The sequence below is a fragment of the Molossus molossus genome, unplaced genomic scaffold (assembly GCF_014108415.1).
Source record: "Molossus molossus isolate mMolMol1 unplaced genomic scaffold, mMolMol1.p scaffold_m16_p_17, whole genome shotgun sequence".
Taxonomy (NCBI): Eukaryota; Metazoa; Chordata; class Mammalia; order Chiroptera; family Molossidae; genus Molossus; species Molossus molossus.
The window spans coordinates 52,876,594-52,937,541 of NW_023425352.1; the positions used below are offsets into that span (position 1 = coordinate 52,876,594).

At 53.0% G+C, this 60,948-nt stretch overlaps 1 protein-coding gene across 6 annotated transcripts; it reads left to right on the plus strand.

Annotated features, from left to right (window-relative positions):
• The first annotated feature begins 16,279 nt into the window (after window positions 1-16,279).
• CHST3 (carbohydrate sulfotransferase 3) lies at window positions 16,280-54,945 on the plus strand. Of its 6 annotated transcripts, XM_036265868.1 has the most exons (4): window positions 31,798-32,162; window positions 40,808-40,959; window positions 51,904-52,125; window positions 53,332-54,945. In XM_036265868.1, the coding sequence occupies exons 3-4, from the start codon at window positions 51,989-51,991 to the stop codon at window positions 54,626-54,628; spliced, it is 1,434 nt and encodes a 477-aa protein (XP_036121761.1). In that variant the 5' UTR covers window positions 31,798-32,162; window positions 40,808-40,959; window positions 51,904-51,988; the 3' UTR covers window positions 54,629-54,945. The 6 variants fall into 6 exon arrangements, 5 of the variants coding, with proteins under 5 accessions (XP_036121763.1, XP_036121764.1, XP_036121761.1 ...); XM_036265870.1 differs by lacking the exons at window positions 31,798-32,162; window positions 40,808-40,959 and adding an exon at window positions 16,280-16,364; XM_036265871.1 differs by lacking the exons at window positions 31,798-32,162; window positions 40,808-40,959 and adding an exon at window positions 31,154-31,177.
• The last annotated feature ends 6,003 nt before the right edge of the window (window positions 54,946-60,948 follow it).

Below are 60,948 nucleotides of genomic sequence, written 5' to 3' on the forward strand. Positions count from 1 at the left end.
CGATGTTCTCTCTGATCGATGTTTCTATCTCTTTCTCCCTCTCCCTTCCTCTCGCTCTAAAATTAATTTTAAAAAATAAAACTGATACATATTTTATGCACTGGGGTCATATGTATACACGGTTCTATAATTTTGCTTCTTGCAATGTACGCAATTCCATGTACAGATGAGGAGACTGAGGCAGAGAACATGCAGTGACTGTCAGGAGAGGTGGGCGCAGAGTGAGACACAGATGCCCTGCTCCTGTCCAGGACTCTTGACTCTGGGGACCACGTGGGCCGCCCTGCGTGGAGCCATCCCGGGCCTACCTGGAGGTCGAGGGCAGAGACGCGACTGCCCCTTGGACTGGCTCCCACGGCCACTCTCCAGAGTGTGCAGGACCAGAGTGACTCAGACCAGCCCCCGCAGGAGCACCTCCTGGGCCCACCCTCCCCCCTCACCCTGGACGTGCGTCTCAGAGCTGCTCTTGGGGACCTGAGCAAAGTGTCCCTAATCTTTTCCCTAATACAAGGAAAAAGAGCCTCAGTTTCCCCATCTATAACACCCACTCCTGTGAAGACTGAGTGGAATACTGGGTGTAAAGTCTGGCAAATTTCTTAGGTCAATATTTCTAGATCTATGTTACTCTTTTAAATCACTGCAAAGAATTCCACTATGTATGCGGTTTTTCAGTTTTTCTGTAATACGATGCTGCAACATTTACATCTACATCTATCTATTTGTATCAACCTCTAACTGAGGTTTTCAGGCATGCTGTATTTCCGGTTCATTCAAAGTAGCGTGGCTCGTTCAGCCAAGCAGGTGTGTGGATACGCAATTTTAGTACCGCCGTCAAACGACTCTCCTCAAAGGTTATGCCAATTTCCAGTCTCACACACAGGGAATGAGGAACCTGTCCCCACATGCTCCCCAGCGGATGATCAGGCTCTGAAATGTCTGCTCCCCTTTTTCCTCCACAAAACCTGAGGCTGCTCTGGTGGGAACGGGAGGAGACTGTGTAGTCGGCTGAGTGATGCTCCCCCGGGATGTCCGCATCCTGATCCCCAGGCCCTGTGGGTGCTGCCTCCCCGGTGGGCTCAGGGGGTTGCAGAGCTGGTTAAGATTATGCACTTTGAGCCTGGCCAGTTTGGCTCAGCAGTTAGAGCTCCGGCCCTTGGACCAAAGGGTCTCCGGTTGGATTCCTGGTCAAGGGCACATAGCTGGGTTCCAGGTTTGATCCCGAGCCCACGTTGGGGTCACATGTAAGGCAGCCAATCAGTGCATCTCCTCACATGGATGTATCCCTCTCTCTCCCTCCCTCCCTTCCACTTTATCTGAAAATCAATGGAAAAATATCCTCGGGTAAGGATGAACTAGAAATAAAAATAAAAAAGATTATGGACTTGGAGACGGGAGACACGACCTGGGCTGTCTGGGGACCATCTCATATGAGTCCCTGAAGGCCAGGAGCTGTCCCGGCTGCGGTCAGAGGAAGACAGATGGAGGAAGGAGGGTCAGTGAGGTTGCTGGCTTTGAGGATGGAGGAAGAGGCCCAGAGCCAGGGCTGTGGGTGGCCCTGGAACTGGCTTCTCCCCTGGGGCCTCAGCTCCGCTGAGACGTTGATTGTAGCTCAGGGAGACCCTGTCAGACACCTGGCTTAAAGAACTGTAGGACGACGAAGTTGTGATCATTCGTGTGGCAGCGCTGGGAACTACGCAGCAGGCAGCGCAGAGCCAGAGACCTGCCCAGGCCTGCCCAGGCCCTTCGCACTCCGGCTCCTCCCCACGCCCGGCACACACAGGGCTCCTTCCTGTTTCTGTGCTGATTCACCCCCAAAGAGGCCCTTCACCCCCTCCCCTCCAGCTCTACCCACATGTCCCTTCTCTCCAAGCCGCTGGAGCCCAGACAGACAGCAGAGCTCCTTCCTTCCCACAGTTCACTGCGGCACACCTGGACCACCTGGATGGAGGGGCACACCTGGACCACCTGGATGGAGGGACACACCTGAACCACCTGGATGGAGGGGCACACCTGGACCACCTGGATGGAGGGGATGGGCTCTGCTCTTGGGATACCAGATCCAGTGGGAATACAGGTGTGGTGGTGCAGGGGGAGCACAGGCATGGGGGTGCAGGGGGAGCAAAGGCGTGGGGATGCAGGGGGAGCACAGGTGTGGGGGTGCAGGGGGAGCACAGCACAGGCGTGGGGGTGCAGGGGGAGCACAGTGCAGGCGTGGGGGTGCAGGGGGAGCAGGCGTGGGGTGCAGGCAGAGGTGTGCAGGGGGGTGCAGGCGGGGGTGCAAGGGGAGTGCAGGTGTGGGGGTGCAGGAGGAGCACAGCATGGGGCACCAGCAGTCTTGCATATGCTGTGTGCTTCACTGGCCATGAAGGGTGAGGCTGGATCATTCTTCTGTCCTCCAGAGCTTTTACTTGATGAGGGCAGTAAGGTACACCTTGCTTGCTGGGTCCCTGTGCAGGGCAGCCCAGAAGGATGGGAGGCTTTGAACCTTCAGCCTATTCGGGCAGGGGCCAGCAGCTGGCTGCTGCAGCTCCAGTCCTGTGGGGGCCGTCCCGGGAAGCCTTCGGCAGGAGACGGCCGGCTGCACATGACCTCAGTGACAATCTTTTATTAGCTTTCCCTCCTTCCCTGTCCACTCCTCTATCTCGATAAACTCCCGCACCCGGGTCCTTGTTGCAGGCTCTGCTCTCAGAGGGCAGTGAGTGAGAGTCACACCCAGTGTGCAAGTACCACGAAGGCAAGTGAAGGGCTTTGGGATGCAACAAAGTCTCTGCCACGACAAACACGTTGGGGGACCATTTCAGATTAAAGGAGACCAGAGAGACACGACTGGGTGACTTACAAAACAACAGAAACTTATTTCTCACAGTTCTAGAGGCTGGAAGTCCAAGGTCAAGGCGCTGGCAGATCCGGGTCTACCGAGAGCCTGGTCCCTGGTTCATAGCCTGTCTTCTCCATGCATCTCTGGGTCTCTTTGAAAAAGACTCATTCCTTTCCCGAGGGCTCTGCCCTCCTGACCTAATAACTCCCAAATGTCCTACCTCTAAATACCGTCACGTTGGGAATTAGGCTTCAACATATGAATTTGGGGGACACACACATTCATTCTATAGCACCCACTCAGCACACATTCAAGCCCCCTTCTCCTTGACTTTCCCTCCTATAGAATCTTAGAAAACTAAAACCTCATCTCCCCTCCTCCCTTGCAGCTAGGAGTGGCCACGTGACACAGCTCTGGCCTCGAAGGTACAAGCAGATGTCTGCTGAGAGTCCTGGGAAAGTCTTTCCTGAGGTTACATTCTTATCTTCCACTTTCCTCCTGCTAGAACTCAGACTGAATTTGTAGAACACGGTACTCACGTAGTGTGGAGGACTCCGTCTCTCCAAATGCCCAAGGAAGGCTGATCCAGAGAAACCATGCATCAGGCCACAAAATAAGTCTCAATAAATGTAAAAGGACAGAAACTACACAATGCAAAGGCATCACACCAATTATATTAGAAATCAGTAACTATATGATAGCCAGAAAACTCCCAAATATTTTAAAATTAAGCAACACTTCTAAATATTCTAGGGCTCAAGGAAGAAATCACAAGGGAAATTAAAAAATATGTCTAGGTGAATAATAATGTAAGCACAACATATTAAGATAGATGGGAGATAGGTGGGGATGCTATTAATGTCTTTTAGTAAAAGAAAAATTTCAGATGTTGTCTGTTTCTGTTCTAGGATTTCCATTTGCTTCTTACTTCCCGCCATCCCCCACCCCGCCCCTGGCCTCCCCAGGGTGTGGTCCGCACACATGCCACTCGAGAGTCGAGAGTCGGAGAGTCTGAGGGGGCTTCAGGCAGAGTTTGGGCCCCCTGCTGTGGTCCCCACCTTGCCGAGATTTTCTCCCTCAATATCTGGCTGCTCAACCAGCCCCGAATTCCAACCTCTGACTCCTCAAGTGCGTGGCTTCTGGTTGAGTTTGTCTGGAACACAGCAGGGCCTGGGGTGTGCCCTCATGGGGGAGCTGGAGAACCCTGGACCTCATCCCATGAGGACCTTCCCCTCAAGAGTCACTTCCCCTCCACCTGCTTCGAGTAGCTCTCCAGTGCCTTCAAATAGTTGTTTTTCGTTTCATCCATACTTATCATTGTTAGCAGCAGACGTGTTAATCGACAACAGTGACTGCCATTCTGGGGAGCCCGAGTGACTCTTAACCTGTGGATGACCATCTTCCCAGACACCTGCCCTTGTGATTCATGTACCCATGGGCACCCGATTTCACATAAACGGGAGCACGCAGTCCATGCTGTTTTACATCCTACCTTTTCCTCTGAACAGTGACATGAATGTCTTTCTGTGTTAATGTTTATAGATCAACATTGCCCTTTTTTTTTCAATCCTCACCGGAGGGTATTTTTCCATCTATCTTCGGATAGAGTGGGAGGGAGGGAGGAATGGAAGAAGAGAGAGAGAGAGAAACATTGATGCAAGAGAGACACATTGATTGGTTGCCACCCTCACAATTCCAACCAGGGCCGGGGCGAACCGCAACGGAGGTACGTGCCCTTTGCCAGAATTGAACCCAGGACTCTTTGGTCCTCAGGCCGAAGCTCCAACGGCTGAGCCAAACCAGCCAGGGCTTGACATTGCCTTTTTAAGAGCTTCATACTTTCCCACAGACACATGTAATTTATTTTCCTCATCTCAGTTCAGTATACAAACAATGCTGTAAAAAAGTCCTCGTGCAGCCCTGGCCGGTTTGGCTCAGCGGTTAGAGCATCAGCCTGCGGTCCAGAGAGACCCAGGTTTGGTTCCCGCTAAGGGCATGTACCTCGGTTGCAGTTTGTCCCCAGCCCTGGCTGGTTGTGCAGGTGGCAGCCACTCAATGTGTCCCTTTCAAGTCAGTTTCTCTTTCTCTCTCTTTCTCTCTCTCCCTCCCACTCTATCTGAACAAAAAAGTGGAAAAATGTCCTCGGGTGAGGATAAAAAAAAAGTCCTTGTGCAGACATTCGTGCTTGTCACCAGTCCTCTCTTGGGACAAATTCCTAGCAATGGAACTGGGTCCAAGACATGCCTTCACGCCCCACCCCAGTTTTATACTCCGCATCTTCTGAGCCTCTCTGTGGTAAGCAAAAGCAAGAATAAAAGTTTCCCACTGCCTGGTCCCCCTTCCTGGAGGCAACTAATGTTATCAGTTTCTGGGAGATTCTGGGGTAACCGTGCTTCTGCAGAAACAGGAATCCTCGCCAGCCAGTGCGCCCCCGTGGTACCCGACTGTGCACACCGCACTGCCCCCTAGCACACTTCCAACGCCAGGATCCTCAGGAAAAATAAGACAAAACAATATGCTATGAGCTCTATAAACAGGCCTCAATACATTGTCCCAAGATTGTTGTTGCTGTTGTTAATCCTCACCCGAAGATATTTTTCCATTGATTTTTTAGAGAGAGTGGAAGGGAGGGAGGGAGAGGGAGAGAAACACTGATGTGAGAAAGACACATCGATTGGTTGCCTCCCGCACAACCCTGACCCAGGCAAGGGATCGAACCTGCAACGCAGGTTCGTGCCTTTGACTGGGAATCAAACCCACAACCCTTTGGTCTAAGGGCCGATGCTCAACTGCTGAGCCAAACTGGCCAGGGCATCCCAAGATTTTTTTTAAAAAACCAGTGCCCCAAAATAGGACAGAAGTGAAATACCTAGCATTAGAATTTTAAATCTTCTTTCTTGACAAAATTGTGTTGGACAAGTGGGTCTGAGCCAGCTGGACTGTAGCGACCAGCGGTTGCTGCCCGGCTGGGGTCCAGAGGCCGTCCTGGGCAGGGCCAGCCCTCCGTCGGACTCAGGGCAGAGGGTGGCTTCCTGGCAGCCTGCGTGTCTGCAGCCATGTGCAGAAGGACGCACAGCCCTGCCGCGGCCACGTCTGTAGCCCCCCAGGGGAAGATGCCTCTCCTCACCGCCCGCCTTGAGCCATGATTATTTTTATCCGTTCCAATCACCAGTTACCCTGGCGGCCCTGTAATTTGGGAGCCTGGCCACTGCTGTACTGCAATTCCCAGTAGACAGTCAGACCTCTGGATGGCCCCTTCAACTTGCACTCTGGTGATGCTCTGTGGCCAGAAGTCTCTTCTGCAAATTAGGGTCGGGACCTGGCACAGTGGAGTCAAAACTGGGGCAGGGGGGGAAGCCGGGGTCTGTGGATGGTCTGTGCCCGCCTGTTCTCCACCATCAGGTTGGGGTTGGCCATCTTGGAAATACAAGTGCGCCGTCTCTTCTCAAAGGAGGTGGGTGGTGCTGGGTGTGCGTCTGGCTTTACAGGGAAGCTGGAGGAGCCGCAGGGCGGGTGCCGGGCCACCTTCGGCAAAGCCGTCCCCTCCCCGCCTGGTGTGTGTTCGCTGCAGACCTGCTGACCATCAGTGGCCTGGTGGCCGGCTCTCCTGCCTCAAGGGAGACCCGAGGGGCCCTCTGTGTGCTGCCACGAAATTCTCCAGAGCCCAGTTCCCATTGTGCCGCTTCTCTGGCCGACACAAAAGAACCCAACTCCTCCTGGACAGGGGACCCGCGTGTTATTGAGAACTTCACAGAGTGACCGACATGAGAAAGGCGTCTTGCTTTGGCATTTTGGGGTGGGTTTTCCTTGATTTCATGAGTATGAATATATCAGTTCACACTGAAACCTTAACCAAAGGAGAGAGAAAGGAAGACTTCACAACAAAACCAAAGCAGAAACTCAATGAACTCACTTGCTACACTGTCCTTCCCTGACACACATCACTGGTAGTGAGTCTTTGGCCAAGAAATAGGTCATTTTCCCAGCGTATGTACTCTGGGTCGCTAAGGTTTTTGAGGTGTTATATGATCCTCACAGCATCCTTGGGAGGTGGGCCTGCTTCACTCCAGGTCACATATAAGAAAACAGGGGCTCGGATTTGGCCCAGAAGCTGTGCCCAGGCCAGCGCACCTCTCCCAGAGCCCTCCCCTGCCCGGCTCTGGATTGTCCCCTCACAGCACCAGCGCCACCTGCCGGCCTACCGGGCACACTGCACCACACTGCGCTGAGGTCCCCGCCAGTCCGTTGTTTGTGGCCCGGGTCTCTCACTAGACTAAATCCCCTTGGGCCTGGGGGTTGGTCGGCTGTGGTCACAGCTGCACCCCAGCACCTCCAGCACGATGGCCCGCTGGGAACACTCAACAAGTTTTGTTGAATAAATTCAGGGCTAACGCCTAGATTCAGGCCCAGGTCTGGCTGACTCCAAAGTCATGCAGTCAGTGGAGGCCGGCCCCCTGGGGCACAGAGGAGGCCGAGGAGGACAGAGAATGGGTGGGCTGGCAACGTGGACAACCGGAGCGACTGGCCTCTGAGCTGTCCTGCCTCACCCGCTCCAACGCCCCCTCCCCGGCACCGAGCGCAAGGCTGGGCATGTATTCAGAGCCCGGCAAATATTTGCTGAATAAATGAAGGAATGGATAATCACACATTGCAAAGCCATTTTCTAACATATGATTATTATTTCTTCTCTCTCCTTTCCCCCTACCTTTGACTCCTCCCTAATAATAAGCCTATCTTTGTGGCTCTATTTCCCCCACATCCTGAAAGGTTTGGGAATCCCAAGGCCCACTAAGGGAGTAGGTGACCCCAGGAGACAGCTCAGTATATGCTCTTCAGAACCAGACTACGTGGGTGGGTGTCTTCTGTGTCAGTTTCCCACCTGTAAAATGGGGACAATGACAATGGCGGTGATATTAATGATGATCCTGTGTCAGACAGCCCTTAGGCACCACGTCAGATGCTCTTGACCTCTGCTATTATTCGTTCTAACCACTGTGGTGGCAACCAGCTCTGTGAGACTGCCACCCGCTCTGGGACAGCCCCTGGCCTCGTGCCCCAGGCTTCTCTGAGACCATCGAAGTGTGGGGTGCTGCACGGCCCAGCCTGGTGTCTACTCCTGCATAACCAAGAAGGGGAAACGGTGCTGTTAAGGCCCCTTGGGGTAGACATTGGCCAATGAGAGACAAGAGCTGATAAATTCTTTCTCCTTCAGACTCTTCATGCCTCTATTCCATGTCTCCAGGGGATAGAGCAGCCGTTCACCTGCACTCCGTGGTGGCCAGTGGGACACATACTCGCTCTCCCGGCTTCACTCCTTGTCCCTCCCTCCTGCTCCCTGAGGTCACTCCTGACCAAGCTCAGAATCAGCCCCTGGCCTCAGGCTTTGCTTTCTACAAACCAGCCCTCTAAGGGTTTGTGAGAAGGTGAAGCAGCTGCAAAGTAAGGAGGCTCGATCCAGGTTGGCCAGCGCGGGCTTCTGCCTTGTCACCGCCGGGATCCCCCTCCTCCCCACATCCAGTCAGTCAGGGGCCCCACTCGCTGCATCTCCTGAACAAACCTTCCCTCACCAGGGCCACCTTTCTCCGTCCCCACTGCCACCACGCACCCAGCCACCCCAGCCTCTCGCCTGGACCCTGACTGGGTGCTCACTCCAGCCGCCCCCCGCCACACCCCTCTACTCTGCACCCACAGTGGCCTCTCAAAGTACAAACCTGGCCGTGCCACTGTCCGGCTCTAGGCCTGCCGTCTCCACGGCTCCACAGAGAATGTCACCGCTCCTTACAGTCATTACGGTGCTACTGACGATATTCCCCTGCTGTGCTTTACTTCCCTGTCACCACTCTGTAGCCAGCAGCCTGTAGTTCTGAACCCCTTCATCTTTTTCAACCAGCACCCCCCACCACCTCCCCTCGGGTGAGATCTTTCTCCTGGCCTGTGGACAGCCACCTCTCACTGCATCCTCGCATGGCCTTCCTCTGTGAACACGCACACACACACACACACACACGCACGCACACACACGCGCACACACACACGCGCGCACACACACGCGCACACACACACACACCTGGTATCTCTTCCTCCTCTTCTAAAGACACCTGTCTTGTCGGTTTAGGGTCCCACCGTTATGACCTCATTTAACCTCAATTACATCCTTAAAGGCCTATCCCCAAAACAGTCACTTTGTGAATAATGGTTTCAACATATGAATTTGGGGGGGACACTGTTTAGTCCAAAACGGGGCGTATCTGGAGAGGCAAAAAGTACATTTTGCCGTCTTCCCGGAATGAGAGAAGCCCGACCGAAGTCCATCAGGCCGTCGCCCAGGTCAGGCAGAGAGTGAAAAGGATAGGGAGCGCTGCAGGGGTGGGGGATGCTCAGCATGTGACAACGGCCGGCCCTCGGCCTTCGGGGACAGCTCCTGCCTACTCCCTCCACCGACCTCCTGACACCTGTTGTTTTCCCCGTTATGCTCTGGGCACAGCAAGCGGTTTCTGGGTCCCCTCCACCATCCTGCTTCTGCGTCCTCCCCTCTGCTCGCACAGTCGTGACTGCCCGCGATGCCCTCCCTCGCTTCCCTGCCCTCTTCTCTCTGTGTCAACCGAGATGCCTCTGTATTCTATCCCTGGGATTTCCTCGGCAATCTCCTTTTCCAGAAGCCTAGGCAGCGGCAGGGCCCACGCCGTGGCCCCGTGGTGTATGCTCACACGCACGCCCATGCCGCCCGCCTCCGCCTCCTCACTGCGCACCGCGCGGCATGTGTCTTTATGAGTACCCCCCCCCCCGACCGGGAGCTCCCAGAGGGCAGAGCCTGTGCCTCGTCCTGGTGGCAGATTGCATCCCTGCTCTCAGCTCTTCATTGCCCTGCCTTGATGACTGCAGGTTTGGGCACAGGATTTGCTCAGGCCAGTGGTGTCGGCAGAGGCTTTGGATGTGCTTGGGTGGTTTGACCCGTCTCTTGTATTCCCTTGAGAAGAACGTGTCCTGGGCAGCCACTGGTCCGAACAGAATGCGGGGATGTGAAGAGTAGCCCTGAACCCAACCCGAAGGCTGGATGCCAGCCCAGCCAACTGGTGGCCTGAAACAACCCTGCGGACCCACCGACCTGTGAATGAGGAAAATAAACATTGGTTGTCGTAGGCCAGAGATTTGGAGGGTGGTGCAGCAATAGTTGATTATGACATCATTTATCCTTCTGTTCCCAAGCTCAGCACAGTCCTGGGCCCGAAAATGTTACATAAAGAAACAAATACATTCTTTGATTCAATACCTTTGCAGTATGAGTCTGCTGCAGTCACCGTACATCCTGAGACTTCGGCTACCTCCTCTTTTCAAGGGGATAATATCGGCTTCTTTGCAGGGTGGCGTGAGGACTAAGGAAATAAGGTGGATAAAGTTCCTGGCACTTTGTGCTAAGTAGTGACATTTTCCTTCCTCCCTCTCTAACGTCTTTAAGTGATAACATCTCTTGACTCCTGTTTTGACCCCAGGATTCTTCCCTGAGTGACTGCCAAGTAGGTCCTCCTGGACCAGGGAGGATTTGCGCCAGATCCCAAGAAGTGCTCAGCAATCCCCCAGCCAAGCATTCAGCTGGGCTGCCTTCAAACGGGGCTCACGCCTCCTCTTGCAGAGGCTGCTATGCATGCAGTCTGTTTCCTCCGAGGCTGCCATGCTGTGAGGAAGCCCAAGCTAGCCACGGGGGGAGACAGAGGGCATGCTGAGGAGCACGAACGTGCCACATGTGGGATGCAGCCCTCTTGGACTTTCCAGCCCAGCGCACTGCCAGCTGAACGCGGCAGAGCGGCCTCGGCCGATGCCATAGGAGCAGAGGGGCCCTCCAGATCCGCCCAGTCCATGCACAGAACTATCAGTAATACAGGCTTGTTGTTTTAAGTCATTGAGTTTTACAGTGCTTTGTTAAACAACAGGTAAATGAAACTCTCTTTCCCTATAGTATATGTCACATATAATATGTATAATAAGTACTATTATTATCATTTCTGAACCATTTGAGAGAAAGTGGCAGACATCACGACCCTACATACTTCAGTGTGTATCTGTAATAAACCAAACATTATCTTACAAAACAGTATGGTTATTGCCCCGGCTGGTGTGGCTCAGTTGTTTGGGTGTTGTCCTGGGCACTGAAAGGTTGCCAGTTTGATTCCCAGTCAGGGCACATGCCCAGGTTGCCAGTGGATACCCAGTAGGGGGCGTGCAGGAGGCAGTCAATCAATGTTCTGCTCTCACATTGATGTTTCTTTCTCCTTCTCCTTTCCTTGCTCTCTAAGAATCAATAAAAACAAATTTTTTTATCCTCACCTGAAGGTATTTTTCCATTTATCTTCAGATAGAGTGGTAAGGGGAAAGAAAGAGAGAGAGAGAGAGAGAGAGAGAATCATCGACATGAGAGAGACACATTGATTGGTTGCCTCTTGCACAACCCCCACCTCCCTCCCACTCTAACCACAACTGAGGCACATGCCCTTGACTGGAATCGAACCTGAGACTCATTGGTCCACGGGCCGACGCTCTAACTGCTGAGCCAAACCGGCCAGGGCTGGTCTCTATTTTGCAGATGAGGAAACTGAGTCCTGCATGGCCAGGCCTCCTGGCTGGCGGGGGAGGGTGGATTAGAACACAGGTTCTGCTCCCTGGGCCTGGCTTCCTGGCTAATATTTTTGTCCACTGGATTACAAATAAATACATAAAAAAATGATAACAACTCTGGCTGGTTTGGCTCAGCGGTTAGACCATTGGCCAGTGGACCAAAGAGTCGCGGGTTTGATTCCGGTCAAGAGCACATACCTCGGTTGTAGTTTGTCCCCAGTCCTGGTTGGGGTCATGTGGGAGGCAACCAGTTGATGTGGCTCTATCATACTGATGTTTCTCTCTGTCTATCTCTCTCCCTCCCTCCCACTTTATCTGATAATAAGTAGAAAAATATCCTCGGGTGAGGAATAAAAAAAAAAAAAGTACAGTTATAAAATTCAGGAAATTTGCCCTGGCCGGTTTGGCTCAGCAGTTAGAGCATTGGCCCGTGGACCAGAGAGTTCCAGGTTCAGTTCCCGATAAGGGCATGTACTTTGGTTACAATTTGTCCCTGGCTCTGGTTGGGGTTGTGTGGGTGGCAACCACTTATGTGTCTCTCTCACATCGATGTTTCTCTCTCTTCCTCCCTCTCTCCCTCCTGCTGTATCTGAAGATAAATGCAAAAATGTCCTTAGGTGAGAATACAAAATAAATAAATAAAATAAAATTCAGAAAATTTAACACTGACACAGTATTATTACTCATTTGGTCTCTATTTATATTTTGTCAACTTTCTAAATAATGCCTTGTATAATAATATTTTATATTTCAGTTCCAGCCCTGGCTGGTTTTGCTCAGTGGTTAGAACATCAGCCTGCAGACCAGAGAGGCCTGGGTTCAGTTCCGGCTAAGGCCATGTACCTCAGTTGCAGTTTGTCCCCGGCCCTGGTTGGGGTCGTGTGGGTGGCAACCAGTAGATGTCTCTCTCTCTCACATTGATGTTTCTCTCTCTCTCTTCCCCCCTCTCTCCATCCCGCTCTATCTGAAGATAAATGCAAAAATGTCCTCAGGTGAGGATAAAATATATATATATATTTCAGTTCCAAGGTCCAGTTCAGGATTACTCATTGCATTTAGTGGTTATCTTAGTTACATGTGGCTGTATAACAAGTCACCCCAAAACTTAGTGGTTTAATCCAGATGTGGCTGAGCTGGGCTCTTTGACTCAGGGTCCTTCGGCTGCACTCCAGATGTCGGCCAGGGTGACAGTGATCTCAAGGTGCGACAGGGGCAGGTCTGCGTCCAGGCTCACTCCGTGATTGCTGGCAGGAGTCGGGTCATTGCAGACTGTTGGCCTGAAGCCCTCCGTTTTCGCTGCTGGTTGGCCAGAGTTCTCCCTCTCTCAGTTCCTTGAAGCATGGGCCTCTCCATAGGGCAGCTCATAATTTGGCATCATCCGTTCAAGAGAGCTAAGAAGAGCCAGAGAGAGAATGCTAGGAAGTCAGGCCTCATCATCTTTTGTAACCTAAAACAGAGGCTTTTGTAATCTCAGAAGTGATATCCCATCACCTTTGCTGTATTCTATTCATTAAAAGCAGTCACTGGATCCAGGGACTCTCAAGGGGAGGGGACTGCACAAGGATGTGAACACCAGAAGACAGGGTATCATTCAGAACCCTGTTGTCTCTTTAGTTTCTTCTAATCTGAAATGATTCTGTAAGACTTTTTCTTTGCCTTTCGTGTCTGAGACATGTTAGATATTTCAGGCTAATTGTTCTGTAAACTTCCCTCAGTTTGAGATTGTGTGATGAGTCCTCATGACTCGATCCAGGTGATGTATTTTTGGACAGGAATACTTCATACTCAACGTCATGTTCTTCTCAGCAGCTCACATCGGGACACACATGATGTCCGCGTGTCCTGTTCCCAGCGACTTTAACCTGGATTGCTTGGTTACAATGGTGCTCAGGCCCCCACTTCTAACCACTCTGTAATTCTGCCTCTGGCCTGGAAAGTTCTTTCAACTTTTCAAACAGAGTAAAAATAAAACAAAAGAACACTGAAACCAATTCTCTTGGCAGAGCAATTCTGGGAAGAAGTTGAACCTAGAAACTATTTTAGGATAAAAATCCCCAGTGTCTTGAATCAGACCTTCACCCCTATACTTCTCATCTGCACCCAAAATTCTCTCACTGGAGGCCCGAGTATTGGCTGTCATGCCAGCCTGAGGCTGGGAGAACAATACCCTTTCACACTCCTCACCCTCACCTCCCCCTCCCCTCCTCTCCCCTCCTCCCCTCCCCCTCTCCTTCCCCTCCCCCCTCTCCTTCCCCTCCTTCCCCTCTTCTCCCTCCTCCTCCTCCTTCTCCTTTTTTTGTTAATCCTCACCTGAGGATATTTTTTCCATTGAGTTTTTTTAAAGAGAGAGTGGAAGGGAGGGAGGGAAGAAGAGAGAGGGACTGGGAAACATGGATGTGAGAGACACACATGGATTGGTTGCCTCCTGCACACACCCAGACTAGGGCAGGGGGTTGAACCTGCAACCCAGGTACATGCCCTGGACCGGGAATCAAACCCTCGACCCTTTGGTGCACAGGCCAACGCTCTAACCACTGAGCCACAGCAGCCAGGGCCACCCTTGCTTTTTTCAGTTACTTCACCTAGAAAGCCCTGTCTCATCTCTACCTTCTGTTTCCTTTCTACCTGCAGGACTCGGTTCATCTTTTAAGCTCTGGCCTGGGGTCCTCAGCTCCAGGAATAAGGCTGCCGTGACCCACAATTCCAGGGGCAGTCACATCACATTCCATGTGTCTGGTGACCCTAGAGCTGGGCAAGCCTGTGGTCTTGTTCTGGAGAAACCTCCCACCCCCAGCCCAGCCTCACCTCAATCAACACATTGATCACTAGTATTTACTGAGATACAGCTTTGTCTTCTCTTGACAGACGATGGGACTAAGGCTTGTTTACCTCTGTGGGCCCTGGTTTTCAGTGTGCTCAACAAGCACTGGGTGAATACAGGAATTTCCCAGGGACCACCAGTGCTCCCTCCCCACCAGTAGCAGAGCCCCAGTCTCTGGCGGCGACACAGTTCTGGGTTCCGGCCTTTGCAAGCGCTGAGGTGCATCACGAAGTTCTGGCGATGAAATCCAAGGCTCCCTGTGCTCCACAGGAAGGCCTCCCCCCAAAGGCCAGCTGGCGCGGTTACATGTAGTTTCATGACAGATTTGTGAGGCTGAGATGGAGGCCTTCCCTTCTGAGAAGAGGTGATGGAGGCTGGAGAAACCCCTGCGTCAAGATACCTGCTCTGAAAACCAGCTGGAAAGCATGCAGGCTAATCCCAGGGCGGAGGCCCACCCCTTTCAGAAGGCCTGAGGCCAGCCAGGAGAGGCGGAGAGAGGGGTTCGGGAAGCTGAGCGTAGGTCCACATTCTCACCAAAAGTCCGGCTCCCTATAGCATGTCACAGAACTGTTACTAATAGAATTGAAATACACAGTCAGGTTTCTCTGCTAAAAGAGACACCAAGGTGTCACCTCAGTCTAGAGCACTTGGCCCTCCAGCCCCCAGCCTGGCGGGTGCTTGGGCTGGTCTGACCTCTGAGTGAACAGGGATCTCTGACTTTGCCCACCTGTGAGGACCCTCTGCGGGGAAGGCTGGGGGCTCAATCATACTTGGGTTTCTCATCAACAAATGTGGAGAATGACAGAGGGAGGCCCAAGTACAGATGTTGAGGTTTGTGCTATTTTGGATTTTCCTATTTCTCCTTTACAGAAAATGACTTATTGTGTCTAAATCCTATTAAATGCCAGGGCCAAAGGTCTTAGAAAGACCTGGATTACTGGCTCGTGCCTAAGTGTTGGTAAGACCCAAAGGAAAAGCCTCACCAGCTTGAATCAAAGCCTGGAGGCACAGGCATCACCAGGATTCCGACAAGTAGAAGGGAGGCTCGGTTTGCGTGCCAGTTCTGAGCCTTTTACCATGCTCCTGGTGAAGTTAGCCTGGCACCCCAGAGCCGGCGCGGCCCAGCTGGGCACCGGCCCACGCAGGGGAGGCGACCGGGCCCTCACTCCTCCAGCAGCCCCAGCCAGAGGCGCCAGCTGCCCGAAGGATTTGAAGATAACACGAAGCGGCTCCAGCTGGCCCGCGTGGACCCTACTTCCTTCTCACTTCTCGGTGTCAGAGAAGGGGTGTTATGGTCTTTGGAAGCCTGAGGGACGTCATCTGACCCTCCTGCACCCCCGCCCCCTTCCCCAGGCAGAGATGGTGGAGAACCCGCGCAGCCAGAAGGGTCTCTCTGAGAAGGGAAACCACCAAGATCTCCACGCCGCCTCTCCCCCACCCACCCACCCACCCAGGCCCAGGAGCTCCTCCCAGCCTCTCTGGGAGGGGGTGGGAGATCCGAGAGGCCCCAAGCGAGTCCCCCGGGAGAGGCGGGCCGAGGGGCAGCGCCCGGAACAAAGGCCCATAGAGGGGTCCCGGCGAGCAAGGCTCCCCGGGGGCGGGGGCGGACCCCTCCCCACTCAGCTCCTCCCTCTCCTCCCCTTCTTCCACCCGGAGGCCCGGCCGGCACGCAGCCCGGGCTTCGCCAAGTTCGCCAACGGTTCCCAAGTTGTCGGCTCGCAGGGGTGGGAGCTGGGTGGGGTGAGGAAGAGGAGGAGGAGGAGGAGGGCTCCCTGGGCTCCTTGGACGCGGTTCAGGAATCCGCCGCCGCTCGCCGCTCGCCCGCTCGGGCCCGAGCCGGGAGGACGCCAGGCAGCGCCGCTCACTCGCTCACTCGCTGGGCAGGACGGCGCCCGCCTGGCGCCTCTTCTCGCCCGGCGTGCGAACCGGCGGGGCCCGGCCGCACCGCCCGCCCCCCCGCCCCGCCGCCTGCCCCGGGGGGGGGCGCAGAGCCGGGGCCCCGAGGGAGCTGGCTCCGCTGAGACCAGGGCAACGTTACGAGCGGATGCTGCGGGCGCCGGACCCCAGCCGCGGAGAGTCGGGTCCGCCCCCGCCGGAGGAGGCTCGGCGGCTGGGGTAAGTAGGGAACGGAGTCCGGGGACCGCCTCCGGGGCCCCGGGGAAGCCGCCCGGCCGTGCGCCCCCCGCCTTCCCCGTCCGGGCGCGCGCGCCAAACTTTGGAGGAGAGGGGGCGAAATGCAGGGTGGGAGGGGGGCTCCCGGCTCGGGGAAAACTCCACGCAGGCATCCACAGTCGCCACACCCACTGCACCCTGATGCACAGCTGCCAGGTACACACAGCTCCTCTCCACTCAACCCACAGACACCGCACACGCTCTGAGCGGCGCCACACCGGCAGGCACACTCCGCGGACCGAAATGTACAATTCCGGGAGCGTGGCAGCTTGGATCTTCAGACCTAGCGTGTCCTCCTGGCCTCACGTAAACCCACGGTCTTTGTCTGCGCCCCTGCGGCCCCCCGCTACGGAGCCCCCCAAAAGCGACGGGCATGGGAGGGGTTGTCTTGTCTTTGAAAAGTCGTGGCCAGAACCCCGAGGCCGGGAAGGGTGGAGGGGAAAGCAGACATTGCGGTCCGTTCTCGGGGTTCATCAGGAGGGAGGCTGGTGTGGAAACTCGGTGTCTGAGTGATGTGTCTGGGTGTACACAGCCCTTCCGGAGGCGAGGCCAGGAGGAAGGAGGGAGTGATTCATAAACTCAGACCTGGCGTGCTGGGGTCTGTGAGCAGAGTGAAAAGGCTGGCAGGACGGTGCTGAGCTGGACAGCTGGGCGGTGGAAGTGACAGGCCAGCGAAGGAAGCACAGACCCTTCTTCCCCCAGCGGATGTGCTTCCTCGGAGGGACTTTCCTCGGGGACCGACCGAGGAGACTTCCAGGCCTACGTGTGGAAGCGTAAAAGCGAGTGGGGGGTGTTTAAGGTTCCAAGGTCACGGAGAAACCGGAGTGGTCCTGAAGCCTTATTTATTTTCATTGCACCTGAAGTTGTGTTTGTTTTCAGAAGTCCTGGTGTCCTGAGGCCCCAGGGTGTTTTAAGGATTGGCCTGGACCTAGCACAGTGCCTGGCACATAGTGGGTACTCAATAAATTGTTGTTTGACAAATAACAACAGCAATAATTAGTATATGTTAAGGACTCACTATGAGCCAAGCCTGGTGGCCTTGGCTGGGTTGGAAGTGGCTTTCTGCAGAAGAGGGGGTCCTGAGTGCTTCCAGGGAGCCCTGCCTGATCTGTATGTGAAAGTGGCCCAAGGAACTTGTTCCACTGTGCCCTGTGGGCTGGCATCAGGGACTTGAGTTTCATCATTGGCATCTGCTTCCTTAAGAGGGGCCTCAGGAAAGTCTTCATTTCTGCAGCTGGCTAACCTGGGGGTGGTATGGCGTGTTTCTTCCAGGCTTCTACTGGCCATGTTGGAGATGGGTCTGTGTCCTCCAGCAGGGGCTTGGCTCCATGGTGGCAGCAGGTGGAGGGGCAGTCTCAGTCCCTGAACTGAGCATTGAGTGGGTGCCTCCAGGCCAGCTGGCATGAACTTCCCAGAAGAGCAACAACATCTCATGTTTCTGGAACTGTGATTGCAAGTCTTGGGAATGATTCCCTACTGGCACGGGATTGAGAGTATCAAGGATGTGGGGCAATTGCAAAGAACAGTGTCATTCCCCACCCCTGTCCCTTTGCGACTAGGTTCAGTGTGCAATTCAAACTTCTAAACGGTCTTAATGCTGAAATTAGCAAAGTATGTGGGCAGCCCCAGGACTTTGGCCCCAGATGAGAAAGGGAGTGATCTGGGCTTGGCCACCCCCAATTTCAGGTGGGACACTGCAACCGGTCCCTTCCCAACATCACCTTTCCAAACCTTAATTACATCTTCTGTGAATCAAGTGCTCTACATAACTTTTCTTGTTAAGTAAGCCCTTGCATACCTATGAGGTTAGCATTTTATCACTACCTTAGAGATTAGATAACTGAGGCTCAGAAAAGTTCAGTACTGTAACTTTTTCAAGTTCGCACACCTGGTGAGGGACAAAGCCAGGGTTTGAACCAAGGCAGTCTGACTCTGGACACATGCTCTCTCCACCATGCCAGTCTGTTTCTAAGTCCCTACTGGTTCTCCATGGCAACAAGCAAGCAACAGTGATGCACTTACCAACACGGTCCTGGGGCCTCTGGCTGCAGTCCTGATTTTCCACACACTCTGCCCAGCCTGGGTTGCCGTGGGCCATGGGAATCAAATGGCACCAGCACCAGGCTGCTAGAGCTTTCCGTGTGGGTCCAGAGTCAGGAGAATGTGGGGGCTTAGGAATGATTTCAGAGAGATGTTGCAGTAATTCCAGTGAGTGGTGACTCGTGGCTGATCTGAGAAGTGGGACAGAGTGTTTTGGGAGAAACTGTCGGGTAAACGTCCTCCAATGGATTACTATATTCCTTTCCCTCTTGACCCTCGCTAGGATAGAAACCCATTACACAGGGAAGTCAGCCCTCGCCCGCCACGTCCTGGGTCACTCCCATGGTAAATATAAAGGATGTGTCGTGGCTGTCCTCACCTCCACACCAGTGCCCCGGAGAGCTGGACTCCTCTAAGGAGTCTGATCCTCAGGAGAGCCGGGGCAGCGGGGGTCGGGGTGGGGGGTGATACCCACATGGCTCTCCTGGTCCCCAGGTTATGCTTTCCCACACAGACCCCACAGAGGGGCAGCGGTTACTGTCTCCACTTAACAGCTGAGGAAATGAGGCTCCGAGAGGTGCAGCGGACGCCCAAGATCCCAAGGCTAGGGGTCTGCAGCCATGCTGCCTTCAGGACAGCCCTGCAGGCCCTTAGGGCAGCCATGTTTTCAGTCCGGTTGGTGTTCTGTACCCCCGAAGGGCTGAGAGGGCTTACCCCTGTTGGGACAGAGTCCTCACTGTCCGGCTGACCCCCACCTCTGCCCCCAAAGCCTCTGATGCAGGTTTCCATAGTCAGGGCAAAGTGGCAACCGGAAACAAGGAGCCCTGCCCAGCGGCCCCAGGAAGCCCACCGCGTGCCAGCCGAGAGCCTTCGCGGTGCCCAGTGCCCGCGCTGTCCGGGGCAAGAGACTGGGTGTGGGGAGAGCTGTCCTACCCGAGGGACACAGGCTTCCCATCTTTGTACCCCTCCCATCTTTGTGCCCCTGGCTCCGTCCCAGGGCCTGACACATGGAAGTACTTGGGAACGTTGACGGATAATTGGTGAAGGCCAGGGACAGGCTATGAGTCCCTCTGCCGAGAAGTCGCAGAGCAGGGGGGCCAGGGGACCTTAGTCGTGAGGAAACATTCTGAGAAGTCTCTGCCTTCATGAAGTCACACAGGAGAAAAGGAAACAGCTCTCCTTTTTATTCCTTAAACAGAAATACGGTCCTTTTTTCTTCTCGGACGCTGAACAAAAAATAAAATGCTGCTCATCCTGCCCTGAGCGTGTGGGTTCCACAGCCGGGTGCGAGGTGGCCCCTGGCCGACCGGACAGCTTGTTCTGTGCTTGACGGGAGACCCCACCTCCAGTACCTCAAATCTGGCTGGCTGCTCCTGCACCCCTACAGCCCCACACTCCCCAGTGTGAAGAGGTTCAGGCAGGCCACAGGAGCCCTGACCCAGTGACTTCATGTCTCCCCCTCCCCCTCTAGGCCTCCCCCTCCCCACCCTTCTGCCCACCAAGATGGCATGTGTTGAGGGACTGCGGGATTTTCTGGGCCCTGGGAAATTTATCACTGGGGTTCCCGAGGACTCTCTGAAAAGGATTTGGAAGAAAAGTGTGGAACGTAAATAAGCCAGCTCCCAGCTCAGCCTCTCCTGAATGCCACAAGTAAACAGCCATCCCAGAAGCCAGCCTGGAAGCTCTGTTTTGGCCTCCCAGGCCCTGGTTACACCTGGCTCACTGGCTGCCTTCTCCAGCTCCCTCCTCCCTGCTCCTCCTCGTCCAGCCCCTCCTCCTTGCCTTTGGGAGCTTCAAAAGTCCGGAGCACACCCGCCATTGGGCTGTCCGGTGCTGCGGGATGCTGGCTGGCAAGCTGGTGGCTGGGCAGGAGGAGCATGTGGGCGAAAAGACCACTGGCCCCCGGGGTTGCAGCTCGGTCCTGCTTCATCTGAGTAAGTCTCCCAGCCTCACCTGCTCAGCCAGGCAGAGGGTGGTCTCTGGGTTAGGGAGTCTGACTTTGATGATGGAGAATGGTAGGGGCTTTCTCAAGTCTTGTGACATCTGAGAGCTTTGCGTCTTAAATGTCTGTTTAGAGTAAACGGACCCAAGCTCGTTTCCCTTGCTGTGTCCCTCCACGGTGGGGTTCGCATGGGAAGGAACCCTCAAAAGCCGTACATTGACACTGTAGGGCTTCCTGGACTAACTAGAATGTCAAGGTTCTTTGCTTTTCCCCAAGTCCTATCGGCTGAGGCCCTGTCAGCGTAGGGTGCTGGTGGTGTGTCTGTGGGACGAGAGGCAAATTTGTGATTACGTAGTAACGTCAATTAATTCAGTTGGCCCATTCTAGAACCGAGAACCCAGCGAACCAGGGCTCTGGGGTGGGGGCACTTCCCTGGAGGGGGTGGCAACTGAGGGCCCCCCTGAGACCCAGGGAGTGGCTGAGGGGCCTTCCCATGAAGTGTGGCTATGCCAAGCAACGGAAACCTCTGGGATCTGGGGAGTGGGCACTGCCGGAGGGCTCTGGGTACTGCCTCCGGTGGGGAGTCACTTGGTCCTGCTGCTGCAGGCTGCTAAGAGGGGACTTAGGGGTGAGCCCCATAGCTTGCAGCCTTGGTGGGAGAGAGGCTGCACACCCCCATGCTCACACACCTTGTCATGGGCTGAAATACACACACAGATAAACAAACACGGGGACACACTTATTCCGTAATGCAAATTATGTGGTGATTAAGAGCCCGCATGCTGAAGCCTGAATGCCCACGGGGCTGCTTAGTAGCCATGTAACCGTGGGCAAGCTACTCAACCTCTCTGGGCCTAAGTCTCCTAACTGGTAGGAGGGGGATGGTCATAGGTCACAGGTCATAGGGCTGTAAATGAATTAATTCCTATGAGGAGTTTAGAAATGGGCCTGTACGTCGTGAGAGCTAGGCTTCCAAAGAAAGGTATTTGCTAAGAAGGCTCCCCAGCCTAGCCGGTCGGAACGCCCTGCACGTTGGTCTGCCTTCCATCCGCCCTGTGTGGCCTGCCTGTTCGCACACGCCATGTCCCTGCCTGTGCCTGTGAGCCCACACAGCTACCTGAGGTATTTGGCCCTGGGCCTCTCCTGAGCTGTCCTCTTCCCCCTTCCTTTCCAGCTGCCTCACCATCTGCAGGGTTCTGGAAAGTGCTAAAGTGTCTGAGCCAAAGCAGCGTTATCTGAGGAAGTATTTTGAAAACAAACGGGACCACCCCCTGGCTGAGGCTGCACTGACTTTCCGCAAAGACTTTCACAGCCCCGTCATGTGGGCAGCTGGGGCAGCAGGGAGCGGGGTGTGGAGGGGTGAGGGCCAGCTGGCTGTCCTCTGGGGAAGGCCCCATTGCTGCAGGGTTAAGGACAGATGTGCCCAAGATTAGAGTCTGAGACAGTCTTGAAGGGGAAGTCGCCTCTGACCACAAAGGTCAGGCACCTGTCATGATTTTATTTCGAGAGATTCTGTTTTTCTTTCCTTCACTGTTCCTCATTCTTCTGCATCTGATGCAGGTGCCTGTGTGTGTCGGGGATGGAGGGGTACACAGGAACTTGGTGATAACAGCTCACATGGGGCAGCACCAACCTTAGCACCTTTGAGCCTGTGCTCATTGAGTCTCCGAGGAAGTTCCTGGGGTAGGTGCCGCTGTCTCACCATTTTACAGCCGGGCACACAGAACCAGCCAGGCAGAGTGGGCTGCTGGCTTCCCACAGCTGGTGAGCACAAAGCCGGGCCGAGCCCCGCAGCCTGGCAGCCTGGCAGCCTGGCAGCCTGGCAGCCTGGCTCCGTCCGCGCCCTCACCCTGCTGTGCACCACCTGTGTCTGTCCTGCTGCGGCTGCAGCCCGAGCCGCCGGGCGTGCCACTGGCTCAGGCCAGGACGCTCTGGGGAGGCTGGCCTCAGGGGTAGCCACAGCCCCCGTGGGCACTGCAAGTGGATGTTTGAGCCTCGCCTTCCCCAGGCTGACCTGGGCCGGGCATGTCTGATGGTTCAGCCCCCTCTGTTGAAAGGCCAGCTCTGCTGATTGCTGCTTCCCCTTGGCAGTGACCTGGCCTCAGGAAGTGGCATAGATGGCAGCAGGAGGGATTTAAAGTAATAAGGAGGTACTGGCAGATTGGGGCTTCTGTCTTCCCCTAGGCCGGACCAGTAAGACAGAAATTGCACCCCAGAGTAAGCACTGAGCTGCTCGGACGCCTCAAGGCTGGGTCCCGCGATCTTCCCGGGAATGTCAGCCCCTGGCTTCATCTTTCACCAGCCCTCACCTTGTACCTGGTATTCCAGGTTTCAAACTGTCTCTTTCCCAGCCGCACATGCCTGCTCTCTGGAGCCTTTCCAGCAGCTGAGAACACTCTCTCCCACCTCCTTTCCGGTGGCCAGCTCCCATCACCCTCAGGCCTCACGTGGATGTCTCCTTCGGGAAGCCTACCCAGGTCAGCAGCCCTCCTCGTGGCCAGTGCTGGCCTCGTGGGCTGTACTCTCCACTGGGTGCGAGCTCTGAGAGGCCAGTGTCTGCCTTGTTGACCTGGCGGCCCTCGTGCTTAGCAAGCCCCGGGCACGGAGTGAGTGCGCACACCTGACTGGGGAGCGGAGTGATGGGTGTGATGTGGGCCTGGGATGAAGGCGGCACCGACCTGCCCCTCCAGGAGCCACTGGCCAGGCGGATAGGATGCACCTGCCGGGAGTGATCTGTGTCTGGGCAGAGGTGGTGGCAGTCGGGGTGAGTGGGAAGAGGCAGCTGACATGGACCAGAGGCCCTGTGTGGGACAGGGAAGGAATGGCAGATACCTCCTCACGGCCGTTACCCTGTGGGCACTGGCCTGAGAGCCTGAGGATGGGCCTGAAACCCTTCGAGGCGCCCCTGTGAATTAGGTGGACTGGGGTGTTTGCACTGTGTATGGACCCCACTACACCACCCCACCAGCAAGTGCTTCTTAGTCTTGTCCCCTCCATGGGCAGATAGCTGTTCAGCTTCTCCAGTGCTCAGCCCTGACCCCCAGGGCATGGAGGCCTCCCAAGGCTGAGTCCTATCCCCTGAGCAGAGGGAAGGAAGCCCACCTGGCAGGCTGCCTCCCTGGGGGTAGTTCCCGCTGCAGCCCTCACACTGTTCTTGCGGAATTAGTGGGGCCCCAAGTGCTGCACCCAACTCCACAACACCCAGGGAGCACACATGAAAGTGCCAGGCCCGGGCATCGGCTGTCCAGGTACTGCGTACCCACTCATGCCTGCCACTGTGCAGGCGGGCTGGGTAGCAGAAGGCACCTCCAGGCTGGAAGAAGAGAGGACACGGGCACAAATGACCACTTTCAAGTCCAACTGTGATGAGCCCACAAAGGTGGACATGAACAAGACTTGGGGAAGGCTTCATGGGGAACTGGGCATTCCCGTGCAGGAAGGGAACCTGGGCAAAAGCACAGGATGGGAACGTTCAGATCAAATGTAGGGATGGCGGGGAACCCAGTTGGACTGAACTGTAATTTGTAGGGAGCACGAAGGAGAGAGAGAGATGAGGCAGGACGGAGCTGTGATTACATAAGCAGATCCTAGAGCCAGGCTGCCTGCATGGAAACACTGCTCCTCACTTACTGGCAATATGACCATGACCAAGTTGCTTAACCTCTCTGTGCCTCAGTGTTCTCATCTGTAAAATGGAGATATTAATATGTCCACCACATGGGGTGATGGGAGAATAAAATGTGTTTCTATGTAAGTGTTTAGAGCAATGCCTGGCACCCAGTGAGCAACAGGAAGAGATATTATCTTTTTTCTTTTGTTAATGCAGCTAGAAAAGCAAATTGTGGTCAGATGGCAGAGGCCCTTGAATGTCATACTTTCCATTTGTTAAGCACCTGCTGTGTGCCAAATACTTTACAGACATTCTCACTAAGCCCCACACAACCTAGCAACGTTGTTAGCAATGTCTCCACTTTACAGATAAGGCTCAGAGAGGCAAGGTAACCACCACGGCCGCTCAGCCAGGAGCAGTCAGGGCAGTAATGAGCCCGGGTCGTCTGGTCTTCCCTCGGTGTGAAGATTGGACATGATCGAAGCAGCGTGGGGACGGGCCTTAGGCTGGGGTCGCAGCCAGCAGCAGAGCATGGACGCTGCAGCCATGGTCCCTGGGGCAGGGAGAGCAGGAGACAGCAGGAGAGATGTTGGGCAAGGCTGGAAGGCAAGGAGATGGGAGGCCTGAGATCGCAGCACACAGCTCACCGTTCAGAGCCCAGCAGCAAGCCACTGAGTCATTTCGGGAAACATGACATCACTGAGTCTCACTGTCTGCTGCCCACCTGCCAGTCTGCCCTCTGTGGTTCTGGTGACCTCGTGCCCAAAGTCCTGAAGGGCACCCTCACACCCCAGGTGGCGGGGCCAGGTCATCTCCCCAGCTTCCTGTCCTCGTTTTCTCCCCAACCTCTGTCTCCCACTTTCCCACCCTTCCCTCCCTACTTGGGGTCCCCACCCCACCCCCACTCATAAACCCAGATGAGGCAGGAGCTTCTGGAAGTCATAATGGGTATGAAGAGCTTCCACAGGGGCCTCCGTGCCAGGCCTCGGACTGGAATTCTGGGTGGGTAGGGCACGGCTCCGGAGACTCTGGTTGAGCTGTTAGAGTTGCTTTTCCATTGAGAATGGTGCCTGCTATTCTCTTGGAATCACCTTTAAAATGGAAAGCCTGGTTGAACTGTGTGCCCAGAACGATGCCAGCTCCCAGAGTCCTCTGCCTTTCTGGAAGGTACTGTTGAGTATCTGAGAGCCCTTTATGTACTAAGCTTGCTCAGGCTGAGTGATTTATTTGCATCCGTCTGATTGCATGAGGTAGCCCCAGTTTTCAGATGCCGACACTGAGGTTAGGTGACTTGTCGAAGGTCACAGCCAGAACTCAAACCCGCAGCCGTCCCACTGCAGATGTGTCTGTGCTCTTAGCCACTTCACAGATGAAGCCACCGAGCATCACTGGAGGTGGGGTGCACAGAATGTGTTCCTGCCAAATGGTGCGGTGCAGACAGGAAGTGCCAGGGCGGTTTCATCTCTGTGGTCACTTACCGGAGCTTCTTGGAGAGTACGGATCCATTTAGGAGGTGGCAGAGAATGCTCGGCTCCTTGGCCATGCAAACCCTGCTGACATGGCCTTTTGGGGTGAGACTCTCCCTCTGGAAGGAGCACAGGGGCTTAGGGGAGCCTGCCTGTTGTGGGTGGGCCAGCCCTGGCAAGGGAATGTGAGTCAAGTGAGGGGCTGAGCGCCAGCTTCCTCTGCCCAGTCTGTTGGCACAGGATGTCAGGCTGCCACAGCTGCTGCTATGACTCCCCTCCCTCTTGTGCCATCTGCCCTACAGCAGCCCAGAGGAGAGGCAGTGACCAGCCCTGCACCGAGTCCAGAGAGGGGCAGGCTTGTCCCCATTTTCCAGGTGAGGACACTGAGGCTTAGAGAGGTTTCCTGGCCTTCTGAACTCCCTGGACCAGAAAGGGGAGGAAGGAGACTCCAGTCTCCCTGCAGAGGGCGGAGTTAGCCTGCCCTCTGACCTTGAGCAGGGCAGGCTGGCTGCTCTCAGGCTCACATTTCTGATTCATTCTGCAGCTACCCAGTCCCTGGGTTGCAGGGCAAATGACCCTCTGGCGTGAAAGAAAAGCTCAGATTTCAACTGGGCCATGAGTCACCGTTTTTCCAAAAGCACTTCTGAAGCCATAGGGGCCTCCCCAGGCTTCAGGTTGGGGGTTGGGGGGCAGGTTTCTTCTCTGAGCCCCTGCCCAGTGCCAACCCCACCCTGGCCCTGTCAGTACCTGTCCCTGGAAGGGCAGAACCAAGGGCCTCTGTGAGGTCCCGGTGATTACCCAGTGGACAGGTGCCGACTCCCAGAGCCCTGAGGGTCTGCTGCCTTTGGGGGTCCCTCATCCCCTTTAAGGCCCAAGTCCCACATGGGCAGCACGCTTTCAGTTGCCCTCCCTAAGGACATCTGGCCGGTGGCTCCTCCTGACGTGGCCTGAGTCCCCAGGTCCCCTCCAGCCTTGGGCGTGGCCACCCCTCTCTCGGCAGGAGGGAGGGGACCCAGTCCAGTTGCTCCCCCCTCCTCGGTGCAGGCCCTGTCACTGCAGTAATCGTTTCTGGAGAGCTGTCGCTTTGCAGAGAAAGTAGACCAGTGGACGAGGGCGGTTTCGCTTCTCACGGCCCCAGGCGTCCTTTCTGGCTTTACCTCTGTCCACCTTCAGAGTCCTGTTGAAGTGACTGGTCCAGAATGAGAGTCTCACCTCAGAACTTCGCCTCTATATCTACACGTAGAAAACTAGTGCTTGCTTTTTTTATTTTATTAGTTTTGATTAAATTTTATAGCACATGCCCATGGTACGAAGTCAGGCAGGTACAAGAAGACGCATGGTAAAATCTCTTTCCCATGCCTGCCCAGACACCCTGGTTTCCCCACAAAGGAGCCAGCGTTATCAGTTTCTTGTGTGTAAGCTGCTTTTAAATTGTCCAGTTTTAAAACAATGAAAATCGTACTTATTGGGTTTCCTGTTCCACCACTAGTCAGACTGAGGCACAACCAGGAAAACAGCTCCCCAGCCCAGCTCTGCCCACGACTGCTCATGTGACCACTGCCTGGGATCCTTGCTAAGCGCTGCTCCCTCCCAGGCTACGCCCTCATCCCAGCCCCCACCCGCAGCACTCACTCTTGACTCCACTCACAGGACACAGGACACAACCAGCACCCTCACCCCTCACCCCCTGCCATCCCCGCAGGCCCAGCAGCCCAAGGGTAGCGTTCTCCAGGCTCCTGATTAACTCCGTGTTCCTGGCTGCTCCTTCCTCATTTCCCCTCCTGTCTGGCTGGGCAGGGGCCTGCAGCTAGGACCTGTGGGGTCGAGGCCTGGCCACGGTGATCTGACCAGGCCATGCCGCCTCTGGGCCAGAGGGCATGTTCCCCTCTGTGCTGCAGCTCACACAGGCAGGGTCCACCCTTCACTGCCATCCCTGAGCGTGACCTGAGGCCTCCCTTGCTCCCCTCTCCCCTCAGCAACTTCCTAGCATCTCTTCTGCATCCTTCCCTCCACCCTCCCTTCTTTCCTTCCCTGGCTATTTGGTTCTGTACAGCACACTGAACTCGGGTGCAAAGTGGACCGTGATAAGACGGCCCGAGGTAGAGAAACAAATAGCAGGAGGGCACCGTGCTTGATATTTGACATCAGCACACCCTGCCCGTCAGGTTCCTGCCTTGCACTCTGGCTGGGTGACCTTGGGCAGGTGGCTTAGCTTTTCGGAATCTCCCTGTCTCTGAATGGCGACAGAGAGGGCAGTGGTAAGTGTCCAGGCTGTGCACAAGGCTGGTGTGAGAACTGGAGGTGCAAAGGCTTTCTGAGGAGGAGAGGGTGACAGATGTATGGGGGGCTGGTGGTCCCCCCGGGAATTGGGTATGACGGTGGGGCTGGATCACGAGGGCTCTGGAGGGTGTGCCCTCAGCCTTGGCCAGACACGAATGGGGGTAAGGTGGCCCTTGGGATCGCCTTTCTTTTTCTGTATTTCCATACAAAGATAGACCCTCAGTTTTGTATTTTTTTTTAAGTTGTAACTTTATTGTTTATAATTATGATAGATGCTTAGTATGCAAAATTCAAGTAAAATGGACAAATACAGAGAAGAAAGCAACAAATTGCTCCTCAATCCCACCACCCAGATGTAGCGGGTCAGTCACTTGGTCCTCACACTTCTCTAGGTACATATGCATAGAAGAGGAAGCAGTAGAGCAGCGGTTCTCAACCTGTGGGTCGCGACCCCTTTGCGGGTCGAACGACCCCTTCACAGGGGTCGCCTGAGACCATGGGAACACACGTATTTCCGATGGTCTTAGGAACCGAGACACCGCTCCTCTACCGGTCTCCAGGGGGTCCGCCCACGTGCAAATACAACTGGAGGAGCTGTCTTAAAGGGTCTCGGCGTTAGGAGGGTTGAGAACCACTGCGGTAGAGGGTCAGCAGTTTAGAAATGTGGGGAAATGCACACTTTGGCCTCTCTCCAGGCCAGCACTGGAAAGGGGTGTCTGCCCCGGGAGCCCCCCATCTGTTCTCCGCCTCCGGGAGCGTTGTGTGGGGCGGAGAACTCACGCCACCGTCTTCCAAACCTCCCTATTCAGACAAGTGGAAAAGGGGAGCTGGTTGAAATTAGTCTGTTCTGGCTCAAGAACAGTGGCTTTCACTCTTTTTATTTTGTCCAGTAGAAACCTCGGACAGAGACACATAACTGAAATGAGTCGTATAAAACCCACACGTTCGCCCTGGCCGGTTTGGCTCAGCGGTTAGAGCGTTGGCCCGAGGACCAGAGAGTCCCGGTTCGGTTCCCGCCAAGGGCACGTACCTCAGTTGCAGTTCATCCCCGGCCCCAGTTGGGGCTGTGCAGGTGGCAACCAGTGAATGTGTCTCTCTCCCACTGACATTTCTCTCTGTCTCTTCTTCCCTTTCTCCCTCCTGCTCTATCTGAAGATAAATGCAAAAAAGTGTTCTCAGGACAATTTTAAAAAAACAAACAAACAGCCCTGGCCGGTTTGGCTCAGCGGTTAAAGCGTCGGCCTGCGGTCCGGAGAGACCCGGGTTCAGTTCCCGCTAAGGGCGCGTACCTCCGTTGCAGTTTGTCCCCGGCCCTGGTTGGTTGTGCAGGTGGCAATCACTCGATGTGTCCCTTTCACATCGATGTTTCTCTCTCTCTGTGTTCCTCCTCTCCCTCCCACTCTACCTGAACAAAAAAATGGAAAAATGTCCTCGGGTGAGGATGATAAAAACCAAAAAAAACAAAAACATACGTCCTCATTACGCATGATGTACTCTGCTGTTTTCTTTTCTACACAATTATGTTCTATTCCATTAACAAAACAAATACTTTCAACAATAAAGATAAATTTTAAAAAACAAAGCCTGTCGCACCTACCAAACCAATCACACAAGCTGAAGTTTGAAAAATATCCATAGACAGTGATTTCCAAACCTGGCCTGCATCAGACTCACCTCCCAAGCTCACTGCCCACCGGGATTCTGACTGAGGTCGGGGAGGGGCCAACAATGTGCATTTCTACCAAGTTCCCAAGCGCTGCTGCTGGCCCAGAACCCCGCGGTTAGATTACCCCTCTCCTAGAACGTTTTTTGAGGCAATGTACTCCTTTGGCAGAGACTACCAGAGGATTGCTTTATTCAACAGATGAGAATCACTCATGGCTAGCACAAGAAGTGTGGGTCTCTGACATTTTTGAGGAAACTGGCCAGGCACTGTCTTTGGGATCTTAAACCCCACCCTCCTACAATCCACCTCCCACTATTAATATCAAGTGTTGAATATAGAAAAGGTCTGCTAAGCAAAGGGACATTTATGCCCTGCCCTGGTTGAATTACCTGCCTCTTAAATCCCAAGCCCACAGAACATAAAACCCTCCCAGCCCTTTTGAAAACACTGTTCTTCTATAGGCAATGAAAGGTACCATTTACTATGTGAGTTTCACCTTTCTGGTTTTTTTAAAGGGAAGAAAGTGGGTCAAGCATGACCGCCCCATGAGGAAAGCTGCCCCCTGGCTCTGGCTGGGGTCTGGTGGGCTTCATCGGCTGCTTCTGGATTCCCAGCTTGAACTGGAGCTCTTCCTGGCATTGTAGCTGAGCGCCCACCTCAGCACCCTGGCCTCCCAGCCTGCTGACTGCTGCGCCTGGCCTATGTTCTAAGCTGCCTCTGCTCTTCCAACAGCTCCCACCACTAATCCCCCCTCGAAGCCTGGGCCCCCGTGGCCCCCTCCCCAGCCTTGCCGTCCTCCAGAAGCCAGGCCTCGGCTGGGAGCAGCCTCGGGAGGGGGAAGTGTTAAGTGGGCACAGAGCCCCTCTGTTCTGTTAACAATGGCCCCTTGATGACTGGATTCTGCCCAGTCGGCCCCCTTGACTGGACTTTGGGGAGGAGGAAGGACTCCAGCCCCCCAGGCAGCCATTTCTGGGTGTGAGGTTGATTCAGAGGCCTCAGCCTCTGTCTGCCCACAGAACCTCATTCTTCAAGCCCTGATGTAGCAGCGAAAGCCCTCTCACCCTCCCACCCCATCCCAGGGGCAGTTGGGGCCCCAGGAGTGATTCAGTTCGGTCTTATCCAACAGTCATCTATTGAAGAGCTGCTGGCCACTGAGGATGGTGCTAAGTAGCTGTGGGGAACAAGAATAACTGCTAACATGAATTCAGTGCTTGTAGCCAACCCACCCCTAGTGCTCTGCAGTCGCTAGGGGGCTTGTAAACATTCCAGTGCACAGACAGCCCGCCCTGGATCTCTGGGAGTGCACCCCAGGCACTGATACTTTGTACAAGATCTCAAAGTGACTCTCATGCCCAGCTGGAGTAAGCACCATGGGCCTCCTGCCGGTTAGGTTAGACGGTGCTAAGCGTTTACCTTGTAGCATCCCACTTCATGAGGTGGGTGCCTGTGAGGGGCTGAGTAATGGCCCCCCCAAAGATGTCCATGTATGAATCCCCTGTACCTGTAGAGATGGTACCTCACGTGGTAGAAGGGACTTTGCTGTGTGAGTAAGGATTTTGAGATAGGAAAATTATTCTGGATTATCCAGTGGGCCCAGTGTAATCATAAGGGTCCTTATAAGAAGGAGATTTACTACAGAGGAGGAGGTTAGAGTAACACATCAAGACAAAGACTCACCCGCTACTGCTGGCTTCGAAGACGAGGAAGGGGCCCGAGCCCTGGAGAGCAGGCAGCCTCTAGAAGTTGGAAAGGGTAAGGAAACCTAGAGCCTCTAGAAGAAACAGGCCTTGATTTTAGGCCAGAGAGACTGATCTTGGGCTCGGACTTCAGCCCTAGGAGAATAATACAGGGCTACTGGCCCTGTTCTACCGCCAAGGCGGTCACCTGGGACCACACAGCTGGTGAGCGGTAGAGTCAGAACAGGAAGAACCCAGGTGCACCTGACCCCGTAATCAGTGTTCTCACCACACTGCCCTCCTTTGCAGCCAGACAAGTGTAGGTTCACATTCCAGCCCTGCCACATTCCATCCGGTGTCCTTCACTAATGGTGGGGCCATTTGGCCAGAGGAAGGCTGTGGGGCAGGGAGAACAGGGTGTGGAGACCAGTTGGAAAGCGGCGGTGGGCCAGGTGGTCCCCAGGTGGAACGCCATGTGGAAGCGTCAGAACTTGATTCTGGAGGAATGGAGCCGCAGGATGCTGTCCTGGTCTCCGCCGCATTCACGGTGCTGTCTCAGGCATGCTCAGTTCCTGAGGTCTGGCCCACAAGCAGCCACCACGCAGAACCACAGATCTGGGACCAGGAGCAGCATTCTGCTCCTTGTTCCCCGCCGCCAGCGACAGCTACTTATCTGGGGCCGCCAGTGGGCTCCCACTCCCTGGGAGATGAGATATGTCCTGGTGTCTGCAACACATGTTTCTTTCAAGACTATCAAGAGCCTTGTATTTGGAGGAGTGTGAGACATGAAGAGGTCTAGAGAGTTGTCCAAAGTCACACAGCAAGTTGGTCACAGGGCTCTGTGGTCACAGTCCTGGTGCCTGGCCAGGACTCTGAGCTGCCCACTGTGCTCCCGTTTTTGCTAACTGCTTGCTCGGTGATACAGCATAGTGGTTGGATTCATGGACTCTGAGCCCGGCTGCCTGCATCCAAACCCCAGCTCTACCTGGCAACCAAGGACAAGCTGTTTGGGCTCTGCTTGCCTGAGATGGAGGTGGTGGTTATCATCTACTGTTATCTAGGTACCGCTGTGCCTTTCTCATAGGGTTGTTCAGAGGACTGAGTATGTATGTGTGTGAGGTGTTTGGAACAGTGCCTGGTTCAAGGACTCGCCAAATGAATTTACTTGTTGAATGTGAACTTTTATCATCTGTAGGGTCACTAGATATTTTCGCAAATGTTTTCACTTTTTTTTTTTTTTTGTAGCTCTGTTTTTATTTTTAATTATTTTTTTATAATTAATTAATTTATTTTTGTTACAGATGTTTCTCCTTTTCCCCCCACTGATTCCCCCCTCCCTTTCCCTCCCCGCCCTGCCCCCAGCTTTGTTGTCCATGTCCATTGTTCATGCACACATGCATATAAGTTCTGTGGTTTATCTCTCCCCCACCACCCCCTCTTCTGGGGATTGTCAGTCTGTACCCCACTTCCACGTCTCTGGGACTACCCCATTCCTCAGACTGTTATGTTCATTATATTCCACATATAAGTGAGATTGTATGATACTTGTCTTTCTCTGTCTGGCTTGCTTCGCTTAGTATAATACTTTCCAGGTCCCTCCATGTCATCTCAAAAGATAAGAGATCTTTCTTACAGCTGCATAGTACTCCATTGTGTATATGTATCACAGCTTTTTTATCCATTCATCTACTGATGGACATTTGGGCTGTTTCCAGATCTTAGCTATTGTAAATAGTGCTGCTACAAACATGGGGGTACATATATTCTTTCTGATTGGTATTTCAGGCTTCTTAGGGTATATTCCTAGAAGTGGGATCACTGGGTCAAATGGCAGTTCAATTTTTGATTTTTTGAGGTAACACCATATTGTTTTCCGTAGTGGCTGCACCAGTCTGCATTCCCACCAGCAGTGTACTAGAGTCCCCTTTTCTCCACACCCTCGCCAACACTTGTTTGATGATTTGTTGATGGTGACCATTCTGACAGGTGTGAGGTGATACCTCATTGTTGTTTTAATTTGCATCTCTCTGATGATTAGTGATGTTGAGCATGTCTTCATATGTCTCTTAGCCATTTGTAGGTCCTGTTTGGAGAGGTGTCTATTTAGGTCCTCTGCCCATTTTTTAATTGGGTTCTTTGTCTTCCTTTTGTTGAGTTGCATGAGCACTCTGTATATATTGTAAATTAACCCCTTATCTGATATATCATTGGCAGTTATGCTCTCCCATACAGTGGGTTGCCTTTCCATTTTGATGATTGTATCTTTTGCTGTGCAGAAGCTTTTGAGTTTGATGTAGTCCCATGTGTTCATTTTCTCCTTTGTTTCTGTTGCCTTAGGTGATGTATCAGTGAAAATTGTGCTGCGTATGATGTCTGAAATTTTGTGGCCTACAGTTTCTTCTAGGATTTTTATGGATTCATGAGTTACATTTAAGTCTTTTATCCACTTTGAGTTTATTCTTGTGTATGGTATAAGTTGATGGTCTAGTTTCATTTTTTTCATGCAGCTGTCCAATTTTCCCAACACCATTTATTAAAGAGGCTGTCTTTACTCCACTGTATGTTCTTGCCACCTTTGTCAAATATTAATTGAGCATATTGCCTTGGGTCCATTTCTGGGTTCTCTGTTCTGTTCCACTGGTCTATAAGCCTGTTCTTGTGCCAGTACCAAGCTGTTTTGATTACAGTGGCTTTGTAGTATAACCTGAAATCTGGTAATGTGATCCCTCCAACTTTGTTCTTTTTCAAGATTGCTGTGGCTATTCGAGGTCTTTGTTTGTTCCATATGAATTTTTGAAGTATTTGTTCTAGTTCTGTGAAGTATGTCGTTGGTATTTTGATGGGGATTGCATTGAATCTATAGATTGCTTTGGGTAGTATGGACATTTTAATGATGTTAATTCTTCCAATCCATGAACAAGGTATGTGCTTCCCCTTTTTTATATCTTCCTTTATTTCTTTTTTCTATGACCTGTAGTTTTCTGCGAATAGGTCCTTTATTTCTTTGGTTAAGTTTATTCCTAGGTATCTTAATTGTTTTGCCACAATGGTACATGGGATTGTTTTCTTAGTTTCTCTTTCTGTGAGTTCATCATTGGTGTATAAGAATGCCATTGAGTTCTTGACGTTAATTTTGTATCCTGCTACTTTGCCAAATTCATTTATTAAGTCTAGTAAATTTTTGATGGAGTCTGTGGGGTTTTCTGTGTATAGTATCATGTCATCTGTGGAATAATGACAGTTTCACTTCCTCCTTTCCAATTTGGATCCCTTTTATTTTTTCTTTCTGTCTGATTGCTGTGGCTAAGACTTCCAGTACTATGTTAAATAAGAGTGGTGAAAGTGGGCATCCCTGTCTTGTTCCTGTTCTTAAGGGAAATGCTTTTAATTTGCCCATTGAGTGTGATGTTGGCTGTAGGTCTTTCATATATGGCCTTTATTATGTCGAGATATGATTTCTCTATTCCCACATTGCTGAGCGTTTTCATTAGAAATGGATGCTGGATTTTGTCGAAGGCTTTTTTGGTATCTATTGATATGATCATGTGGTTTTTATTCTTCATATTATTTATGTGGTGTATTACATTTATTGATTTACGAATATTGTACCAGCCTTGCATCCCTGGGATGAATCCCACTTCATCATGGTGAATAATTTTTTTGGTGTGTTGCTGGATCCGATTTGCTAGTATTTTGTTCAGGATTTTGGCATCTATGTTCATCAGGGATATTGGCCCGTAGTTTTCTTTCTTTGTAGTGTCTTTTTCTGGTTTTGGAATTAGAATTATGCTGGCCTCATAAAATGAGTTTGGAAGTCTTCCTTCTTCGTGAATTTTTTGAAATGGTTTGAGGAGAATGGGTGTTAGTTCTTTTTTGAATGTTCGGTAAAACTCCCCCGTGAAGCCATCTGGGCCTGGGCTTTTGTTTGCTGGGAGAGTCTTGATTACATCTTCAATTTCCTTAGTTGTTATTGGTCTGTTCAAGTTTTCTCTCTCTTCCCAGTCCAGTTTTGGGAGACTATGTGTTTCTAGAAATTTGTCCATTTCGCTTAGATTGTCAAATTTGTTGCCATATAATTGTTCATAGTAGTTGTTAAAGATATTTTGTATTTCTGTGGTGTTAGTTGTTACTTCTCCTCTTTCATTTCTGATTTTGTGCATTTGGGTTCTCTCTCTTTGTTTCTTGGTGAGTCTAGCTAAGGGTCCATCAATCTTTTTTATCTTTTAAAAAAACCAACTCTTTGTTTCATTGATCCTTTGAATTGTTTTTTAGGACTCTATGTCATTTATTTCTGCTCTGATCCTTATTATTCCCTTCCTTCTACTTGCTCTGGGGTTTTCTTTCTGTTTGCTTTCTAGTTCTTTAAGTTGTAAGGTGAGATAGTCTATTAGAAATTTTTCTTGTTTCTTGAGGTAGGCCTGTAGTGCTATGAACTTCCCTCTCAGAACTGCTTTCGCTGCATCCCAATGATTTTGTGTTGTTGTGTGTTCATTTTCATTGGTTTCCAGGAAGTTTTTAATTTCTTCCTAGATCTCCATGGTAACCTATTCATTGTTCAATAACATGCTATTTAGCCTCCATGTTTTCAAATGTCTTTGTGTGTTCTTGGTGCAATTGATTTCTAGTTTCATGCCATTGTGATCTGAGAATATGCTTGATATGATTTCAGTCTTCTTGAACTTGTAGAGATTTAGTTTGTGTCCTAACATGTGGTCTATCTTTGAGAATGTCCCATGTGCACTTGAGAAGAATGTGAATTCTGCAGTTTTGGGGAGTAATTCTCTGTAGATATCTATGAAATCCCTTTGCTCTAGTGCATCATTTAGTGTCTGTGTTTCCTTGTTAATTTTTTGACTAGAACATCTATCCAGTGATGTCAGCAGGGTATTGCAGTCCCCTGCTATGATTGTATTGCTGCTGATTTTTCCTTTGAAGTCCTCCAAAAGGTTTTTAATATATGTTGTTGCTCCTATATTTGGTGCATATGTGTTTACCAAGGTTATATCTTCCTGTTGGATAGATCCTTTCAATATTATGTAGTGACCTTCTTTGTCTTTAGTTAAAGCCTTCGTTTTGAGATCTATTTTATCGATATGAGTATTGCTACCCCAGCTTTTTTTTCCTTTCTGTTTGCTTGAAAAAAATTTTTTTCCATCCCTTCACTTTCAACCTATGTGAGTCTTTTGTTGTGAAGTGGGTCTCTTGTCAACAATATATATGTGAGTCATGCTTTCTTTTTTTTTTTTTTTTATCCTCACTCGAGGACATTTTTCCATTTTTTTGTGCAGATAGAGCGGGAGGGAGAGAGCGGAAGAGAGAGAGAGAGAAACATTAATGTGAAGGGACACATCGAGTGGCTGCCACCCGCACGACCAACCAGGGCCAGGGACAAACTGCAACTGAGGTATGTGCCCTTAGCGGGAACCGAACCCGGGTCTCTCTGTACCGCAGGCCAACGCTCCAACCGCTGAGCCAAACCGGCCAGGGCAAGTCATGCTTTCTTATCCAGTCAGCTACTCTGTGTCTTTTTATAGGAGCATTCAAACCATTCACATTTAAGGTGATAATTGATATGTACTTATTTATTGCCATTTTTGTTTAGTGTGGTCTATTTTTCTTCCTATTTCTTCTACTAATTACAGCAGTCCTTTTAGCATATCTTGCAGTGCTTGTTTGGTGTGAATATATTCCCTTGGTCTTTTTCTGTCTGAAAAGCTCTTTATTTGACCTTCTGTTTTGAATGATAGCCTTGCTGGATAGAGTAGTCTTGGATTCAGATCCTTGTTCTTCATGATCTTGATTACTTCATGCCACTCCCTTCTGGCCTGTAGTGTTTCTTGTGAGAAGTCAGCTGAGAGCCTTATGGAGTTTCTTTGTAGGTAACCTGTTGCTTATCTCTTGCTGCTTTTAGGATTCTCTCTGTCTTTAATTTTTGGCAGTTTGATTACTATGTGTCTTGGTTTGGGCCTGTTTGGGTTCTTCTTACTTGGGGCTCTCTGTGCTTCTTGAACTTGAATGCCTTCTTCCTTCACCAAGTTAGGAATGTTTTCTGTCACTATTTCTTCAAATATATTCTCTAACCCTTGCCCATTTTCTTCTTCTTCGGGGACTCCTACGCTGTGAATGTTATTACGTTTCCAGTTGTCCCACAGTTCTCTTAAGCTGTCTTCCTGTTTTTTAATTTTGTTTTGTTTTGTTTTCTGATTGGTTGATTTTTTTCTACCCTGTCTTCTAATTCACTGATCTGGACCTCAGCTTCCTCTACTCTGCTGTTTAGCCCTTCCAGTGTGTTCTTTATTTCTACTATGTCATTCTTCATTTCCACTTGGTTGGCTTCTTTCTTTCTTTTTTTATCCTCATCCGAGGACATTTTTTTTTTCATTTTTGGTTTAGATAGAGTGGGAGGGAGAGGGAGGAAGAAAGAGAGAGAGAGAAACATCAATGTGAAAGGGACACATCGAGTGACTGCCACCTGCACGACCCATCAGGGCCGGGGACAAACTGCAACCGAGGTACGCACCCTTAGTGGGAACCGAACCCGGGTCTCTCTGTACCGCAGGCCAACACTCTAACCACTGAGCCAAACTGGCCAGGGCACTCGTGGTTGGTTTTCAATGTTTCTATATCTTTACTCATGGTGCTGATGTCCTTACTCATGCTGTTGAGCTTCCTCAAGATCATGGCTCTGAACTCTACCTCTGATAGTTGCTTAGCCGCATTTCATTTATCTCATCTTCGATAGAGTGTTCTTGTTCTTTCCTTTGGGATTTGTTTCTTTGTTTCACCATTTTGGTTATCTCAGTGGGTTTTGCAGCCTGCCAAATTTTACCTGTGGGTGTTGATGATCTGCTGTTTGTGGCTCCCTCTATTGCGTTTGGATGAGCCTGTGTGGGCCCACGTTAAATGCCACTGTCAAGTCTTACTTTCCTGGGTAGATTTGCAAACCAAGGAAAGGTTCAGTTATCCTCTAGCTTTTTCCTGGTGGCTAGTAGTCTCAGTTACTCAGTGCCTTGGAATGTAGCCCTGATGTTCCATATAAGAAGATTTCCAGAGGGTGGGATAGATGCTGGCTGTTAATGAGCCTCAATTTGCTATTTTTTGCCTCACCTGGGAAAGGCTGAATCTCTTGGGGTGGGGGAGCTGCTGCTTTTCCCCACAGCTCGGGGAACGAGCACACTGGCCACCGTCCTTTATGGCCGCAACCCAGCAAAAACTCTGAGTGCCCTCCAAATCCACAGAGTTCCAGCCCAGTCTGTCCTCCCTCTACCATAGCCTCCAGGTGAGTGGCTGTGGCCATTTTAGCGCTCTGTCCCGGCTGTTTGTGCCATGGAGCGGGTTTGGTCATTCCCCGAGGGTGCTGCTCACAGCTAAAACTGCTGCTGTCTGTGGGCTCCAGCCGCCACCCTCTCGCACCTGCACAGATTCTACCAGTGTCCCTGGTTATATGGTCCTGTCCTGCTTTTCTGTTACTTTTTTTCTGAGGATTTGTCTTTATTAATTCCCGTTTGGTCCTGGGAGATCATCTGTGTATCTTCTATTCACTCCGCCTCCATTTTCACATCCTCTACGCCTATCTTGTGCACAGCTGGGTTGCACAGGCCTTTCTGGTGCCCCCGCACCCTGCAAGTCCCATGGGTAACTGGATGGCACAGTCCCTTTGGGGACCAGGCTCTATGCCTATGTTATGGGCTGCTGGGTCGCACGGGCCTCTCTGGTGCTTCAGCAGCTGGCAGGTCCCGCGGGTAACTAGATTGCACAGTCCCTGCTGGGTGGCACCGGCCTCTCTGGTGCTTTAGCACCCCACAGGTCCCATGGGTAACTGGATCACACAGTCCCTGCTGGGTCGCACAGGCCTCTCTGGCGCCCCCGCACCCTGCAGGTCCTGTGGTTAACTAGATTGCACAGTCCCTGCTGGGTCGCACAGGCCTCTCTGGCGCCCCCGCACCCCGCAGGTCCCGTGGTTAACTAGATTGCACAGTCCCTACTGGGTTGCACAGGCCTCTTTGGTGCCCCTGCACCCTACAGTTCCTGTGGGCGGGCAGCTAGATCGCACCAGTCTCTCTGGGGCTCGGGATTCCCACTGCGCTTGTGAGCTACTGGACCACACAGGCCTCTGTGGAGCCCCAGGTCCCACCACTGGTGGCTGGGGAGTGCTGCTGCCCCGTGGGGCTCAACTCATACTCAGCTTTTGCTGTATTTTGGGGGGATGGGTCTCAGCTGCTAGTCCGTGCTTCTGTTGCCTGGGGATGGATGTCTGCTCCCCAGCCTCTGTTGCTGGAGGTATATCTGGACTCTGATTGGGCTGCTACTATGGGGGACGGTGCTGGGCTCCGGGCTGTCTGCGGCTTCTGCAACCGGCACCTTGGGAGCTCCACTACTGTGCAGGGGTCTGTGTTGGCACAGAGTGTCCACTGATCCGATGGTGCCAGGTGTGCTGGTGGGCTCAGGTTGCTGGGCCCTAGCTGCTCCCACGGCCTCCTCCCAGGGAAGACCTGGGATCTTCCAAAATGGTGGGACCTCCCTGCAGTGCAGGGAGAAGCGCCCTGAAGGGCCGCTCACCGCGGTAGCCGGCTGCTCCGTCCACAGCACAGGGACCTCTGCTCCGCGGCTCTGCACTGCTCGGGTCTGGTCGTCTACCTTCGCGTCCACTCACACTCTCTCACATACTCACCCTCCCTCTCTCACACACTCACCCTCCCTCCGGTCGCCAGCATCTTTTGTAGCTCTCCCTGTTTTCACTTTTTAGAAGCTCCACCTTAGTTTTTCAAACCCTTCCCCTCTTTCTTCTTATCTGAGAGCTGCAGGATTTCCGTAAGCACCCGAAGCTGGCTTTGCCCCTCAGGGAGTGCCCCGAGCAGTTCAGAGACAACCCAGATGTACAGGCCTCGCCGGTGCGTGTTGCAGTCAGCATGGTGCCCGGAGCACCCCACTGCTGGCCGGCCTGCTGAGTCTCCCTGGGATCTCTGGGTTGCTTGGGCTCCGAGCCCTGCGGGGTCTCACGTGGACTCTGCCTGCTCCCAGCTCCTCTCTGCCTGGAGCTCCTGCCAGGTCTTCAGCTGATGGGGGTCAGATATCACGTCATTCCCCCCAGAGCCCTGTCCCCCCTTCTTTCCCCTCCTGTGAGGATGTGACTTCCTCCTTGAGTTGTTTCTTCATTCAGCTTCCCCTCAGAAAGCCCCCAGCCTGTCTACGCAAGGGGATGGACCCCAGGAGGGCCACCAGTCCATAACTGTACAAAAGGCAACCCGGAGTTTCAGTTTGGATTTAACCAGATGGCTCTCCTGCCCCCAGAAGGCCATTCTGCTCAGTCTCATCACCCACCTCTAGCTCCATTTTCCAAAGATCTCTTTAGACCCTGCCTACTGCCCTGGGAGCTAGCTTTTTCTCTTTTTAGTTAAACGTTTTAAAATTTAAGATAATTGTAGACAGAAATAATAGAGAAAGATCCCATGAGCCCATTACCCAGCTTCCCCTGATGGTAACATCTTACAAAACTCTAGTCCAGCCCTGGCCGATTTGGCTCAGTGGTTACAGTGTCAGCCTGCGGTCCAGAGAGACCCGGGTTCGGTCCCCGCTAAGGGCACGTACCTCGGTTGCGGTTTGTCTCTGGCCCGGTTGGGGTCATGTGGGTGGCAGCTACTCAATGTGTCTCCCTCATACATTGATGTTTCTCTCTCTCTCTCTCTCCCTCCCACTCTATCTGAAGATTGATGCAAAAATGACCTCAGGTGGGGATAAAAAATAAAAAGAATTGAGTCAAATTGTAGGACTTGCTTGCTGTTACGGGGAAATCCACACGTCTGGTGACCAGGAATAGTGTTCTACATAAAAGTCAAGAAGACACAAGGAAGAAACACGGTGGGGGACTACTGGGTTTTCCTTACACAGAACGGGTAAAAAGCTGTTTTTCCCTCTACGCCACAGTACAGCGGAGCAGGTTTGAAATGGACCACCAAACACGGGCCCAGAAACTCCCCCGAGCACTTACATCCCGAGTAAAACAAGGAACACAGACCTATTCGAGGCATCCGTCCCTGGCCCGCAGGAGTCGGCAGCCCCCTGCAGTGTGGCAGCTGAGCTGGGCGGCAGGCGGGGCTCTGCTCTCCACGAGGCCTGGGGGAGCTGGGGGCTCCGAGGTATGGCTCTCAACCTTGCCCAGTCTAGGTCAGCGTCCCCTGGGAAGCGCTGAACGCTCGTGCCCCAAACATCCCCAGAACAATTCAGTCCTGATCTCTGGGGTAGGACCCAGGCCCCTGTGAGTTCTGAAACTCCCCAGGTGATTTTCATGTGCTGTCAGGGTCAAACACAGCACCCGGCGGACCCAGCCACGGAGACGTCACCTGGCAGTCCCCGCGCTCTTGTCCTCTGGCTGTCTGCCCGCCTTTTCAGGAACAGCACCCCAGGCAGCCACTTCCAGTTGCTCAGCCTCGGCCCGCGTGAAACTGATGTGCTGTCCCGGCGGGAAGCCTGAAGCTGTTTGGCAGTGGCCACGTCCAGGTGTCTCTAGGCCCCGGGAAATAAGTTTGACCTCAGACTTGTTCTCATCACAGTGCTGCAGGCAGCCAATACCAATCTGTTGGCTTGGGCTCATGGATGAAAGCACTTGCTGTCCTCAGCTTGATGGCATTTTTGGTTCAAGGTGCTGCCCACCTGGTACACTCGCCATCTTTGTCGAGCGTCCTTTTGCTTGTGCTGGGTTAAGTTCTTCACAAAGTTTCTTAGACAGCTTGTCATTAAAGTAAATTTTAAGCACTAACTGTGTACAGTAAGTCCTCACTTAATGTCATCAATAGGTTTCTGCAACTTTAAGCAAAATGACGTCATGAAACCAATTTCACCGTAGGCTGATATATAAACGCGAGTTAAGTTCCTACGGCATATTTCTGGTCACAAAAACATCACCAAACTTCTAAATAAAAACCCAAAACACTTGTGATACTAAACTTTGAAATGAATGTGAGCTATGAACACATTTAAGAAAGATTCATAAAAACAAATAATTATTTTCCAACCTGCTTATTCCATTCCGGGGTCGCGGGTAGCTGAGCCTGTCCTGGGGCTCAGGGCACAAGGTCAGCCTTCACCCCGGACAGGAAACCCTTCCATGGCAGGGTGCATTCGCACACACACACGCGCACACACACACACAGACAATTGAGACGTGCCAATCACCCCACGTGCACATCTTTGGGATGTGGGAGGAAACTGGGGAACCACAGGACACCCAGGCGGACATGGGGAGAACCTACAGACTCCACACAGACGGTGGCCCCAGCTGGGAATCGGTTTTTTTTCTTAGCGTTATAATGAAACAACGTTGAACAAAATGACATTATTCAAGGACCTGCTGTATAGGGCAATGGATTGGACCAGAACTCCATACACTCCTTTTATTCCAGTTTATTTTATAACTACTTCCTTTTATTTGGAAAAGATAATAAATAAAAGTAATAACAAATTCAAATAACACAAGGGGTATAAATGAAATGCGGGTTCCCATTCCCACCCCTATTTCTCAGCTCCCTCAACCTCTCCTCTCAGTTCCTTGCTTCTCTGTCTAGAGGAACTTGCAGTGTGCCCAGCTGTCCTGCGTGGCCACCCGATATGCGCAGGGGGCAGTACCACTCTTGCCCCTGCTTGTATCACTCATATCTTGAACAGTGTTGCACATCAGCCCGTACAGAGCTACCTCTTTCTTTTCCATCATTACAGAGTATTGCACTGATAAATGTCTGTCATTTACCTAAATGGCGGTTTGGTTTCGGGGTTGTTTTTTTTGTTGTTGTTTTTGGTTTTGTTTTTGCCTATTCCTCAACATTAAGGTCATTTTCAGCCTTTTGCAATTATAAACTGTTTGCTATCATGTGTGTCCTTATAACTGTGCAAGTGTATCCACAAGATTAATTCCTAGACATTCTAGAGTTTCCACAGGGTCAGAGTGTGCATGTTTAAAATTCCGATGGTCTTGCCACATTGACCTTCAAAACGCACACTCCTATGAGCATTATGGGAGAAGCCTATGCGCTAGGACAGAGCAGGCTGTGCTGCAGTAGCAAGTGACCCCCACCCCTCAGAGGCTCAGCACGACGAAGGCTTGGCTTTCACCTGCGGCACATCTGGTGCAGGTTGGGTGGCTCTCCAAACAGCAGCTCGGGATCTGGGCTGCTTCCAGAGTGTGCTGAGCCGTTGGCACATGTGGCCTCCAGCGTTGCCGCAGCAAGAGAAGGGAGGGCCGGGAGTGTGTGGGGTCATTGTGAAGACCAGGACCTGAAGCGCCTTACGTCACTTTATCCTACACCCCACTCATCAGAACCGGGCCAGATGGCCTCCGCCTCACTGCACGGGAGGCTGGGGAAGGTGGAGGGCACGTGGGCACCTGAGGAGCACCAGGTTGCTTCCCCAAACGTCACCCACACAGTATTTTATAGAAGTTTGTTCTTCCATCTACTATGTGGGAAAACGGCCCCAGGCGTCGTTCCGGTCTGTCCTCATGCGCTTTCTTTAGGCGACTGGCCTCCATCTCTTTCTGTTCTACACCCAGAGCGGACTGTGTTCACACTCAAGGCACGCTCCCGTGGACTTGCCCACATTTTCCAAAAACCAAAAAAACACTTTGTGGGGAAGCCCGAAGACTTTTTAATTTTGGCTCCTATTCATAAAAACATATAAAGGAATGTGAGTAATAATATAAAATTAGCCACGTGGAGATCCGTGCCAGCTGTGGACTGGCGGCGGTTCTGTGCAATTTCCGAGGCTCTCCGAACCCACCTCCCCGCGTTCGCGAAAGCGCGGCCGAGCGAGGGGAAGGGGGCGTTGCAGGAACCCTGCGTCACCCACAGCTGCTCTTTTCAAAAAGCGATGTGTCTTTGGCATATTTTGATGAGTTAACTGTTCTTAGCAACCTCATCGTTAATTGTAATTGTGGTATCGGCTAAATGACAGGCTCGGAGGACGGATTTACAAGACACGTGCTTGAATGGAGGGTTTATGTGCGAGGACTTGGGATTTGGGCTGGCATTGCTGAGTGAGGCCAGACAGTGGAGTGCCAAACTAAGGGGTGCTGAGGAATTCTGTCTGGTGGCCGCTAAGGATCCTATAAAGTTGGAAGGGCAAATTGGTTTTATCTCACATCCCAGCTCTAATGGATTGGCACTCCATCAAGAAGGCTTATGAGGCTACATCTAGTCTCAGCTGAAGAGGATGACGATTGATGAGTGATGTCTGCTGTAGGCAGGACTGCTGAGTGGTGGAAGGTGCGCCAGCATTAGCCATCCCCGGGCTAAAGGTCCTGGAGTGGGCTAAGCCCTGAGAGCCAGGGTGGTAAGGTTGGGCAGGGCCATCACTACCCTGGGAGACGGGAGAACCGCCGGCAGTTTGAGTTTTGTGACCAGGCAGTGGCGCGCCATGGCCATGCGCTCCCCTCTCTGAGCCTGAATTCCTACAGATAAAAAATGAGGAAGGGTGGATAAGAAAATTCCCAAGCCCTGTCCAGTCCTGACATTCTGCAGTTTTAGGGAGAGAGCCATGATTTTCATGATGGGTGGGGTGGTGCACGGGACAGATTTCTCTTGGACCTTTCGGAAGGACGTGGCCTCTCAGACTTGTACAGTTGAAGACAAGAACCTAAAGTTGGGAAGCCCCGCTGCTTTGTGTTAGGCTGCTGGCCCGAGCCTCTGACATGATTCTGTTGTGGGGGCAAAACCCACTGGCATTCAGCTTGTCCTGACGTCTCCAGCCTGAAGCCTCGTTGCCTGCCCTTCGCAACAGTCAGAGGAGAGAAGGCTGCACTGCAAGGGTCCACTGTCCCACAGGGCTCCCTTCGCTCCTGTGGCCGCTCTTGTCCACGTGCTCAGCCCTTCCTGACCATGCAGCGCCCTGTGGAAGGTGTGAGCAGCTCTGGCCTGCAGGGAAGCTGGGCGGAGAGCAACCTTGAGGGTTCTGCCTATGGTGTTTCTGGGTCTCTCTTTGGCTGCCCTGCTGCCTCTGGGCTACAGGTGGTTACAGTGCCTGGGATGGGGAAAGTCACCGAGTTTTTCTCCAGATGAGGCCAGGAGTCCAGAATGAGGTGCCCAGAGCCAAATGCCATCCATAAATGAGTGAGTGGTGGCCTGAGGGACATTTCTAGCTGGTGGTCAGGTCAGGTTATCACTGCTTCTTCGCTTGTATATTTGTAGGGGACTGAGACCCCGATTCCAGCACTCACCACCAGGGCACAAGCCACAGTGCTGTATCGGTAAGGACGGGTCGAGTGGTTCCACTAGCATTTCACTAGCAACTTCTCATCGAATTCCTCGTGACCACTGAGTTTGCAATAGATGCTGTAAATGTCCCCATTTGCAGAAGAGGAGACCACTCAGGTTTAAGTTCCTTTCCCAAGGTCACAGGGCCTCAAAGACAATAAGTAAAAGCAAGGAAGTCGGGGTACCCACAGCTGCAGAGAGAATCGCCGTGAACTTGTTCAGACTTTTCCAGAGTGTTTGTCTCTGTCTATACATGTTTCTGTGTACACACACACTCTCTTTTTTACAAAATGGTTTCCTGCTTTAGCTACTGGCGTGTCCTTTCTCGGTGCAGCATCAGGATGTGGACATCTTTCTGTGCACTAAGTGAACTTCAGGCCAACATTCTTTACTGATGGCGTCTTCTATGTGTCCAGGACAGCACTGGTGCTGGGGAAGAGAAGACCAGCCTACAGGAAACCACAGCTAACTCCTCAAGACAGTGTATGAATCCATTCATTCAGTTCACAGGTATTACTGAGCCCTGCCAGGTGCCAGCGCTCTGCCAGCTGCTGTGCCAGGCACTGTGGGTAGCGGTGAATCAGACCACTGTCCAAGGGAAGAGCCAGGGACCCTCCTGGACTCCTCTGTTCCCCTACTTCCTGCTGCCCACAGGCATCACCATTTATTTATTTATACTGTGGAAAATACACATACTATAAAATTTATTATTATAACCATTTTTTTAGTTTATTAAATTATTTTTGTTACAGATGCCCCCCCCTTCTAATCATGTTTAAGTGCACAGCTCAGTGGCATTGAGCACATTCACATTGTTATGCAGCTGTCATCACCATCTTGCCAGACTGACACTCTGTCCCCATTAAACACTAAGTCCCCATCCCCTCCCCCAATCCCAGGCCAGCACCCTCTGTTTTCTGACTCTTAGGGTGCTCTCCTCAGGGCATATACATGTTGTGCACGTCATAGGCGTGGCGTCAGCTTCCTGAATGTCTCGTGTGTCTATCCTCCCTCCTCGCCCCCCCGCCACCACCTCTCTCCGGGACCACTGCAGAAAGAACTAACTGGTCCCCCAGCCTCAAGTCCTGCCCTCGCCCAGTGCGTTTTCCACACCACTTCCAAAGTGATCTTACATTTCTCTTTTTAAGTTTCAGATTTGATTTTAAACGAAAGTGGTGCATGTGCATAGTCATCAACAATTCACACAACATGAAAGGGCAAAACTGAAAAGCATCACCGCTCACTACTGCATTTTTGTAGCTGTGCAGCGTTTTTAACCCCCAGGCACTGCACCTAGTCGGCCAGTCCCGTCTGGTGGACTCTCGGGTTGCTTCTGACATGTTGGATTTCCAGGTCCGGGTGCACCTCCTTGGCATGAGTCTTGGCCCATGTCCAGGCCAGCTGCAAAGGAGCCAGCAGACTCCTCACTGGGCTCCCGGGCAGCATGCTTATGGGGGTCCCGGACATCAGCCTCCGCTGCAGCTCCTGATCAGCCAAATGCAGCGTAGCCCAGAGCAGTGGGTCAGTTCCAAGCTGGCCCAGGGCCCGGTTCGGCGTCAAAGCATGGGAAGTGCCTTCGCTGCCTGGGAGGCCTGGGACTGTCCTCCGGGCCCTGTATTTCGTGCAGCTGGCGGCTCTGGGGCTTGCACAGGATATGCTGCTCACACAGCTGAGCTGGCCCTGATGAAGTGACTGTGTCCAGTGGGGGTGAAGAGTGTGCTCCCCCATGTCTCACATGGTCACAGGACGGGAAGCTGGGGTCTTTCCCAGGCAGGGCTGCTCCTTGAGTCTGCAGCAGCCCCACCCCCACCAGGCTGTTCTCAGCCGCATGGTCCACCTCAGAGCTCTGGCCCACAACTCCTCACACGTTCTTGGGTGTCCACTGCCACTCAGGTGACAAATACCTTCACTTATAGCTGCTTCTGTTCTGTCCTGGCTGAGGTTGGACAGGTGCCCATAGAAGGTTGTAGGTGGGTTTGTTCTGGAAGAGGAAGCTGGAGCCCTGGGTGTGAGGGGGCTTGGGGAGGAATGATAGCCGAGCTGCACGGGGAGCTTGGCCAGGCATTCACTCACTTCCTCCTCCTTTCATTCCTTCTCTTCCTCCTACACTCACTGGTTCATCCAGTAGCCTCTGGGCGTTTATACAACTGTGACACACTGAGTTCCAGATATCGGGGGCCTTGGTCCCTTCCAAGCCATCTCTGGATGTGGCTCTGTGAAACAGGACCTGGCCTGACAGGCCACTGGACGGACCTCTGTATTCCCAAAGCAAAGAGCGTCTACAACAGAGGCCAGCCCAGAACCTGAGCTCCCGCTCCCTGTCCTGCCTGTCCCCACTCACCAGGACATTCAGAGACAACTCAGAAACCCTTCCAGGCTCTGCCGTCCCAGGTGCCGGGCAACATGGCAGCCTCCCTCCCAGCCCCCCAGGACTGCAGCCCGTGGGTTGGTTCAGAGTTTTCTCCCCGTGGGCTTCACTGTTGCCACCGCTGCCCACGGAGCCTCTCCCTTCGTAGCTCTGGCCCTCCCGAGCCCCTCTCCTGTGGGGGCTCCTCCTCCTGCCTGGCGGAAAGGCTGTGAGCGAGCGGGGCCTGCAGCAGCCGAGGCCCCAGCCCTGCAGTGCTCTTGGCCCTGAACACAGAGGGGAGGGGAGTTTTGCAGCTGATGCAATGCCTGGCGTGGCTTCTCCCTTATCAGAGCTCCACACAGCCGACTCTGGGACCCCACCTTCCCCAGGAGGGGCCAGGGTGGGCTGCAGTCCATTTAGGGCCTCAGTGGAAGGCCCAGGGAAGCCAAGGGCCTGGCTGGGAGGCATCTGAGTAGAAAACTGGTGTCTAGTGAGGGCCCCTTGCCAGGGGAGGGGGGATGGTCATCGAGAGGTTGGTGGTCAGGGAAGGATTCCACACAGGGGGCATCTGGGTTGAGCACTGGGTGTAAGTGGGCTGAGGGCAGCTGTCCCACCACCACTCTGCATCCAGGCAGAACTGGGCTGGCACTTCCCCTGACCTTTACCACTGGCCCAGGCGCCCTGGAAATGTGCCTTCTGCTGGCATCCCAGCAGGGGGCGCCGCCGTTTCCTTTGGCTGTCACATCACTGCTGGTGCTGTGGGGAGGAAAGGGATTGAGTACTCCCCTGGGAGGCGGCACCCAACAAGAGAAGGAAGAAATTTCTCATTCTTCCCGTGAGCTGAACGAGGGAGCAGATCTGGCGTGTGCACCGCTGGTTTGGGACGGAGGTCGTATGAAGGTCTGTCCTGTGTCGCAGGTGTCACAGGCCCCCTTTTAGCAGAGTGCTTCCTGCGGGGCAGGTCCTGCCTGGAGCTTTGCCACGTGACCCCATCCTGGCCCTGTCCTCCTCACTCATGACTCTGTGACCTCCGGGCTCCTGTGACCCTCTCCTACCTCCTAGGTCTGGAGACACATTCCGCCCGGACCTCGAACCTCCCTCATCTCTGCCCACCCGCCCCCGCCACCTGCCCTGGGCAGGCCAGAGGAGCCAACAGCCTGCCTGGCCTTTCACGTCAGAGCGTTTTCACTCTTGCTTCTTCCTTTTAGGGCAGTGCCGGAGAGTTCTCGGGAACCTGTGCTCTTCGGAGGGTCAGGCTGGCAACTCAAATAGAAACAGGGCCTGGAAGGGACGGGAGGAGAGGTTCAGGCGCTTTGTCATCACGGCGACCAAACTTCTAAATCTTATCCAAGATGTTGGACTCAGAGGAGAGGAGACAGAGAAGGCAGCTCCCCTGTCCCCCCCCACACCTTTTCTTCCCTCTCTAGTATTCATTGAACCCTTACCACGCACCAGATACTGTCCCTCCTGGCAACTGATGCAGTAGGTACTGCCCTTTTCATGCTGCAGGTGAAGAAACTGAGGCCCAGATTGGTTAAGTCGCTTATACAGGGTTATACAGCATGGTAGACACACAGGGAGGACTGGAACCCAGGACTTATGGTTTCAGTTCCTTCTGCTTCCCTCACACCATCAGGCCCAGGCAACTCTGAGCTAAGAGCTAGAAAGTCAGGATTTCAACGCCTGTGCTTTGCAGACTCGGTGTTGGGCCTCACCCTCTCAGTAGGACAGGCAGCCTCAACCCCCATGGCTAAACAGGGTGCATGGGAATGTGGTCCTGCCAGTTATTCTGCAAAGTCATGCCGACAGCCTGCCAGGCACCAAGCCAGGCACAGCTTGGACAGGTTCCTTCACTCACCACTGATTTGCTGGGCAGCTGGTGTGTGTGGGTGCCATGCTAGATGCTAGTCCTGACTTCGGGGAGCTTGCAGTCTGGGAGAGACAGACAGGCCCTGGCCGGTTTGGCTCAGCAGTAGAGCATCAGCCCTCAGACCTATGAGTCTCGGGTTCAATTCCAGCCAAGAGCACGTACCTCAGTTGTGGTTCAACCCCGGCCCTGGTTGGGGTCAGGCAGGAGGCATCAGTCGATGTGTCCCTCTCATGTCAACGTTTCTCTCTCTCTCCTTCTCTCTCCCTCCCACTCTATCTGAAGATAAATGGCAAAAGGTCCTTGGGTGAGGATTTTTTTATAAAAAGAAAGACTGACCATCAGCTGGAAAGCCCCACTGTATGTGCCCCAGGGGGTCGCCGGGGAGCATGAAGAGGCTTGAATGACCTGGATCTGGCAGGGGTGACCAGGCCACTGCTGGAGGAACCGTGGGCCAGTTACTCAACCTTTCTCAATCTCCGTTTCGTCATCTGTAATATGACTTTGTGGAGATTTGATGTGAAAATGCAAACCAAGTGCTTAGCGTGCACCTGGCACAGAGTGGTAAGCGTTCAGTAAACTTCAGCTCCCAGAGCAGTCCACTTAGCCCTCCCAACCAGAGTGTAAGGCCCATGAGGACGTGGACTGGTCTGCCTATTCACTGCTGTACCCCCAGAGCCTAGCCCAGAGGTTGGCAATAACACGTGCTCAGGAAATATTTAACGCACGCAAGGGAAGAGGCGCAGAGGAAATCGGAAGAGGCGGGAGCTCTCCTTGCAGTCTTCTCCCCGGGGCCCCTTTACCACCACACTCCGAGGGCACCCTTCATGCCCTATTAGGGAGAGCTGCCTGCTGCCCCCCCACCACTCTGCCCTGCACAGGGGGCTCCAGGCAGCCCAGGGTGCACCACTCGCATGCAGAACCCCCGCCTCCCTGCTTTCCCCTAAGGACAGAGTTTCTGGCTGTCCCTGGGCTACTTCCATTGTGTGACTACGGTGCAGCCTGTCCTCCACAAAGGGGTGATCAGCGCTGAACAAGTCATCACAAGGAGGGTTGTTTTATGACAGAGTCTCTGGTACTACTGGGAGTCTTTGTATAGTGGTGGGCCAGGGGGCCCTAACCTGTCCCGTGGAAGGCTGCCCCAGGAAGCCGAGACCTGCGAGCCAAGGCCATGAGAAGGATTCTGTTAGAATTCGTGTACTGTCCTGGCCGGTTTGGCTCAGCGGTTAGAGCGTCGGCCTGCGGTCCTGAGAGACCCGGGTTCGGTTCCCGCTAAGGGCGTGTACCTCGGTTGCAGTTTGTCCCCGGCCCTGGTCGGTCGTGCGGGTGGCAGCCACTCGATGTGTCCCTTTCACATCGATGTTTCTCTCTCTCTCTCTGTTCCTCTCTCTCCCTCCCACTCTATCTGAACAAAAAATGGAAAAATGTCCTCGGGTGAGGATTAAAAAAAAAAAAAAAAAGAATTCGTGTACTGTGGTTAATTTTTTTAAATGAACACATTATAAAATTTCTAACAGTGCACAGTATTAAACAGCAAACGTAAGGCTCACCCCACCCTTCTCTCCTGATCTCCCCATACGAGACCTTGTGTATCCCCATAGTCACAGTCTATCTGTATTCAGCATCTATATTTTTCTCTCACTGAAAAAAAAATTGTTTTCAAATGGGATGATGCTACATCAGAGGTTCTCAGCCTGGGATGATCTTGCACCTCCCCTGCCCATGGGATATTTGACAATGTCTGGAGACATCTTTGATTGCCACAGTGGAGCAGAGAGGGTACTACTGGCATCTAATGAGTAGACGCCAAGGATGCTGTTAAACATCCTACAATACACAAGAGAGCTCCCACAATAGAGAATTATCTGGTCCAAAATATCAATAGTGCTGAGGTTAAGAAACCCCGTTCTATATAAACGCATTGTGTCTGTGCTTGCTATATACATAAAATTACAATAGAATGATGATAGATGATAGATAGATAGATAGATAGATAATTATTCACATCAGCATTTGTAGATTCTCCCCCATCATTTTTATTTAACAGTCTGCAGTCCTTTGCTATTGCAAACATTTATACTACAAGGAGCATTCTTTTCCATATACTTGCCTTTGAGTCATGTTTGAGGTCAAAAGATAAATTGATGGAGGTGGCATGGATGAATCGGAGGGTTCATTAGCATTTTAAATGACCTGATTTCAAATCGTTTTGGGGCAGAGTCCATTAGGAGAGTGCTTCTGGGGTTCTAGCTGCTAAGCAGAACCAGGGTCCTCAAAAGTCTGATGGAGAAGCTCCTCTTCATTCTCATCTACAGACAAGGGTGTCCTGACGGCCTGTCTCTCCACAGGATGAGGGTGTCCCCCACCTGAAGACAACGAGCCAGGTCCTGAGTGATGCCCCGGAGCTGAGTGCCCACGGCCCCAGCCTTCCCCATGGAGAAAGGATTTGCTTTGCCCCAGGATTGCCGGGACTTTCTGCACAGTCTGAGGATGAGGAGCAAATATGCCCTTTTCCTGGCTTTTGTGGTGGTGCTTTTCTTTATTGAAAAGGAAAATAAAATCATATCGAGGTGAGGGATGCAAGCACAGGTCTTCCTGATCAAGGGGGTGGGGGAGAGATAGCTGGCGGGCATTCTGGACCTGCAAAGGCAATCCTTCAACCAGTGATCATCAGAGCCCTCCTGTGCCCAGGCAGTGGGTCATGCACAAGTCTTCAGTGGTGAAATTTGGGCTCTGGACACGGGCACTTGGAATCCTAATTCTGGCCCTTTCTAGCTGTGACAGGTTAGACACATTACTTTACTTTTCTGTCTTAAGTTCCTCTTCTCTGAAACATGGCTAATGGTGGGGCCAGCCTCACTCTAAAGATTAAATGAGAAAGTGTAAAACCCTTTAGTTCAGTGCCTGGCACATAGTTGGTGTCTAGTACTTGCTGGCTGAAGTTTATTATTATCAATTAATTTCCTGGCCTAGGATGATGCCTCAAATTAACAGCACATCTCCTATACCAATCCAAAGTCATAGATGGGGGTGAGCCCATGGAAAGAGCCCTGCTACAGACACCCTGGGGAGCAGGGACGCCATGTGCAGCTGCCCAGGTTGTGGATCGCCCAAGTGGGGGCGGGGCACTCACGTAGGCTACAGTGGGAATGCTGCCCCTAGAGTTCTCCGTGTATGGCCGCATGCAGTGGCCCTGCTAGTGGACCTGCTAGACATAGAAAGATGTCTTTAGACCTGTCTCCCGGGCACAACCCCTGTAGGAAAGCGTCAGACGAGATGAGTAGGAACTGGACTGAGTCAGTGCCCCGCCTGTGTTCCTCAGCATGGACTGTTCAGTTCTGCCTGCAGGCCCCTGCTGCAAGCCCCTGCACTCTCCCCTAGACCTCCTCTCCCCCTGCACACCGCTAAGGCACACCTACTGGGGAGAAAATGCCTCTGAGTGCAGCCCTCAGCCAAGGCCAGCAGGGAGCTTCACCCTTGGGGAGAGTCCTGAGCTGTGTTCTACACTGTCTCCCAGGGTCCCCCAGTCAGAGGGATTTTCCCACAGGGGCAGACGGCTCGTCCTTCATGGACTTCTTTCCTCCTCGCTTCACTTCCCTACCCTCTACAGTCCCACCTGTAACTGTCCCAAATCATCTACTTACCCTCGCATCCATGGGCAAAGTCAGCTTCTGGGGACACCCTGCTAAAATGTTTTGGGGAACCCGCCTGGAAGGCTGCGAAGGGCATAGAGTCCCCAGTCAGTTACTGATCCTGGTCTCCCTTTGTCCTCACAGGGTGTCCGACAAGCTGAAGCAGATCCCCCAGTCCCTGGCAGATGCCAACAGCACTGACCCAGCCTTGGTCTTGGCCGAGAATGCATCCCTCTTGTCCCTGAGTGAGCTTGATTCAGACTTCACGCAGCTGCAGAGCCGCCTGCGAAACGTCAGCCTGCAGCTGGGCTTGCAGCCAGCAGAGGAGGCCGAGGGGGAGGAGGCCGCGGGGGAGGGGGCGGGGGCGCAGCGTCCAGGCCCCGCGGAGGCCGGCCCCCGGCGCCACGTGCTGCTCATGGCCACCACCCGCACAGGCTCCTCTTTCGTGGGCGAGTTCTTCAACCAGCAGGGCAATATCTTCTACCTCTTTGAGCCGCTGTGGCACATCGAGCGCACGGTGACCTTCCCGCCGGGAGGCGCCAACGCGGCGGGCTCGGCCCTGGTCTACCGCGACGTGCTCAAGCAGCTCTTCCTGTGCGACCTGTACGTGCTGGAGCATTTCATCAGCCCCCTGCCCGAGGACCACCTGACCCCGTTCATGTTCCGCCGCGGCTCCAGCCGCTCGCTCTGCGAGGACCCGGTGTGCACGCCCTTCGTCAAGAAGGTCTTCGAGAAGTACCACTGCAAGAACCGCCGCTGCGGCCCCCTCAACGTGACGCTGGCCGCCGAGGCCTGCCGCCGCAAGGAGCACATGGCCCTCAAGGCCGTCCGCATCCGGCAGCTGGAGTTCCTGCAGCCGCTGGCCGAGGACCCCCGGCTGGACCTGCGCGTCATCCAGCTGGTGCGCGACCCCCGCGCCGTGCTGGCCTCGCGCATGGTGGCCTTCGCCGGCAAGTACGAGACCTGGAACAAGTGGCTGGCGGAGGGACAGGACCCGCTGCGAGCCGAGGAGGTGCAGCGGCTGAGGGGCAACTGCGAGAGCATCCGCCTGTCGGCGGAGCTGGGCCTGCGGCAGCCAGCCTGGCTGCGGGGCCGCTACATGCTGGTGCGCTACGAGGACGTGGCCCGCAGGCCCCTGCACAAGGCGCGGGAGATGTACCGCTTTGCGGGCATCCCCCTGACCCCGCAGGTGGAGGACTGGATCCAGAAGAACACCCAGGCGCCCCGGGACAGCAGCGGCATCTACTCCACGCAGAAGAACTCCTCGGAGCAGTTCGAGAAGTGGCGCTTCAGCATGCCCTTCAAGCTGGCGCAGGTGGTGCAGGACGCCTGCGGCCCCGCCATGCAACTCTTTGGCTACAAATTGGCGCAGGATGCCGCCTCCCTCACCAACCGCTCAGTCAGCCTGCTGGAGGAGCGGGGCATCTTCTGGGTCACGTAGGGGGCCTGGGGCCATGTGCACCCCTCGTGAAAGCCCCGCCCTGCCTTCCTCACACCCAAGCCAGCTGTGAGCCAGTGGCGCTCGCAGAGGATGGCGGGAAGCCGGGCAGTGAGCAGGCTGCCCCTCTGCTGTAGAAGTAGCCCCCAGCCAGCTAGCTTCCCCACCGCAGCGGTGGGCTGGGGTTTGTGGCTGAGAACAGAACAGCGTCCTGCCCCTTGTGGGCCATCAAACCCAGACCTAAGGGCAGGTCCGGCAGGCCCCGGCCTAATGACAGCCTTTCTCTCTCTCTCTCTCTCTCTCTCTCTCTCTCTCTCTCTCTCTCTCTCTGAAACATACATGAAGTACATATAAATGCCTATAGACCCTGTGGGCCAGAGTCCAAATATTTAACACCCAAAGGGGCTGTGGGCACTGACCACAGTCTGGATTTCTACACAATCCAGTGTGGATTCTGGGGGAGTCCCCAGGGAGGGACTGGGCCTATCTTGGGTGTCAGAGGATGGCAGTTGAGGCTTACAATTTAATGTTTTCATAAATGGGATAGCTATGCTGGTTACTGATGGAATCAGCTCTGTGAACAGCTACAAAACACACGCACGTGTAAAGACAAATACCCACCCGCACACCACACACACTGGAAAATATAAGAACACAACTCCACATACACGCATACATAAGCGACAAGCTTTCCCATTGCTCTATGCCCACAGGCTCTATGGGCTTCATCTGTATCACACACCTAAGGAGGAGCCTTTAATTATTTGGGGGCAGGGGAAGGAAACATGTCATGGACCGTGGCCTTGCTTCCCAACCACCTTTGGGATGAACAGTGGACACAGAACTGCCCAGCCCTCGGCCCCGGCCTACCGTGGAGCCTCGGGCCACCTCCTTTGCCCCGTCCCATCCTCGCTGCTGGCAGGCAGGATGTTTGGAAATGGCGCGGTTGACCCTCACGTGACTGCAGCCCAAAGTCCCCATCCCTCCCAGCTTGACTGGTGTCCTGGAGCCTGTCCATATTGAAGACTGCCTCAGGCCTGACTGGCAGAAGAGTAGGCACTGGAAGCAAAAGGCAACTCATGGCCCTGGCCCGTTTGGCTCAGCGGTTAGAGCATCAGCCTGCGGTCCACAGAGACCCGGGTTCAGTTCCCGCTAAGGGCATGTACCTTGGCTGCAGTTTGTCCCCGGCCCTGGTTGGGTCGTGTGGGTGGCGGCCACTCGATGTGTCCCTTTCACATCGATATTTCTCTCTCTTCCTCTCTCTCCTTCCCGCTCTATCTGAGTAAAAAATGGAAAAATGTCCTCGGGTGAGGATAAAAAAAAAAAAAAAAAAGGCAACTCATGGGTCCTGCCCCTTGCGGCCAGGCCTGTGTGGTACAGGGCCCCAGTGACAGTTCATAGTGCTCGTGGGGAGAAGTCACATTGGGAGAGCCCCTCCCCTGAGGAGACATGGGACAGAGGCCAGCCTCCTAGTTGGTTGCCATGGTTACATGGTTGGGGTCTGGAATTCCTCCTTTAGGGCTCTGGGAAGAGGATTGCTTAACTGGGGATGGACTGGGTATTTGTTTTCTGGGTTTTTTGTGGGGATTTTTAAAGGGTATTTATGGTTTGGTGTCTTGTTTTGCGGCTGTGTTTTTGTTTTTGTTTCTGCAGAAGTGCCTCTGGGAAGCAGTCTGTGCTTGAGGGGCCTGGGCGGGCCAGTGGGAAGCACTCTGGCTCCTGCTGGAGGGAGAGGAGGAGGAGGAGGAAGAGCCTCCCCCCAGGATTAGAGTTTAGGTGTCCCTAGTGCCCCATGGCCTTTTCTATTTCAACATATGTGAGGTGAATCTCAGAAACCACCAGCATTTTTCTTATTTTTATTTTTTGGGTTAATCCTCACCCAAGGATACTTTTCCATTGATTTTTAGATAGAGTAGAAGAGAGAGAGGGAGGGAGGTGTAAAGAGAGAGGGAGAGAAACGTCGATGTGAGAGAAACACATTAATTGGTTGCCTCCCATGCAACCCCAACCAGGGCCAGGGATTAAATCTGAAACCCAGGTACATGCCCTTGACCAAGAATCAAACCTGCTGCCCTTTGTTCCTTGGGCCGACCCTCTAACCGCTGAGCCAAACCAGACAGGGCCCACCAGCAATTTTTGCTGCATGTCCAGCAGCAGCATAAATTAGCAGCCCTCAACTCCACCCTGAGAAGAGGCCAGATTTAAACACATCTCCCAGGCCCAATCACACTTCCAGGAGGTCAGGGCCTATGACCGAGCAGCAGATGTCCCCAAAGTGGAAGCCTTTCCCTATTTCTATCCCAACCTGGGGAGCAAAACTCAGCACCATCTCCGAACTTGCAGGAAGCTGTAACCGTTCCGTAAGGGCTGTGTCTGATTTCCTGGACAACCTCTCTGTCAGATCTGTCCCATTGTCAAACCCAGAGGGCTGCGTAATATGGACATGAGGGAAATACAGGAGCTGAGTCCAGCCGGTGTTGCTGTGGGGAAGGAAGGGGTGTGTTCTGGCTAGAAGCTGCCTTTAGAAAAGGTGAAGATGGTAGCCATCTTATGGGGTCCCTAATAACCACCGTATCTGAGCTACTGAGCATGCATCAGCGTGGACTTCAGCCGTTCAAGGAGGTCTCCGCTCTAGGTTTTCCAGTCCAAGAATAAGTTGTGCAGGGAGCTGGCTCTAACTTGGGGTCCAAAGGGACTCCAACTTAGAAAACTTGACCCTGGGACAGAGTGGCGCCAGGATTTTTCTGGCAGGCCCAGAAGTCCTGTCCTGCTCCCTGCGCTGTCCCCTACCTGGGGCCGCTGGGGCAGGCTCCTCTTTCGAGGGTTCTTCCCGGGCCCTCCTAGTGTGGACAGCAGACTTCTTCCTTCTTTTTTATGTCCTGAGCTCTGAGGACTGTACCAAGAGTGGACCTTTGGGACTTCTCAGGACATCAAGAATTTGTACACTGCAAGTTGACTTAATTTATTTATTATGTGAAAAAGAGACAGAAAGTACCTTCTTATGTGCAGGGACTCAAAGCTGTACCCAAATTAAGAAAGACAAACTACTAATAATAGCAACTATTCATTCATCCACACACAAGGACACTCCAAGACTATTCGGAATGCAAGAGGCGACTAAACCAGGGCTGCAGGAGCTATGACGGACCCACACCTTTGTTAAGGAGATTCTTTGGTTTACTCTTGTTGCTTTGAAGATGCAGCGATAAGGCCCTCTGCTGCATGACCTTTGCCCAGGTGTCTGAAACAGGACACAAGCGAGTGTTCCCCAGGCTCTGGGAACGGGGGGGTTGGGGAAGGACAGGGTGGAAGTGATTGCTGCCTTTACACTCCGTGGGACCTGGTTGGAGTCATGCCTTCGGGGTTCTCGGCATGGGACTTTGTCGGGGAAGGTGGTCCAGCCGGAGGCCAGTGCCTTCCTGTCCTGGCTCCTCCGTTCCTGCTGATCCACCAGGAGCCTCCGCTGCACAGCAACCCACCCCGCCCCCGACACCTTTAGACAGAGGGAGCAGTGAGGCGTTACTCGCAGCTACCAGCTTCCCCAGAACAAGAGGCCCATTCAGCAGTGAGCAGTTACTCATTTTTTTCTTCTTGAAGAAGATCTTTAGCCTGGCCTATATAAATAGTTCCGAACATTCCAGGCCTTGGTGAGACAGGGCAGTGCCTAACACCCGCAAGCCGCCACCACCACTGCCCGTTCCTGGCTTCTCCTCTGGACCTTGTCTGTAAACCCTGGAGTGGATGAGGGCAGGATCCCTGCTCCCGTGGACGGCAGCTCTGTCACCCCCCTGCCATTATCACCAAGTCATTGCTAAGATGGAGAGACAGGACTACATTCTAGCCTTTGTCCCTTTATGTGATGCACACACTTGAAAAGAAATAACTGAATGAACAGAAACAAGTATTTAATGAGGAGTCAGCTCCCTATCTGCCAGCACCCTCAGCCAGGCTGGTCAATGGGGCAGCTGCTGACCAAACCTCCAAGAGCAGAAGACACCCACTCAGCCATTACTCTAGATCTTTCCCTGCCACCTCTGCCATCTGTCCAGTGATGGAACAAGTTTCAGAAGCAGGTCGGGGGATCCCAGACGCAGAAGATGGATGCTTGGCCTAGACAGCAGACAGGACATGTAAGCATCGGGTGGTTCTGACCCTGACGGTCTCTTCCAGCCCTGGGCGGTCCTCTCCCACACTAGCGTCTGTTTTAACTGACTGTAGGGCCTGTCCCCTGATAGGCCCTGGATGATGAAGAACAGGAGCAGAAGGTCCCCAAGGCAGTCCCCTCCCACTCCACTCCCCAAAGGCTGAAAGAAAAGCAGGTCTCAGAGGATGGATCCCTGAGTCAGGAGAGCTAGCGGGGAGGGTGGGGAACAGGTGCAGCAAAGGCCGGCTGGGGCTTGTCGGTCTGTACAAAGGAGCATCTACTGCAATCCAGGGGCCTCAGGCCGAGTTTGCTGGTGAAGATTTCTAGGACAGGTCCAGCTGGACAGGAGAGAGAAGGCCCAGGGCTTCCTGACCGTGGCCACATCGCCTCTCAACTGCTCTGGTTTCAGGAACAATCGAAGCTGCTCTTTACCTCAAAGGATGAAGCAGAACTGGCAACTTCAGATGTCTTAAGAGCTTCAAGATCTTTTGATCTTGTGACCTTTGTCATTCCATGACTGTGCCCTGGGAGGCTAATCTGTCGCGTGTTTCCAAGGATATAGACAGTGCCATCTGCATGAGCCAAGCTCATGTAGATCAGGTATTTTATTGGGGAAATAAAATGACCCATGTACCCTGCTTCCTGTAACACTGGGCTTGACCTGGGCACCCCCCGAAGTCTCCATCTCATCTGTAAGTTCTAGGCCAAGGCTGCATGTCTCCCCCATTCCCTCCTGCATCCTGCAAACCCTCTGTTTTGTTGCCAACTCCTCTCCCTGTGTCGCGTTTCATGGCCACATGGTACAGGACACTCCCTTCATGGCCATGTGTGGCCATGGTATGTACATATGTGTCCATACACGTGTGTGTAACATGCAGCTCATTCTGCTTGGCAACATTGCTCCCAGCCCCCGCGCCATCAGTGTCCCGGATGTCCTCGCTGTGCCTACCATCTGCAGTCTCCTGGAAACGCAGGAGCTACCCTTCAGAGAGCTGGCAGCCACACCGGTCAGGGTCTGCTTTGTGGAACAGAATGTGAACCCATCACTCGATGGCTTACTTGATTTATTTAATTAAAAAGGAAATCATGCAATGAGCAAAATCACAAGTGTCTCTGCCTTTCTTTTGCATTTGTTCCTAGCCGCAATGATAAAAATTAACAGGAAAAACATTACCAGCTGTAGGAATGGGGTGACTTCTAGCATGAAGCAGGGCAGAGGAAACCCCTGCCCAGTCCTGAGGAGTGAACAGCACAAGGGAAGCATGGCTACGTGCAGGGGGCATGATGAATGCTGTGTCACCAGGCCGGCAGAGCTGGTGGTGACTGCTTGGGGCTGGCTGCAAGAATGAGGTCAGAGATAGATACCCAGGCATCATGGGGCAGGGACAGGCGCATTGGCTAGAGGTCAGGGGACTTGGGACAAGGCCCAGCTTTGCCACTATCTGGCCCTGTGACCTTGGACAAGTAAATTTCCTTATCTGCGCCTGTTTTCTTTAGAATGAAGGGTTTAATCACTGGTTGGCAACCTTTGTTCCAAAAAGCCCTTTAGAGATTCCACGGTCAGCCCTCTCACCCTGAACAACTGCATTGATTGGCTAGCACCTGAGATTTTCATTTGACCTTCAACAAAATCTCCAAAACTCTATGATGAGGAGATTTCTGAGGATCTTTTCCACTAAAAAATGTAATGGAATCCTTTCAAATTGCAATTACATTGCTCTAGCAGTCATAACAATTTTAGTATGAATTAGATTTCCACCCTTTTGTCTCCTCACAGCCACCTAGAGGGAATGGGCATTTTCCTAGAAAGAAGGTTCATTCTGGAACACAGGAAGGCAGAGCCGGCGGACCTTTGTGGGTTTGGGGGGCATGGGCAAACAGAACAGCAGCAACCCTGAAGAGACAGGGAGAAGCTGAGCCCTGGGGACAGTGGGGGGTGATGACAGGGTGAGGCATTATATAAGGGAATGGGACCCCTTCCCCAAAATGCAATCCTGAGTCTGGGCCATTTCACCCATGCCAGGCCTTGGAAACTCAGACGACTTTCCTCCCAACCCTTGAGCTACAGGAGTCAGTACAATGACATCCTGACCTGACTGGAGCCGCCCCAGCTGCCCCCAGCCAGGTGCCATTGCTGTCTCCGCTTTTCTGGGGACTGGGTATCTTTAGGTTCATTTCT

Coding starts and splice junctions, on each gene's coding strand:
- CHST3 (XM_036265870.1), top strand. CDS start 51,989: ATGGAGAAAGGATTTGCTTTGCCCCAGGATTGCCGGGACTTTCTGCAC. Junction 52,126..53,331: donor GAAAATAAAATCATATCGAG/GTGAGGGATGCA, acceptor TTGTCCTCACAG/GGTGTCCGACAAGCTGAAGC.